This window comes from Dasypus novemcinctus, chromosome Y, assembly GCF_030445035.2.
Source record: "Dasypus novemcinctus isolate mDasNov1 chromosome Y, mDasNov1.1.hap2, whole genome shotgun sequence".
NCBI classification, from domain to species: domain Eukaryota; kingdom Metazoa; phylum Chordata; class Mammalia; order Cingulata; family Dasypodidae; genus Dasypus; species Dasypus novemcinctus.
In genome coordinates this window covers 19342011-19414099 of record NC_092216.1, presented here as the reverse complement: position 1 = coordinate 19414099, position 72089 = coordinate 19342011, and positions in this window count along the sequence as shown.

The window sequence follows — 72089 nt, the reverse complement described above, 5'->3', positions numbered from 1 at the left end:
TCCTGCTATAATTGCCCCTGCCTCACAGGGTATTAAACTCCCTCTGGCTATTCTATTGAGGCTGAGAGGAGGTGTAACTGGGATGGTGACTGGGACTGGCTGGAATCCTCACCTGATCATTAATTTGCTTTGTAGAGCATCCAACCAGGAAGAAATAAACCTGACGAGGACTTTAGAAATATGAGTGCCTTAGAGGCTAATAAAGAGAAAGTTTGAGAGGGGACCTAAAAGAAGTATGACCCAGTACAGAGGTTTGATATAGTTTATGAATTCCAAATACAGATATTGGATCATGTTTGTAAACTGGTCTATACCTGGGCATGGTTAAATTTTGATTAAGACTTTGACTAGGCCACATCAGTGGGACAGAGGGGCCAGGATTCACAAGATAAAACTACTCCATGGAGCAGAGGAGTTAGTTGGAGTTTTGATGCTGGACCTTTGAACTAGCACCTGGGAAGTGAACACACAGGAGAAGAACACAGAGAAATAGTGATGGCTCCTTAGACACAGTAGAAGCCCTGGGAGAGAGACAAAGCTGTTCACCTGATAGTCTACAGCTAAACTTTTGGAGAGGGACAAAGCTTCATAGTCTATAGCTGATATTGCAGAGAAAACAGAGAAGTTGATCCCAGAGAGACATGAACCATGGGAAGAGGAAGACTGAACCCTTGCAGATGTCAGCAGCCATCTTGTAACAACACATAGTGAAAGACTTTTGGTGAGGGAAGTAACATAAGCTTATTGGCCTGGTAACTGTAGCCTTCTACCCCAAATAAACACCCTATATAAAAAACAACCAATTTCTGGTATTTTGAATCAGCACCCCTTTGGTTGACCAAACAGCAAGGAAAGGTTAGGAACACAGGGAATAGAGGTTCTGTGTTGGTGAGACTATAAGATACGGGAAGAGCGATAAATGCTAGTGAGCATAAGCCTGTTCATAGTGGAGATAAGAAGAGGTGAGCCTTGTTTCTGCTAAGAAAGAAAATTCCATCCTGGTAGTGTAAGTAGCAGCAAATGTGAGAATGGGTAAGGGTTTCACCCTTTGAAGTTACTGCCTGCTGATCAGGGTGAGGAAAATCTTCATATCATTTTGTACGATACCCTAGATGTAAACTCACAAAGACAAAAAAGACAACAACAAGACAAGCATATGGAAAGCAAAATACAGACAGTATTTAAGAGAGCCATTTTTTGATCTTGTTGGCAGTTCATTAATTACTCAGAAAACGAATCAAGTTTGCTAAGACTTTTAATGTGTTTGATATCCCTCTGTATGTGTTCTAGAATAGAAGAGATATTAACATATTCATCAAGGAAAAAAGCTTAGCACTTAATATTTACCAGTGCACTAATCAATGTGCAAATTCCTATTTTAGTTGCAGTTAATAGATCAAAGCTCCAGGTTTGCAAAATCATAGATATTGTCTCTGCATTGGAGCTGGCCATAATGCCAGTTGCGTTTGCTTAGATTCTGCTCACATTACTCTAGTAATTATTGCTCCACTTGGTATATACTTCACAAAGCCAATTTGCTGCTGCACCATTGGTCCTAGACAGAGGCACCAGTGTGTCACCAGCCTGGTGTATAGCACCTTTGGGCACTATGAATCAGACATTTTGCAGGAAATGTCTTTCATAGATCTAGCACTATCTAGCCATTGCCAGCGGACAAAATTGCAGAAGTCTGAAGCAGTGTTTCCATCCTTTTGAAGAGCATGAGCAGGAGATGTGGTAGATGCATTCTTTTTTTTTTTTTTTTTTTTAATTTTTAGGGGTTGTAGTGACTAATTGAGCCAATAATTCAAATTGGCAGGAACCAGTGTCCTGGTTCTATCCCTTTTAATTTGCACACTTTTCAAATACATCTAAAGCAATTTATAACACATCAAGTAAAAACTGTTTTTATTACTTGTTTTAACTTTTACACCTTTTCCATGATTATGTTAATTAACAGGCATTTTACTCCAGGAGTACAGGAAAAAAAATCCTTTCTCAGTCATTTTATGAAAACCTAAATTTCCCAATAGAATTAAGATGATTTCTTCCCCACCACCACCACCTTAATATGCAGATTTAGGTGTTCTTTAACATGTTTTCCTTTTAGGAAGATGCTTCTTGTTATCAATATCAATTCAGGTTTCTATTTAATAATGGTTTCCTGGAATTAGCCATTTAAACACTTCAGTTTAGAAAATGTTTCTCCAAACATCCAATTACCATTTGTAACCACATAGACTAGTTACTTCGCTTTTAAGTACGTTTATTAAAGTATAGTTAACAACCAATAAAATATACTTTGTCTTCCATTCCTCATTCTGTTCACATTACACTTTAGGACAGGTCTACATTTTCTTTTTTAACTTAATTTCATTTAAAGACAAATTTACAATTTTCATCATTGAAAAGTTCTAATAACTATAATGCTAATTTATTTTAATAGGGGATTATACCCAAACCAAATAAATGGGAAACAATTATAGTTTATGCAAGAAATCACCTTTTTTCCATTAGGCTAAAACGTCTTTTTTAAATGTAATATTGTAAAAGTGAATAACATTAAAGGAATACTGATTTCCTGGTTCCAGAATATATTATGTGTTTAATATTCTTTAATCATAATTTACAGAAATCTTACCATAGGTTTCAAGGACTTCATCTTTACTTACTTTAATCTGGCAATGGGATTAAAAATTCTTTTCATTCCTAGGCTGTTAAAAGTTTTAAATTGGGGAATTATAGGATAAACTGTGCAAGCCAAGGTTTATTCTGTCCTTGATATTCTTAATTTCCCAAACTGCTAGATACAGTTTTAAGCTAAACTTACATTTCCCAATGTTATCACACCTTGCCCTGCCCACATAGTTCTCTCAAAGAGAAGACAGGGGGAGCGGGTTGGGCTCATGCAGCTGAGTGCCCACCGCCCACATGGGAGGTCCTGGGTTTGGTTCCCAGTGTCTCCTAAAGAGAAAACAGAAATCAGCATATAGTAAACAAAAAACAACAATGAGCTACAAGGAGCAAGAAGAAAAAAATTAAACAAGAAGTAAACAATGAGCAAAAACAATGAGCAAACAGATGATGGAGTCACTTGGGTGGGGGATGGGAAAGAAGACAAGATAGATCAAGGAACTTAAGAAAAACTTTTTTTCTCTCAATCAATAGTTCCTATATTTAGATTTCTATGTTACCTTTCCTTCCTGGAAAGAAACCTGGCTTCTCTGAGTTGGACTCCAGGAATATTCTTTTATAAATTTAAATGCTTATTTAATTTTTAATTATTTGAATAGAGCTCTTCAAAAAGTTTTGATTTGTTAATTTGATATTGCCATCTGGTAGTATAAACTATACATATGAACTGAATAAATAAAAATAGAGTTAGATGCACAAACAAAACACAGAACTCACTAATTTTACTTATAATTTTCATTCTCTTACATACTAAATTTAACTGTAAAATAACATTATATTCAAATGATCACTTTCATGACTATTTTTTATTATTTTAATCTGTACTGTGACCATACAGATTTGTGCAGAAATTTTCTTTTTTTTTCCCCACAAAGTCATTTATTTAAATTGATTTTGTAAAAATATTACATTAAAAAAAAATATGAGGTCCCATTCAACCCCACCCCACTCCCACCCCACCACTCCCCCCCCCCCCCCCCCCCAGCAACATTCACTCCCATCATCATGAGATATCCATTGCATTTGGTAAGTACATCTCTGGGAATCTCTGCACCTCATGGTCAATGGTCCATATCATGGCCCATATTCTCCCCCATTCCATCCAGTGGGCCCTGGGAGGATTTACAATGTCTGGTGATTGCCCCTGAAGCACCATCCAGGGCAACTCCAAGTCCCAAAGGTGCCTCCACATCTCATCTCTTCCTGCCATTCCCCATAGCCATCAGCCACCATGTCCACTTTTCCCACTCCAATGCCACCTTTTCTCTGTGGACCTTGGATTGGTTGTGTCCGTTGCACCTCTATGTCAAGAGGAGGCTCAGATTCCACATGGATAGTGGATGCAATCCTCCTGCTTTCAGTTGTAGGCACTCTAGGCTCCATGGTGTGGTGGTTGTCCTTCTTCAACTCCATCTTAGCTGAGTGAGGTGAGTCCAATAAATCAGATTGTAGGAGCTGGAGTCTGTTGAGGCTCAGGGCCTGGCTATCATACTGTCAATCCAGAGATTCAAATCCCCTAAATATATCTTAAACCCCAACACCATCTACAATTCCAGTAAAGTAGCATGAAAGTCTTATGAAAAGAGATCCCATCTGAGTCCAGTTTCATCACGCAGAAACACCAGCTCCAATGAAGGGCCATCTGACATGGCAGTGAACCCCATCTGCCATGACCATAGAACCCTTGGGTCTCTTTAGCCCTCCAAGGAACCAATACCTGGGGATTGTATCTACTTTATCTGTTTCTTAGACTCTGCTCAGTTGTGCATAAGGGCAATCCTTCTGACAGCCTCCAGACTCTTTTTAGAGACTCATAGCCATATAAACTCATTTCTCCTTTCCTTTTCCCCCTTACATTAGGTCAAACAGCATTTTAAAGTCATGTTATTATATGTAGACAGGGATATTCTGCTGATCCGCATCGAACCTTCAATTCAAGATCATTTTCCAGTTGCATCATCAGTTGGTAGTTGATAGTGATCCCTTGGTGCCAGGGAGGCTCATCCCCGGGTGTCATGTCCCATGTTGGGGGGAAGGCATTGCATTTACATGCTGAGTTTGGCTTCGAGACTGGCCACATTTGAGTAACATGAAGGCTGTCAGGAGGAAATTCCCAGGCACAGTGCTGCTCTAGGCCTTGTCCTTATTTCAATGTATAGGCTCACAAGCATAGCCATTAGTATCAGGGGCTCACTGTTGGACCCTCATTCCTTCCCGGTCCTTGCCACTGCACCTGGAGGACTGCCGCTGTTCCCCTAGGGACCACGACAGAGCACCCCCGGCCAGGAACCCAGTACCACCCCAGCTGTAGTTTTTAATTGTTGCCACTATGAGTATATCCAAACATTACCATGCACCCTGGACATATGCCCTGTATAGCTCCCTGTCAGCCATATATCACCTGTCAATAGTATTCTATACCAGTATTCCCCCGCTGCCATTGTTGAACCACTCTGTGATCCAGAACTTCCTGAAAATTGAAGTCCAATATAATGTCAGGATCCCTTACTAGCAAAATGGCATATAGCGATGGGTTTAAAGGTTAGATATAGAATATGTGTTGACTTGGAAAAATTCTACATCCTATCTTTTTCTTTTTTTTTTTCCCCTAATTATTGATCTTCTCTTCACAAGAGCCCTAGACCACAGCAATTCATATATACAATATACAGCACTCCCACACATCCACCACAAAACCTTTTCCCTTCCACAGCGATACTCTTACAACCTATTCACATCATATTTACTTACTGCAGAAACTTTCTTTGCAGTCATTGACTTATAACCAAATTTTTCCCAATGCTTTAAATTACAATCTACAATATTTTCCTTTACTTCAGGTCTCTGATTATTTCCCACTTGACTTTGAGAGATATTGCATGAGCAATACTAATTCCAATATATACTCACTGAGGTCATTGAACTCTCAGAGAAAACTAATTTTTCATATGGCCTGCCGTTTTCAAGGATCCTTGATGCTTGGTATGGCAAGCATACACAAAGGGTGAGACTTATGTTGAAATAACCATAAACAAAGGTAAGTTTGCATCACAATAGAAAGAACACACAAGGGTGAGGCTAGTCTCCAAAGGAACATAAACAATTGTTAAGTTTGGTCTAGGATTACCCTCACAATGGTTAGCGTAGAAGAGGTTGAAGCTACTCTAGAAATAACCCAAAGCAAATGTAAGTTCAACTTAGAGCTGCCATCACAGTAGTAAGTTTAGATCAAATCCAGCAAGTTTCAACAGTTTCAGGTATTATTCTTTTCATTCTTTCATAATATAAACGCATCTGGGAAGCAGACTTGACCCAGGGGATAGAGTGTCTACCTACCACATGGGAGGTCCATGGTTCAAACCCCCGGCCTCCTTGACCCATGTGGAGCTGGCCCATGTGCAAGGAGTGCCCTGCCACACAGGGGTGTCCCCCTCGTAGGGGAGCCCCACACACAAGGAGTGCGCCCTGTAAGGAGAGCCGCCCAGCACGAAAGAAAGTGCAGCCTGCCCAGGAATGGTGCCACACACATGGAGAGCTGACATAGCAAGAAGACGCAACAAAAAGAAACACAGATCCCCAGTGCCGCTGATAAGGATAGAAGCGGTCCCAGAAGAAAACACAGCGAATGGACACAGAGAGCAGGCAACAGGGTGGGGAGGTGGGGGAATAAATAAAAAATAAGTCTTTAAATAAAATAAAATAAAGGCATCTATGTAATGATTTTTGTCTTAACTCTCAGTTTTTAGTAAATTTTCAAGCAAATTGGGCACTTTTGTTTATCAACTAAGCAATAGTTGTATTAGTTTTCTATTGTATTAAACTATTGTATTAGTTTTTGTTGCTAGCTAGCTAGCTTCCTAGATACTATAGAATGAATCATCTTCACAGAAATTGCTCAGGGTCCACCTTCAGCAGAAACCTCCTCCAGACTTGTGCTTCCAGGAAAGTCCCTGGGCAGCTGCTAGGCATAAAGCTGAGGGATTCAGGGAAGCTTTTTCATTGCTGAGACAAATTTGGACTGCTCTGGGATCTGTATCCCCATTAGTTACTTCTCATGAGGGGTAAACTCCTGTGGGCTTTTTTGCTGGAAGGACTGGAGTGTTGCAAGGGGAATGGCAGGGAACCAGAAGGCCACTCTCCAGAAATATTTAATTGTGGGCCAGAGGCCATTAAGAGCTTCCCCCCTTGAGGGGATAATGCTTCCTATGTACATAGTGTTGATGGGTGTTATGAGCAATGGAAAGGGGGGACGTCTGGAATGCTTGACCTGGAATTCCTGGGTCCCATACTGAGGGATTTATTTAAATGGCCAATTCTTGGGATTACACTTGGGTGGGTCCCCAGTTCTGATGCCAGCACTAGAGTCAGACAAATGGTTTCAATCCAGGCTCACAAGCTCTCATTGCTGAGATACCAGACACCTGGGGGACAGGCTGGGTCTGTAAATCAGATGGTGGCTCGCAGGGAATGAAGGTCTGCTCCCAGTAATGGAACCATGCATTCTGGAATAACTAGGAATTGATGGTTTATGAGGAGGTTTCCTATTTTCCGGGGGAGAAGTTTAGGAATGGCCTAGATCTTGATTATTCCCCATCCACTCCCCTTATTAGGCATGACCAAGACAAGAGAGGTCTGGGGTGGGAGTTCAGGACCAAGGAATTGGCTTGCATGCCAATTAAGAAATTACTCTTAGCTGCCATGTCAAGGGTCACCCAAGTCTCTTGCTGGTTGATGGTTCATGGTGTGTGTGTGGGAGATTGTTCTCCAGGAAGCCACACTTAGCCTAAAGTGCCTAGATTCCTCCTCAGTTGCAGAGAAAGGGATTGCAGGAGAACACAGCTCCCTCCTGGGGAGTGGTGCATTTCCCATCCCAGTGCCCATCAATTGCACACCTGTGGCCAGGCTCTGGGAGGTCCCAGTGGGGAGGCAGCCTCCGGAAGCCAGGTTTCCCATGCCTCATTTCCCATACCTTTCCACATTTGAAGCAGGTTCATGCTGAGCTGAAGCCTGGATTCAGGTAGTCCCAACATTACAGGGTTACTTTAGGGAAGCAGAAACATGAGCCTGTTTGAAGACCTTTGCATACCCTTTCTTACCTTTTCTTCCTCAGTGGCACAGTCTTGATTGTTGAAAACTGTGAAGACTGTTTCTAAAAGAGCGTTCACAGAAGTGTAGGGACCCATGGAAAGCTTTTGCTGTTTCCTAAGGATATCTAGAACCCAGAGCTCCTACTTACACTGACTTGCTACAAGATTTATCTAAATTCTGAGGAGAAGGCCAAGGCCCAAAACTAAAAGCCATAAGTCATCAAGATATTCGGCCTCAGGTAAAAGTACAAGTTTTTGGAAAAATGGGTCCCAAACTTTAGTTTGAGCTTTAATTGATAGAGCTTTAATTGGTACAGGGGCAGAGGCCATTTAATTTATGGAAACCATAAGGCCACTAAGGGATGATTAGTTACTCTTACTGGACTGGGTGGAAAAGAGGTTAAATTGGCTCAGATCCAGTTCAAATGAAAATTGGCCAATTACCAGCATGAATGTATACAGTATTGTTAGTCCCAATTCCTGAATATATACTTGGCATTGATATATTAAAAGGAATGATCCTAAATTTGGAATATAGACGATATCAGTTTCGAGTAAGAATGCTATAGGTAGTTAACCCTAATGTAGTTGGAAAACTATACATTCCTGCAGTAACCACGCCTGCAGCAACAAGGTTGTTAGAGAGAAACAATACAGAATTCTGGGAGGGCATGAGGATATTTTCAGTACCATTCACGATTATGTGACTGCAGGACTATTAATATCAACTACTTCTGAATGGAATAGCCCAAACCGGTAAGTAAAAAAGTCTGATAGCACCTGGTGGATGACGGTAGACTAATAGGGAACTAAATAAGGTTACTCCCCCATTGACTGCTGCAGTTTCTGATACCATTACATTAAAAGAAAAAAATTCAACGCCACCCTAGAGAATGGTATGCTCTAATTGATTTATAGCTTATTCATTTTTCACTATTCCTACTCCCTCTGAATTATGAAAACAGTTTGCCTTCACATGGCAAAGGCTGGCAATTTCAATTTTCTCCGTTGCCACAGGGATACATTCATAGTCCCAACATTTGTCACTGGTTAGTTGCCAAACACCTTGAGCAATGCTCCCTGACCCATGCACAAATTGTGCATTATATTGATGACATTTTACTACAAGGGGTGGGGGAAAATAATATTCAGCAATCCCTAAACTAAGCTGATAGAATATTTAAAAGATAAAGGTAGGGAAATTAATCCATCTGAAATTCATGGGCCTGCTAAAATAGTGAAATTTTTAGGGATAGTGTGGAATAGGGGACAATAAGAACTCCTTCTAAAAGGTAGAAAAAAGTTCTTAGAATTTGCACTTAAACAAGACAAGAAAAGAGCTAAAACGTTTATTAGATTATTTGGATATTGGTGAAACCATATTGCCCCTTTAGGGCAAATATTGAGCCCCCTGTATAATGTAATACACAGAAAGTATGAGTTTTGCTGGAGAGAAGAACAAGAGGGGGCTTTCGATCAAGCAAATGGTATGATTCCAACAGCCGTGTATTTATGGCCTCTTCAATCAGGTCCTGTAGAACTATAAGTAACAGTGAATTCACATTATGCCAGTTGGAACTTATGGCAAAAACAAGATGAAAAAAGAGTTCCCCTTGGAATTTGGGGATGGAAATTTCCTGGCTGCAGTTATATACTCCTGTTGAAAGGCAATTATTAGCATGTTATTGGGCTCTAGTAGGTACTGAGCCACTCACTATAGAACACTTTTATTTAATGTGACCTGAACTTTCTCTTATGAATTGGGTAAATAGTTCTCCTAAAACTCACTGAATTGGGAATGTACGAGAAGCCAGTATTATGAAATGAAAGTGGTATATTTAGGACAGGGCTGAAGTAGTGAAAAGGGAGTGAGTATGTCACATGAATAAGTAATGTGTATGACTAATGAGGACTCAATGTCATAGAATTAAAACCTAAAATACAAGAATCCCCTGTCAACTGAGAAGTCCCATTTGATGATTTCAATGATGAACAAAAATGCATGCTTGGTCCATGGGTGGTCCTGCCAAATATATAGGTTCCATCAGACATTGGAAGGCAGTTGCTTATAATCCTAATAGAAATATCACGTTAGCTACATCAAGGGAAGAGCAGTAAATATGCTGAGTTTGCATGCCATATTTAGAGCAATTCAACATGAAAATTTAGGACAATGTCGTATTTATACTGATTCATGGTCTGCAGCTAATGAATTAACCACTTGGGCAGTGAGGTGGGCACAAGATCAGTTCTTATAGCTGGAAAGGAAGTTTGGGGTAAACCTTGATGGCAAGATATTTGGGAAACTGTTCATAAAACTGTTGTTACTGTATTTTATGTTGATGTTGACTGTTCTCCTATATCTACAAATAAAAAATTTAATCAAATCATGGATCAGTTGGTGTAAATAAATACAATAGAATCAAATGGTAAATCCAACTCTGAAGATATGATGGGACTGGCAACATGGGCAAATCAGAAAGTGGGTCATTTAGGAGGTCAAGATACCAGGTGGCCTTGAGATAGAGGAATCAACAGCTCTTTGAATTTAATAAAAAATGTAATTTTCAAATGCCCTGTATGGCAACAGTTACAACAAAGCGCTATACCCCAAACTTGGACTGGTCAGTTGGCCTGTCGAAAATTACCCAGGCAGATTTGGCAAATAGATTATATTGGCCCTTTACCTCAATCTAGAGGTTGTGTCTATGCACTGCCGTCAATACCTATTCAGGATATCTGCTGCCCTTCCTATATGGGCATGCTACCCAACAAAATACATTTAACACTTTAGAAATTCTAAGCCTATATTATGGTATTCCACTTCAGATGCAAAGTGATAAAGGAACACATTTTAAAGGTAAGTTAATTAAAGAATATGCCTGAATAAATAACATAGAATGGATATACCATATTCCATATTAACCCCAGGCAGCAGGATTAATAGTGAGAATGAATGGATTACTAAAACAACACTTACAGAAATTAGGGGAACAGTCATATGTTCAATGGAAAGTTAATTTATTTTCAGCTCTTAAAATTTTAAATAATCATCCCATTGAAGATTCAGTCACACCTTTAATGCAAATGATTACCCCCAATTTGCAAATTATGACTGCTCAATTAGGAAAATATGATTCAGTTTTAGTTTATTGGAAAATGCACCCCGAAGTCCTGGGACTATCTATAGCTACTCCTTAGTCTGCATGGTAAGATTTACATTCAATAATTGAGTGTCCGTGCCAGTAGAAAGACTTGTTATACCAACAGGAATTGACATCCAATACCAATAACCACCTGAATATTTTGCATTAATTATTGCACCATCCAGTTTGCTTAGGAAAGGGGTACAAATTTTAGGATTATCAAGGGGAAAATTAAGGTAATATTTAAAAATGGAGGAATAACAGGTACACTTATTCGGAGGATGGATTGAATTGCTCAAATACTGGCTTTACCTAACTTAAACTTACAGGTGTCAAATGGAGAACCTCCACAATTAACAATTTTACAGGGAGGGCTAGGAATTGGTCTTCTGATTGTTTAGTCCCTGGAGCCAAAATTTGGGTGAAATGACCCCCAAATCATTTGTAAGTCTCTGCTGAAGTCATTTCACAAGGGCAAAATAATGTAATTTAGATTATGTGTACAAAAGATGAGAACACATTTTATACCTGCTAATGAATGCTATTTATGTGAATGTAGATCGCCTTATGCTTCATTTTATCAAGTGGAATATTCAGAAGTTCAACACAGATGAATATGTTTCCACTAAGGGCATCTGCAGTAACTCATGCACACAACAAGACATGCTGATGGGTATGTGCTGACCTGCCATCCACAGGAGCAATCTTGCATGGGCAATTGCTTCAGCAAATTAGACCTCATGGCACGATCTCTTGAAAGGGCAGGAGCGGGACATTTCAAAGTGAGGTAATGATTGGACAACATTATTTCTTTCTACTGCTTCAAAAGACATTAAATTTCCAAATTATCATGTATCTTCATTTTGGTATGAGAACAGATAAATGGTAAACCAGCACATCAAGGATCCAAGAGTGCCTATAAATGCAAGCAGGATAATTACATCCATCATCCATGTGAAATCTAAGTCCCCTTTTGATATAGAGGAGGAGTGGACATAACCATCCCAGGGTCCACAGAATGGAGGAATAGAGTATGGATTACAGTGGACTTACTCATATTCTACTATGGAACGATCGTGATTAATAATGGAAGAAATTGTAGCATTGATGTGGAAAAGGTGACCATGGCAGCTGCTGAGGGGAGAGAGAGAGAAGAAGAGATATGATGTGGGGGTATTTTCAGGACATAGAGTTGTCCTGTGTGGTACTGCAGGGATAGATGCTGGACATTGTATGTCCTGCCATGGCCCACTGGGTGGACTGGGGGAAAGTGTGAACTACAACGTAAACCATTATCCATGTGGTGCAGCAGTACTCCAAAATGTATTCACCAAATGCAATAAATATGCCATGATGGTGAAAAAGTTTGTTGATGTGGGAGAAGTGGGATCAGAGAGGTGGGGGTATATGGGGATCTTTTATATTTTTTGAATGTAACATATTAAAAAAAAAGAGAGGCGAACAAACAAACCATTAATAGGTGTAGCAATCTTTGATGGGATAGTTGATTAGTGACTAAAAAATGTAATTTTAGATCATGTCACTCCATTATGTACAGAATGAAAAAACAGAAAAAGGGATGTAGGATGGACTCCTTTAGAACTCTGTAATTATATTTTCATCTTAAGAAGTAATAGTATGTTTTGCTGGCAAACTCTACTCTTAGGAAAAGTGGGGCATACACTTCCCCTAAGGGATGGTTATGGGTATATGGTCAAAATTATTGTTCATATCTGCCTTTCACGTAGATGGGGTATTAGACTGGGGACATACCTTATATCCCTGCTACCTTATATGATTCTCTTCCCCATGCTCTAGCAAATTAGGATATGGTAAAACCTCAATATAGAGTAAAACACACATTTGGTGGCAATATCCCCTGGCTGTTTTTCTTCCAGGAGCAACTGCCATAGAGACTGAAAAACATGTGACTGCTCTAGCGAATGAGACTGCTCAGGCTTTAAAGGAATCCAGACTAGCAAATTCTATGCTTAATGAGGAAACCACTCAAACCCAGAAAGTAGTACTACAAAATAGAATGGCTTTAGATAATCTCACTGCTGCACAAAGAGGACCTTGTGCCCTTATTAATACACAATGTTGTGTATATAGTCCTGATTATGCTCATAATGTTACAGAGCCTTTAGCACACATGCAGCAACATATAAATTCAGTGCAAGATTTAGCTGCTGCTCCCTTATCAGATTGGTTTGCTAAGTAGTCCTGGCCCTGGAAAAGTGTGTTTATTGGATGTTTATTGCTTGGAAACTTTATTATCTTAAGTTTCTGTGTAATTTGTTGAGGGGATAGGTTATGTGCCTACTGTATAAATACTGCTTGTAAGAGTAGTGATACAGCTCATTATGTGGTAAAGTGATTTGATGACTTGTAGCTCACACATAAATGTATATTGTTGAATGTATATGTAAGTCTCTTGTTTTAGGTTTGAGCAATCCTGGGATCGAATGTATTGGGAAAATACTTAATGAGTATTGTTAAAACCTAAAAGTGAAAAATCATGCAGAAGTCTTTGTTAATCAGCACACCAGTGCCTTACGGATCAGCACTTCACATATTTCAGAAGGAGAGATGAGAACTAGAACAGTGGGCACATTGACATGTTTTGTGACAAATAAGAGCAGATAGGGAGGGTTCTAGGGAGTACTGTGGTCCTCCCTGGGAAGGCCATTTTCCCAAGGAATTAACACATAAACCTTGGGAAGTACTACCCAGAGAGTGTTGTATTCTTTCCTGGGAAAGCTGGCCACTTCCTTGGGAACTGACGCAGTCCTCTCAAGTTGGCATCTATCGTTATCAATTTCATCGATTATGAACCCAATAAAAGGGACAGGCCCCGGTCAGGCCAGTGAAGCTTGGCAGAGGGTGCTCTGCACAGGTGTTGCTTTCACTAAAGACTCTGGTTTTGGCTGCTGACTTGGGGCTTCCCAGCCTGAGATAGATGTTGGGGAGATTTTGTGTAAGACTCTTCTATTTCTCTGTTGTTTTGTGACTGATCAATATCGATTTAATCTTTTCATTGATTATGGCATTCTTGTCTCTCAGTCTAATTGTCAGGATAAACTTATTAAACTAGATGTGCATTATGTATTTATTTTGCATACAGTCGGAACTCTGGCTGGAGGCGGGTCAGGTATGTCGGTGTGTTTCCCGGTTTGCTGAGCTTATATCTATAGTATACATATCCTATAGATACAAGTATATATGATATATACATCATAAAGGATTATGATACAGCAGTTGGACCCCTGTTTGTAGACAATCCTTTGCATATTTTATATTCTCCCAGATATTAACAAAAGTTTAATAAAATAAAAAATGTCTGTATTGCTTTCTTTTGCTTGAGTTAATTGAGTTATGATATCAAATCTCTCTCTCAAGAAATATACAGCAAAATATTAGGAAACCATTTTATCTAGCAGAACATTCCCCAATGCTGTAGGTGAAGGGTTCTGCCACAGGTAATTCCTTGCCTGGTGGTCTCTTTCTACTAACCACCTCCTTTTGATCATTGCCAGATTTTCAGGTGGTCTAACAGAGGAGAACAGGCAATTCTGGCCATTCTGTCTGTCTTTCCCCATGAATGGGAAAATGTCGAGAGATGTAAAAATCTGTGGGGCTGCATTGACTTGATGGCTAAAACATGTCTTCAAGTCCTCTCCCACCCCTGACCTTGACTATGTTCCACATTCACAAATCAAGCCCTTAGACTGGGCACAAAGAAAGGGCAGTTTGTGAGGTTCACTGGACACAAAGAAGTCCCTGGAAGCCAAGTAAGCGTATGGAACTGTCAGGACTCTGCTGTTGACGGGCAGGGGGCAGCTGTCAATTCCCCACCCCACCCTGCTGCAAGCACCTACACTTTGATCTGTCCCTGAGTGGGTGGGACTGGAAATGTGAGGGATCAGCCCCAGCTTTGTGGCCTTGCCTTTGTCATGTCCTCGCTAGCTCTCCACAAAGGACTGACTCCATCCCTGGACGACTTGGGATATTTTGAGATCTCGAAAGGGTCAATGGCAAAGAGGACAATATTCTTTCTCCATCATCCGCCACCCAGAACTCTCTCCTCACAAAGCGGTCACATTCACGCCACCTTCCACCGCCATTCCCAGAGCCTCTAGTGCCATTTGGGGTGTGACTTAGCACGAGCCTTCCCTGTCTTCCTGACACAAGCACCCCCTGCCCGCACCCTCCCTCTTCCCATGCCACCTTTGTCCTTCGTTGCAAGTTAGTTTTCAAGGAGTTGGACAGTGTTTTTGCTGCAGTTTGACAATGTGCTGGCTGGTGGGGAGAGCTGGAGAGAAGTGGGTGGAGAGGGTAGGCACGAAATGTTGTCTTACCCTGCGTGGAAGCCTAAGGCTGTTGTTAGGCCAGCCCCATTGCCTAAGGACAGGTCCTTCCCACAATTTTGTGGCAGTTAAATCAATGAGAGTTCATGCATTCAGCACAAAAACACATGCACATACACTCCAGACATCTCCCACCCTGCCCACATATCCCGCCAACTTTCAGATCAGCGGCGAAACCAGTTGCCCAAATTCAGCCCTGAGGAAGGAAGTCAACTGCAGGAAGCCAGGAGCAGAAAGAGGCCAGGCTATCTATGAGCCTGCATAAACACCAAGTTGCTTTGGCAGAGGCAGAGCTTTATGGATCCAAGCAAGAATCTAGCAAATGCAGGCAGCCAGGCCAAGTAGGAAGAGAGAACCTGGGACACTCTCTTGCAGACTAGAAGGAGCAGAAGCTGTCCTGAAGAGAAACCATGCACAGCCACAGAACAGGACCATGGGCTCCTGCTGCCAGGGCTGGTGTTAGTTGGGTCTGGAACCCACTAGGAGGATCTACTTGGGTCTTCCAGTAGAAAGTGTGGCCACCTGCATGGACTTCCACAATGAAATATACTTTTTATATTTTCAAAAGATACTTAGATTCACAAAATTTTACACGAGAAAATATAAGGGATTCCCAGGTGCCCCACTCCCCACTCCCCATGCCTCCACTTTTCCCCAATAAAAACATCCTTCATTAGTGTGCTACATTCATTGCAATTGATGAATACATTTTGGCACATTGTCACTAAGCATGGATTATAGTGTCCACTGTTCTTTACGCTCTTTACCAGTCCATTTGATTTGTCAAGTTTGATTAGTTACCTTGGTCCTCGGCCTTTGAGCAACCCTTTATCTGACTTGACAGTGCAATCAAATTTCCATTCCTGATGGTAAAACCCACACAGTAACAGTCCAGGAAAGTGCAATGAATAATTTACTTAGAGGTGCCGAGGACTCCAGCTTAGAATCTGCTTTGCTCCGGAGAGGAAGGAAACAGGTAGGCTGCTGTTCCTGGGGAAACACAAAACATCTTTTTGAGCCCCGGGAAGAGCAGCTGATTAGCTACTGGGTTTTGGAAAAAGAACAAGGAGCAGAAAAAAAGAAAGGGTGGGAGGAAACTGGGAAACACGAGAGAGAATCCAAGGAACAGAGGAGGTGCAAAGACGAGGAGGGTGACACCAAGAGCACCAAGAATCCTGGAACCCATCTCCACTGGAAACTCCTTACCACAGCACAAGTTCTGTGCCTGACCTGCAGGGAACTTCCGAGCAAACCAGGCTAGGCAGAGACCACAGGGGGTCAGGGGTCAGGAGACGGGATTCAGGAGTCAGGGTGCCTCAAGTAAATTCTGCCTCTCTGCTTGGTGGTGGGCAGGCAGGGTCATTCTGTAGTCTGTTGTCTCCATATGTAGTTTTTGTTATTTCATTGCCTTCCTCAACGTACTTTAGTATTCCAGAAACCTTGCCCAGAAGAAAAGCTTAATAAACTTCATTCCAGAAACTCACTGAAAGACCATTCCTTTGAAACCATCGAACCACAGCATACACAGCAGGAATCTCACTCACTTGTGTCAAAAGCCTCATCTATGTCCTTCCATCCTACATTATTGAATCATTTCTATCCAGCATTCTAACAGGCCCCACAATGAAAGACCACTGACAATCCTAACTTCAAATCTCAGAAACATCCAAACTTTATCCTTTCCTGCCCCCTTCTCCCCTTCCGTGACTAGGACTTTGTTGAGGAACTTTTCTTCCTTATCATGGCAATGATGACTTAAGCATAGTCTTATCTTCAGGTTGTTTAAATGGTATTTTCCAGGAGCCAGTGATTTCAACCAGAGGGAGAAAATGGTGGGGTTGGAGAAGCATTAAACATAAACCCAGAGACCTTGCCAGTGTGGAGTTTGAGGAACATGAGGTATGTTCTTGTTTTGTTTCTTGGTGGTGTTTTTTTTTTTTTTTTTGGATGACCACTAATCCCATCTGCGATACCCAGGGTGCAGGGTCAATTCTACCACAGTCCGAATGTGAAGGCAAAGCAAAAGCCAACTTGGAGCTCACTTGCTCACCAGCTGCCTATCCTCCCCAGACCACTGCTCTCACTTGGCACTTTCTGGCCCAAAGAGGGGGCTGCTCTGCCTTGCTTCCCACCTAGTGCTCTTCTCTGTTCCCAAAGCTCAAACTGAGAATAAGGATTTTTCTTCCTTTCCCCCAGGATTGCTGGATTCCAATTTCCTCTCAACTCTCTCCTTCCCTTTGCAAACTCCAGGAGAGAAGTGGAGAGTTTCCCTATCTTACAGAGGGAAAAATAATTATAAAGAAGTAAAGAGGTCTGGGGATGTGGAGCCATAGTGTAAGGCAATGCAGAGGCTGAACTGGCTTCATGGCAGGTGGTGTGCAGGGGTTGTTTAGGTTGCCAATGTCTTTTAACTGTTGTGAGTCAGGGTGCTATGAATATTGTAAAAATATCTGATCTAGTCCTTGCTTTCATTTATTTGGGGCAGATACCAAGAGATGGGATTGCCTTGTCCTAAAATAATTCCAGGTTCAACTTACTGAGGAACTGCCAAACTGATTTCCTCGAAGGTAGCACCATGTTTCGTCCCACCAACAGTGCCTAAGTATTCCAGTCTCTCTCCTCCTTTGCCAACACATTCCTCTTTCTAAAAAAAATAGCCATTCTAGTGGTGTGAAGTCTCATGCTTTTCATTTGCATTTCCCTGATGATCAGTGATATTAGCATTTTTTTCATGTACTTATTGCTTATTTATATATCTTTTTTTGATGTCTATTCATCTATGCACTTTTTCCTGCCCATTTTAAAATTGAGTTGTGTGTCTTTTTGTTGGTGAGCTGCATCAGTACTTCATATATATTCTTGCTGTTAATCAGATTTATGGCTAGCCATTATTTTCTGCCATTCTGTAGCTTGCCTTTTAACTGTCTTAATAATATCTTTTGACTATTAATACAAAATTTCTTATTTTATCAAGGAAAAATTTTGCACCAGATAATGCTAAGCAGGCAAGGCCGACAATAAACCAAGCTTTAGGCAAGAAATAAAGGAGATATCAGAGGCTAGTGTGTGTGTGGGTGGGGGGGGGTATGAGAGAGAGAGACAGAGACAGACAGATAGAGAGACAGAGAGAGAGACAGAGACCAGAGCTGGGGAGAGAGAAGACTCAACTCACAGGGGAGAGAGAGGACTCAACTCCCTTAAAGAAGAAGCTGGAGAGTTTTTAAGGACTGCAAGAACACTTGATAGGGGAGGTCAAGCAGTGTGGGGAGGGCCCATGATTAGGTGCTATATCCTTAGGTGGAATGTATTCTATCTGGACTCTCCAAGGGGCAAGTTGAGGGAGGTCAGGGACTTGTAGTGAGGAACAAGCCTCAACAAAGTTTAGTCAAGAGAAGGAAAAGTAAAGGCTATCCTGGCCAGTAAGACAATGGATGTGGGACTTCTTAACCTATACTGTTTTCGAGGATCCCATTGTCAACTGATGGACTTTATTTTCTGTCCCTCCCCTTAATTCCTTTTGCGTGGGTATCCTGTCTAAGAAATAATTGCAAAATCCAAGAATATGAATGTTTACCCCCGTTGTCTTCTAAGAGATTTATGCTTTTAGTTGGTGTGAGCTAGGGATCCATTCTCATTATTTTGCATATGGATAACCAATTTTGACAGAACCATTTGCTGTAAAGACTCTTCTTTCCTCAATTAATATTCTTGGCACCCTTGTTAAAAATTAGTTGATCACAGGTATAAGGGTTTGTTTCCGAACTCCTCACTTTCTATTCTATTGGTCTCTATTTTTGTCCCTATGCCATCATGACACTAGTTTGATTATTGTACATTTGTTGTAAGTCTTGAATTCAGGAAGCTTGAGACCTCCAACTTTGTTCTTTTCAAAAATTAATTGGCTATTTGATGACCTGTGAAATTCTTTATGAATTTGAGAGTCAATTTTTCCCTTTCTGAAAAAAGAAAAAAAATTCTGCTGGGACTTTGGGTCTTTGATAGTATTGCATTGAACCTGTACATTATTTTGTGTAGTATGACCTCTGTCCAATTTCCTGGCTGCTAGTACAATGAGTTGGCAAAAACAACAGGAGTTTTTTGGCTCAGGGATTTGAGATGAGAAGTTCTAAACTGAGGAAGGGCAATACTTTGTCCTCAAAGTGTGTCTTCTGGGGGATGGCTGCTGGCAGTGCCTGGGGTTCCTTGGGTTTTCCTTCACTTGTGGATATCCTCTACTTAGTACTAATCATAGGTTCAAATAGAAGAGGCAGAAGAGCCCTGTATAGGGAAACCACAACAGAGTCCAACTGTGTCACTCAGAGGAGCATAAATTCCAAAGTAGAGCCCACTGATAAGGCACCAAACTCCTGGGCTATCTACCCTGACAATAGTGTCTGGATGTCTCTAGAGCCCTCAGGAGCCCTGCTCTTTGGTGTAGTATCTACTTTGGCAGTCTGTGAGATCCTGCTGAGACACACATAAACAGAACCTCCACAGTGACCTCCCGACTCACTTTGAAGTCTCTTAGCAATATAAATTTATTTGTCTTTACCTTTTCTTCCATTTGGTCAAGGTCTTTGCGTTGCTAGCTGGTGCTTGGTAGTGATCCCTCAGTGCCAAGGAGGTTCATGCCTGGTAGTCATGTCCCACACTGAGGGAAAGGTAATGTATTTAATGTAATGTATTTATATGTTGTGATCAGTTTAAATGAGGCCACATTTGAGCAACAAGGAGGTTCCCAGGAGGTAACTCTTAGCACCCTCTAATCCTAGGCTAAGCTTCAATTTCAAGAGTAAAGATTCATAAGCACAGTCATCACAATTAAGGGCTCATCAGTGGAAAATCTTCCATCACTAGTCATTGACCCTGTACATGGGGGATTCTTGCTGTTTTGTTAGAGAATGTGGCAGAGCTCCCCAGGATGGGACTTGGATAGTCCATCAGTTGTGTGAATTTCCACCCACCGTGACAATGTTGCATGAACATTTGAACATATTTATATACCATATATGTATGTCCAGGTGAGTTTCCTCCCATGTATCCCCCATCACTGACACCCTCAACAATGATCCTCCCCTGCGATAATTGTAACCCACTAGGTCCTGAGTTTCAGTGGTGTTGCAACACCTACTCTCTAGTTCATTGATCTTACCAGAACAACTAACAAGGAGGTGGTGATGGACAATTACCATAACAAGGAAAGGAGAGAGTCTACAAGCAAGACCTTCCCAGAATCCTCAGGACTGGACAATGAACTATGGGCTAAAGGCTAAAGTAGACTTACTGGTATTCTACTGCAGACTTATTGTGATTCTAGAAATGGAAGAACTTATATCATTGATGTGGAGACAGTGGCCACTGGAGGTTCTGAGGGCATGGAGAGCAAAAACGGGGTGTAATGTGGGGGCATTATGGAGACTTAAGAGTTGTCTTGAATGACATGGCAACAACAGACACAGGCCCTTGAAGATGTTGCCGTAGCCTACAGAATTGGATGGGAGCGAGTGTAGACTACTATGTGGACTTTGGTCCATGCTTAGCAGCAATACTCTGGGATGTGTTAATCAGTTGCAATGAATGTACTACCCTAATGAAAGATATTGTTAATGTGGGAAAAATGTGGAAGATGTAAGGAGTGGGAAATATGGGAATCCCCTTTATTTTTATGTAACATTTATTTAATCTAAGTATCTTTTTAAAAAATGTAATACAAATGTAATGTTACTATAATGCTATTATAAACTCTAATTATGTATGCATAGACCAAAATTGAATTTTCCTAATTCAAAAAAAAAAAAAAAAAGGAGAGTTGAGCCATTCATCTGTTAGTTCACAGTTGACTTTGTGAAGAGAATAGAATAGCTGAGACCAGAAAGAAATGAGCCCTGAGAAAAGAGACAAACCCTAGGCTAGATGACAGCTGAGCTTGGAAGAAGCTGGACTCATAGAGCCTTAAGAGGAAAGAGGAAGACTGTACCCCTGCAGATTTTACCTGCCATCTTGCATCAACACATGGCAACAGACTTTGGGTACAGAAGTACCTATTATTGTACCTTGAGTTGGACTTTTAAGAACCTTGTAACTGTAAGCTTCTACCACAATTAAACACTTTGCATCAGCACTCCTTTAGCTGACTAATACAACCACCCTATTTTTAACAACTTGTATTAGTGACATACTTTTTTTTCTAGTTCATGAAAGGACATTCTTATATCAGACTTATCATTCGCAACCATATTTCTGTTTTATATAGTCCTATGCTTTATCTTCTAGTTGTCCTTCTAGAGACATACAAGGCCCCAACTGCATAATTAGCACTGTTATGTTTATTCACAACTATGTGCTACCAACACCTCCATCCATTTCCAAAAACCTAGAATTAGCCTAATGAAAAATTCTGCACAATTTAAGCATGAACTCTTTATTATCTATACTTTTTCCATCTACTGGCAACCTAAAGTTCAGATGTACATTCTATGAGTTTGTGTGTTATATGTATTTTCATTTTAGTGAGATCATACAGTAATTTAAGTTTTCTGCTTTTGTTGTATGCCTCTAATGTATTTTTAATTTCTACTACTGTGTTTTTCTGTCGTTGTTTGAGTCTTTTATGGACCCCTGAAAAGATCATGTCTCTAGATCTATTCCATTCCTGTTGGCTTAAATCTGTATATCTGGGCTCTTCCTTTGAATGGATTACTTCAGTAGGGTGCGACACAGGGTATGTCTTAATCTTCTTATTAGAGTCCTTTATAAAAGGAATGAATAGGGAAAGAAGGAATGGCAGAGACACAGGAGCTCAGAGAGAAACCCAATAGCTGAGATTGAAGTCATAGATGATATAGCCAGATGTGAAAAGCAACAGAGACTAGAGGAGAAGGCATAGATGGACAGACACTGCCATGTGCCTCCCCATGTGACAGAAAAGTGCAGGATTGCCCACAGCCAGTTTTCAGGGAATGAGCATTGCCTAATAATGTTTTGATTTGGATATTTTCTTAACCTTGGAACTGCAAGATTGCAAATCAATAAACCCCATTTTAAAGGGGAACTACTCTTCGGTATTGCTTTTGACGAAAACCCTATCATTACCATAATTTTTGCTGTTTTTATTTATATTTTCAAATTATTTTTTAGGCTCACACCTTGTCTTCTTTTTATCCTTTTTCTCTTTATACATATGCACATCAAAAGTGTACATTCAGTGACTTTTGCTAAAATAACAGCATTATGCCCTCATCATTTTCAAAAAGGAAAAAATCCCTACCCCTTAGCAGCTACCTCTCAATCTCTGTATTATTCCTGTTTCTTCCATAACCACTACTGTAATTCTATCTCTATAATTTATTTATATATATATGTTTTTTATACGTGGAGTCAAACAACATGTAGTATTTTGTGACTTATTTTTTCACTTTGTATAATTCCTTTTTTAAAAATTGGTAGAAAAATATTAACATTTGTTATACCATACTTTGCTTTAGGTACTTTTTGCCAAATATCACCCCATTATTAAAATTTTCTAAAAATAACATGCATTGTTTTGATTAGCAGAGAAACATTCTTATGTTTTGGAGCACTGCATGGACTATTGTTTACATTTGTAATTTATACTCTCTCCCAGTCCACCCAGTGGGCCATGGCAGGACATACAATGTCCAGCATCTGTCCCTGTGGTACTACCCAGAACAACGCCAAGTCCTGAAAATGCCCTGCAGCATATCTCTTTTTGCCTCCCCTACCCTCAGCAGCTACTGTGACTTCTTTCTCTACCTCAATGCTACAATTTCTTTCATTACTAATCACAGTAGCTCCATAATAGAATATCAGTAAGTCCAGTCTAATCCATACTCTATTCCTCTAGTCCGTGGATGCTGGGATTGTTATGCCCACTCCCCCTCCATATCAAGAGAGGGCTTAGATTCCACATGGATGATGGATGAAATGCTCCTACTTGCAGGTGTATGCATTCTTGGTTCCCTGGTGTGTTGGTTGACTTTCTTCAGCTCCCTGTTAGCTGGCCAGGGTAAGTCCCATAAACCAGATGGTGGGAGTTGCAAGTCTGCTGAGGCTTATGGCCTGGCTGTCACGGGGACAGTCCAGAGAGTCAGGTCTCCTGACCATTCCCCAAACACAGCACCAAATACTGGTCCTGTAAAAGTAATAGAAGAGGCATGTGTAGAAAGGTCATATCTGAGTCCAACTTCATCATTCAGTAACACAAACTCCAAAGTAGGGCCAAGTGACATGGCACTGAACTCCAGAGTCATCTTCCATGATTGTAGAAACTGTGGGTCTCTGTAGCCCTCAGAAGAACCAGCTCCTGGGGTTGTGTCTACTATGGCTGCCTCTGGGACCATACTAAGGCATGCATAAGCATTACTGCTTTGATGACCTCCTGACTATTTTTTGGAGACCCATAGCAATATAAACTTATTTGTTTATATTGAGTTTATATTCCCCCTTTTATACAAAATCATAGAGCAGATTTTAACTCATGATATTACATGTAGGCTGAGATATTCTGCTGGTCTGAGTTGGCCCTTTTATTCAAGGTCTTTTTCTAGTTACATCATCAGCTGGTACATAGTAGTAATCTTTCAGCACCAGGGAAGCTCATCCCCAGGAGTCATGTCCCACTCTAGGGGGAACGTAATGCATTTACATGCTGAGTATGGCTTGGAGACTGGCCCATTTGAGCAACATAGAGGTTCTCAGGAGGTAACTCTTAGGCACCCTGCAGCTCTAGGCCTAGTTCATATTTCAGGCTCACAGGCTCATAATCATAGCCATCAGTATCAAGGGTTCATTGTTGGATCATCCACTTTATTGGTCTTTGCCATTGCACTTGGGGGATTGTTGCTATTCCATTGGTGAATGTGGTAGAGCTCCCCTGGCTAGGAACTCTCTCAGTTGTCATTTTTAACTGAAACCACTATGAAAATATCCAAATGTTTTTATGCATACATGACCTGGAGAAGCCCTCCCAATGATGTGCTCCCTACCAATAACACCCCACACCTGTGTTCCTGCCCTGCCATAGTTGAACCTTTCTGTGGTCCAAAACTTCTTTAAAAATGAAGCCTAATATATTACCATGTTCCATAATAGTAAAATGGAATATAGTGATGGGTTTAAATGTTAGATATAGAATACATACATATTTAGAAAAATTAGATAAAGTGAAAATAAATTGCGGTATCAAAAAATGAAATAATGAGAAAGCTTTGTATTTGATGTTTTCCCTTTCATTGCTGCTATAGGTGTTGCCCTGTATGTACAGTGGCAAGGCAATTTCTTCCATTTATTTCTCAGTGTCTACAACCTTTCTTCCTTTATTTTTTTTCTACTTATTAATTTTGTCTTCATAAGTTTTAGAATACAGTAATTCACATATACTCTATACAGTACTCCCACATATCAAACAGCAAACCATTTGTCCCTTCCCCAGCAATGATCATTTTACATGCTCATATTATATTTGATGCAGCTGATGTACAGATATTGAAACAATAGCTTTCAAACATCGTTCCATTTCAGTTTTCATTGTGGTTTATATTTTAGACTACACAATTTTCTAAATTTTTAGTTATGTTATGTTTTACATTATGGTTTACATTTTAGCCAATAGATTTTATACATTTTTGGTGTAATTTAACATGTCCTATATTCATCATTGCATGACCACTTTCATTGTCCCACAGTTACTTTGATTCCATCTATTCAATACTTCTGCCCCCCTCCCCTCTGGGCCCACAGTGATTATCAATCTTCATTACTTGAAAGACCATACTCAGAGATACTTGGAAAAATGCTGAGGGCTTGACATACTAGACTGCCCTAACCCATTGGGAGCCACCAATTCTCTCAAGAGTTACAATTCCCTTTGTTTGAGAACATCAGTTGTCCCCAGGATGTGGTTATACCTTCACTCTCATTGTATCGGTCTCCACCCCATGATACAACCCACTATGACAAAATGAGAGCTCACACACTCCCTAGAAGCTTGCCCTGTGTCACATGCCCCCCATTTAAGCATCTTAAACAGGTAACCTTCCTGATTATATTTTCAAAAGAGTTTTTTCTACAATATTATTTCAACCACATATCTAATAATCTCCTATTTCCAAATTTTCTCCCCACCCTTCCCCCAATTTCTTGGGCCATCTGACCCTTCTTCCCATCCCTAGCCCCCTCAAGCCCACAAAACCCCACCCAAAGTTATCCCTATGCCCCCATTTTATCCATTCCCTATACAAATACTTACCTCCAACTGATCATAGATTTCACCCTTGTAGGTGTCAGCTTGCAACCTTCCTCTACCCCCAACTTCTTTTAAGCCTATCATCCAGTCTCTAGCTCTCAGGGAAAGCTTGGTTTACTTATTTCATATCAGAGAGGTCATGTAGTATTTGTCCTTCAAATTTCAGATACTCTATCTACTAATTCACTTTTACTTTCCTTAACCATTTCAACTCTGCTACTGTATGCCCCAAATGTATTAATTTGATCCTTTCTGCCTTTCGTTCCCATAAGATCTGTTACTTCTCTTTGTAAAGTTCCAAATTCTTTGGGTTTACCCCCTGCCTTCTCAATATCCTTAATCTCTTTAACTATCTGTAGCACTTTGAGCTTATTTTATGATGCCCAAAAAAGAAAAAGAATATGCTTTTGAACTAATCCAATTCTGTGCATGTGAGACCATTTTGGTTGTACTACTTCAGTGAGGAATGACTCAGATTGAGTCTCTGCCCTCTCGCTGGGTCTTATATAATGAAGACACACAGAGATTCACAGGAAAAGGGAGTTCTGCTATTTTTAACCTTACATGTAAGAGAGGACTCAAGGAAATCTAGTGTCCAATGCTTACACATAAAACCCCTAACGACTGGGCCCAGGAAGCACCTCAAAGTTCAAGAGACAAGTTCTATGTCTAGATACTCACACTTGAGCTCTGGGAGGTGGTAGATTCTGAAGGGGGAGACAAGGACCTTGGCAGAGATTAGAACCCAACTTGCCTCTCAACATAGAAGGACATCAGATTCACCAGTAGCTGTCTTGGTGAGAAAGCATCTCTGATGAAACCTTGATTTGGACATTTTTGGCCTCAGAATTTAAGTTTTATTTTTAAAAATAATCCTAATTATAAAAGTCAACCCATTTCTGGAACTTTCCTTCTTCTGCCCTGTGGCAAACTAAGACATCATCTAATTGCAGTTATTAAGGAAATTTGAATATCTGTGATTTATTGTCTCAAATCTTGTTTCATCTGGTGATTTAATATGTTCCTTTGACTGGGCCATGTTTATTACTATGGTTTGTGATATTTTCGCTTGTGTCTTGTCATATGATTTTTTTTTTAATGTTTGTTTTGTGTTCAATTACTCTTTTAGCCAGTGTCTTTCTTATTGTTTGGCTTTTTCCTAAGGCTGCTCTTTGACATTTGATTAAATTTATTTTGAACTTTTATAATACCTCATGCTTAACAAATATTTTTCAGTCCTTACTTATCTGATTTTCACTTTGAATATATGGTTAAGTTTATTCCTAAATATTTGTTTCTTTTAGGAGCTATCATAATTGAAATTATTTTCCCTGACTTTTTCCTCAGATTGTGCATTACTAGTGTCTTTTAAAGTCTCTCTCATCTGACATAAGTATAGCTATGCTGACTTTTTGTTGTTGTTATTATTGCATGCATTGAATATCATTTTCACTGTCAGTCTATTGTTATCCTTGGGTCTATTTTGAGTCTCTTTCAGACAGCATATAGATAGTTGATATTTTCTCACCCATTCTGCCACTCTGTCTTTTGATTGGGGAGTTTAATCTATTAACTTTTAAAGTTACTACTATAAAGGCAGTTCTTAATTCACTCATTTTTGACCTTTGGGTTTTATCTGTCATATTTTACTTTTCATCCCTCTTTTTTATGCTTTCAGTTAATTTTACTGGTATGATCTTCATTTCTAGACTCTCTTCCAAGTCTTCTCTCCTGTCTTTTCTTTTCAGACTGTAGCAAACCCTTTAGTTATTTCCTGCAAAGCCAGTCTCTTCGTTGCAAATTCTCAGTTTCTGTTTGTCTGTGAATACAGTGTATTCTAAATTCACCCTTATTTTTGAAAGACATTTTTATTGGCTATAAGATGCTTGCCTGGAAGTTTTCCTCTTGCAGTATCTTAAATATATCATACCACTGTCTTCTTGCCTCAATGGTTTCTCATGAGAAATTGTCAGGTAAACTCACTGGATATTCCTTGTATGTTATAAGCTGATTTTCTCTTGCTGCTTTCAAAATTCTGTCTTTGGCACTTGAGATTTTGATTAGTATGTGACCTTTTTTTAAATTTTATTTTATTTCTAATTATCTTTTTAAAAAGTTAATAGATCACACAAAATATTACATTAATAAACATTTCATGTTCCCATATATCCCACTCCCACTCCCCCACCACCATCATTTTTAAATTGTATTTTATGAAGATATATAGATAACAAAAAATGTTACGTTAAAAAATATAAGAGGTTCTCATATACCCCACACTCTTCCCACATCAACAACCTCTTTCATCATTGTGGCACATTCATTGATTCTGGTGAATACATTTTGGAACACTGCTGCACCACATGGGTAATAGTGTACATTGTAGTTTACACTCTCCTCCAGTCCATTCAGTGAGTTATGGCAGAAAATATAAGTCCAGCATCTGTCCCTGCAATATCATTTAGGACAACACCCAGTCCTATAGTATATGTCTTGAAGTTGTTCTATTCAGATTTATTTGGGTGGGAATATGTTGTGCTTTCTGGACATGGATATTTTTGTCCTTCAATCAGGTTATTTTCTACCATTATTTCTTCAAATATTCCGTTGGCCCCCTTTCCCTTTTCTCCTTTCTGGGCCACCCATGACATGTACATTTGTATGTCTCTTGTGGTAATGTATTTTTCCAAAGACCTTGTTCAATTTTTTCCATTCTTTTCATCAGTCCTTTTGTATGTTTGCTCTTAGAGGCCATTTCTACAAGCTCACCAATCCTTTCTTCTGTCACCTCAAATATGCTATTATCTGATTCCAGTGTGTTTTTTATTTCATTTACTGTGACTTTTATGCCCATAAAATCTGCTGGTTTTCTATGCATGCTATCATATTCTCTTTTGTGTTCATCCACTGTCTCCTTAATATCCCTAATCTCTAGCCATCTAATTTAATTTATTAAGATTTGTTTGAATATCTCTGATTCATTGTCTCAACTCCTTTCTGTCATCTGGAGATTTATTTTGTTTCTTTAAGTGGGCCATCTCTTCCTGTCTCTTGGTATTTATTGTCATTTTTTTGTTGGTGTCTTGGCATCTGGATTACTAGATATATTTCTTCTGTGTGCAGTTTATCTCTTTAGTTGAGGGCTTTCTTGCCCTCCTCTACACAACCATGGCTGGTTGTGTAAAGGAGACAAGGATGTAGTAGATGCTGTAAGTTGTGGAGGCTCAAGCTGCCAGTATTGCCCCAGGGACCAGTGAAATTTCTCCCACTTTTCTCCTTTGCCAGACCTAGGGTCAGAGTTACAGCTGTGTGTAATAATTCAAGTTGTGCAGGTCAAGACTGTAGTTGTACAGAGCTTCAGTCTCTTTCCTTCCCTGCCTGGGGCAGGGATGGAGCTGCAGGTATGGGCAGTAATCTATGCCATGCTGGTCCAAAATGACCACAAATTGCTTGGTGGACTTCCAGCCATTCAGTCTGTGTCAGGTGAATACACATGCAGTTACCCAGAGAGGCTGGTGCAGATCCCGCCATCTTCCTTCCTACCAGAGCTGGAGCTGAATCCTAGCCTAAAACTGCCACCAGATCTTGGTGGAAAGAAGCCAGTGCCTACCATCACTGTGATTTCTCAGTCAGTCCAGCTTCCCCTCATGTAAGGGGCAGAGACAAAATGGTGGCTACTGGCCTCTTTCTGATTTGGACAGATTCAAACATTAGCTGTTCTTAGGATTATATGTTAGCCAGTTGAATTTACCAACTCTGCAGCCTGCCAATCTTCTCTTTGCCTTATTCCCAAATCTATGCTTTTCTAAAATACCCAGCAGATAGTGCTCTTCATCTAGCTGCTCCCCACAGCCCTAAGATAGTATTGTGCCTTTAATTCTCAGTTGACATGGACTTTGATAGGGGCATGTTTGAGAAGTGGTCTCACCAGATTCCAACTCTTCCATAGTTCCTAATACCTGGCATCTAAGTCACAACCTTTACTGGGCCCCCTAAGGTAGGTGAGATGAATCTGCCCAAGCTGCCCCAAATGAGAGTTCAGACTATATAGAGCTTCCTTTATTTCCTGCGTGCATTAGGCTTGGTTGTGCAGTAGCCCTTTAAGGTGGGTGGGGTGAATCTGCTTGGGCTTCCCTGAGAGCATACTCAGACACTTTAGCACTTCTTCTCCTACCAGGAGTGCAGTAGCTCTTAAAGGTGGGTGCAGTGAATCTGCCCATGCTGTCCCAAGAAAGAGTGTTTAGAGTGCACCGAATTTCCTCTCCTTCCAGGAACACTGTATTAGTCAGCCAAAGGGGTGCTGATGCAAAGCACCAGAAGTCTATTGACTTAAAATGAGTATTTATTTGGGGTGAAAGCTTACAGTGACAAGGCCCTAAAGAGTCCAACATAAAGTTGTTTTCTCACCCAAGGTATTAGTCATGTTTGAAGCAAGATGGCAGGCAAGCTCTGTATGATTTTTCTTCTTCCTCTTAAGTCTCCATGGGCCCAACTTTTTCCCATCTCTGCTGTAGCCTGGCATTGGGCTTCTCTGCTTCCTGGGACTTTAAGTGTTAGAGCCGTCTCGCTTCAATATATCTTCTTCTGTGTCTTAGTGAGTGAGTGCCTGGTTTATATCAGTCCACCAAGGGAACGGGGATTTAAATGAATTACATCCTACTGATGTGGTACAATCAAAGCCATATTCATAACATAATTTAATCAAAGATATCTCAGCTGAATTTCATACAATCTAAGGGTACCCAAAGGAACAGAGCAGTTTGCAAATAAAATTTATCTTTTTGGAATTCATGAATAATCTTAAACTGCCACATCTCACCCTCTGAATTCCAAAAAAGGCATTACAATTTTTAAAAAACCTTAAATCCTTTCACTTAACTATGCTATATAAAACATCACATCACATTTATAGAAATACAGTTTTTCTTGGAGCAAATTTCCCTCTAGCTGTAGAACAGTGAAACTTACAAGTGATTTGTCTGCTTCCAATATACACAGGGACAGAAACAGAATAAAGATTTACATTATTATATGAAGTATTTGGGAGGGAAAATTGAGTCACTTGTCCCTAACAGATCTGAAAAACTGTCGTGCATATCCCATTATATTTTAAAGTCTGAGAGGCATTCTCCAGATAATTTCTTCTACCTGGGGCCTCATAGGGGCCCACCCTTTCCACAGTCTTTCCCAATGGCATTTTCTTGGTTCTACCCTCAAGCATCTGGGTAGTGACTGAGTTTCAAGGACATTAGAGTGAAGGCCACTCTTTCCTAACTTCTAGGGTCCAGTGACAACCCCCTTAGTAGACTGAGGTGGTAGTAACATTCTGCCTAATCTCTGGCATACAGGCCCATCCCTCCTTGATTGTGAGTTGGTGACCTGGCATTCCCTATTTTATGGGGACAGGAGCACTCCTCTCAGAGCAATGAATGAGGTGTCAACCACACTTACCTCAAACCTTGAGGAAGATGCAACACCCTCTCTAAAGCCTGGGATGGAAAGACTCTCCTGAACAGCAGGATGGGACATCCACCCTCTTCAAATGCCAGAGCAAAATTACCCTATCTGTACACATGTGCAAGTTTCCTCTCTTGGTCCAAGGAAATGTCTTAATTACAGATCTCAGCTTCCATGGTTTTCCTCTTAAAGTTGCTTTTCCTTCCACCTTTTCCCTCCTTGTCCCTTTTAGACCAGGCTAAAATGTTTTCTTCATACAGATGTCACCAAAAAATGTGTTGGTTTAGCATGCAAGAAGCAGGGGTCCAAGCCATCAACCAATAACACTTTACACAAGTCTCTCCTGAATAATTGCATTTTCAATCCTGGCTTACCAGTTTCAAGTTTAGTTAATTCCTCAAATAGGGCAATTTCATCTGTGAGTTTGATTTCCAGAGACTTGGAATTTCCAGAATCAGTTTCTGTTTTTTTCTAACCAATAATTAAGTTCTCAGCTTATCTTTATCCTTTAATGTTTTGCTAAAAGCTGCAAAGAGAAGCCAAGCTACTTTCTCCAAATTTACTTTGGAAATCTCCTTGGCTAAGTGTCCAAGTTTGTACTTTTCCATATAACACCAGGAGTCAATCTTGCTATGTTCTCTGCAACTTTAAAACATGGGCCACCTTTCTTCCAGGTTCAAATAATTATTTCATCATTTACTTCTAAGGTCTCATCAAAGGACTCTTTAGCATCCATATCCTTATTAACAGTTCCTTCAAAGCAATCTAGGCTGTTTCCATCAGGCACCTCAATTCCTAAAAAAAAATACACCTTCCCCATTTATAAAACCATTCCAGCATTTTTGGTACTTGCAAAAGAACCATCCTGCTCCCAGTACCAAATTCTATACGTTAGCCAAATGCAAGGTACCAGAAATTGGTTGGCTTTTCTAGAGAATATTTATTTGGGGTAAAATCTTACAGTTACAGGCCTTCAATAGTCCAACTCAAGGCTGTCTTCTCACCCAAGTCTCATGTTATATGTTGAAGCAAGATGGCAGGCAATCTGAATGATCTCTCTTTCCTGCTTCCTTTTATATCTCTATGGGCCCAGGTTCTTCACATCTCAGCTGTAGGTTGGTATAGGGCTTGTCTCTCTTCCTGGGCTTTATCTATTTTAGTCTTCTCCTTTCTGAATATCTTCTTCTGTTCCATCATGAATGACTGCCTGATTTATTTTAGCCCACCCAGGGAACAGAAATTTCACCTGAGTTATACTCTGCTGACATAGTCCAATCAAATCCCTAATCTTAAAATAATTTATTCAAAAACATTTCAGCTGAATCTAATACAATCAAAGGGTATCACAGCTAGAGGAACAAATCATTTTAAAAACATAATCTCTCTTGTTGGAATTCATAAATAATCTCAAACTGCCATTGGCACATTGGGGCCAGGGATGCCACAGCCCTTTAAGATGGATGGGGTGAAACACTGTCTACATTTCTTGGAGTTCACTGGCCCCTTATATAGGTGGGGTAAATCTATCAGCTCTGACCTTAGGAAGTGATCAAACCATACCCAACTCCCTCTGTCTGGGGATGTGGGCCCAAGCACTGTCCTCCGGTAGCTTTCCAACGTGGGCATGCTAAACACAATTCCTACCATCCAGAGAATCTAGTGCATTTTTCAGTCACCACAGTTTCCATGCCAGCCAGGACTAAGGCTTCCAGCTTCTTTGAGACTTGGGCATGTTTAAACTTCAGCTGTGCTCAGAATTGGACACCAACCAGCAAAATTTGATAATCACTAGCTGTCATTAGTTGCAGGCCATTTCCTCTTCCCTGATTTTATGGAAGGAACTTCTGTTTCCAACCAGGGAGTGGGCCCTAAGGCAATCCACCTTACCAGTGGGAGATCTGCTCATGAGTCTTCACCAATGACTGTCAGTCTCCTCCTTCTGCTCTCCCCTGGATGGTGTATGGTATTCTTATGGTCTCTGGAGTTCCTCAATTGGTCAAGACAGATCCTGATTGATTTTAGCTGCCCTGTGAGGACAATGCCCATTTGCAGTGAAGATTCATGAGTAGAGTACTGATGCTGGCGAGGTTGGTGCTCATCCTCCACTGGCAGCGTAAGCCACCTTGGGTGCTATTCCATGGCTGGAGTTGGAAGTTCCATTTCCCCAAAATAGGGGAGGAAGAGACAGTTGACTATCAAATTCAGTTATTGATTAGTAAATTTGGGTGGCTAAAGTATAATCTGAGAACAACTAAAGTTTGAACCTGTTTAAGTCACAAACAGACAGAAACTCTGCTTCTGGCATTAGAGGAAGCAGAGCTGATTGAAACTCACAACGACAGTATGGACTAGTTTCTTTCCAGAAACAGCCATATTTATGAGATTATTTATGAATTCCAACAAGAGAGATTGTTTGTAAACTGATTTGTTCCTCTAGATGTCATAACCTTTGATTGTGTTAGATTCAGCTTTATCAGATTACAGCCCTAACCTAGATGCTAGCCCCACCTCTGGCAGGTGGAGTGCATTAACCAGCCTCAATGGGTAACTGCAGGAGCTTTCAGCCAGGATAGGCTCAATAGACACATGGAACCCCACTACTCATACTCTCTGTACTCAGGAAAAGAGATGTTTCCTCTGCCTCTCTGAACAACTTCAGGTGCTTTTGACCAACATGATCTGGTTTTGAGAGCCTTTGATTCATCTCCATCCCCCCACCCCCACAGTACAGAAGGGGACTAGGGTTTGTTCAGCCTCTCTGGGCAACTGCAGGTGCCTTCAGCTCATATAGACTGGGTACTTGGACACCTGTAGCTTCACCTCCACTCCCCAGTAGGATACAGGAGTAGATTTTTTCCTCAGCCTTTTCAGCAACTGCAGGTGCTTTTAGTCTGAACAAACTGAACTGTTTGGTGCCTGTAGTTCCACCTCTACCCCAATAGGACAAGAAGGGAAAGTGTTTCCCCAGGTTCTCTAGATAACTGTAGCTGCTTTGGGCCAACACAGACTGAATAGTTGGACATCTGTAGCTCCATCCCTGCACCAAAGTAGGATAGGAGGGGGAATTGTATTTCCTCAGAATTTCTGGGCAGTGGAAGATACATTTGGCTTGCATGCACTGGACTGTTGCATGTACCTGTGGATCCACCCCATACCCCAATAGTACAGAAGGGGACTGGTGTTTCTTCAGTTTCTACAGGCAAGAGCAGGCACTTTCAGTCTACAAAGACTGAACTATTGGGTGCCTGTGTTTCCATCCCCACTACCTAAAGTGCAGAAGTGTCACTACTCCCTCAGCCACTCAGGGCAACTGCATGAACATTTGGTCCACCCAGATTATATTATTGGGCACTCCAGAGGGTCCATCTACATTCCTAGAAGGGGATGAGGGAACTGGTGCTATATTAGTCTACCTGGGCATCTGTGATCATTTTAGACCCACATGGCATAGAGTGCTGCCCATACCTGCAGCTACATCTCCACCACAGACAGCATACAAAGAGGTGTGAAGTTCCATCAGTCTCTCCAGGCAACTTCAGATGGTCATGAGCTGCAGTATTTGAATTATTACATATAGCTTCAGCTCTGACCCTATCACTTGCAACGGAGAAAATTGGGAGAAGCTTCAGTGGTACCTGAGGCAAGGCAGAAATCTTCAATCTCTACAGCTTACAGCACCTACCATAACCTCACCTCCTTCTACATAAACAACCAGGGAGAAAGGGCAAGAAAGTCCTAAACTAAAGAGAGAAACTTCACACAGAGTAAATATATCTAGTAAACCAGATGCCAAGACACCAACAAAAAATTACAATACCTACCAAGAAGTGGGTAGTTATGGCGCTGTTAAAGACACAAGATAAGTCTCCAGATGACAGAAAGGAGTTGAGACAATGAATCAGAGATGCCCAAACAAATCTTCTTAATAAATTCAATGAAATGGCTAAAGAGATTAATAATATTAAGACGAGATGGGATGAGCACAAAGAAGAACATGATAGCATACATAGAAAAATAGATCTTATGGTAATGAAAGGCACAATAAATTTTTAAAAATACACTGGAATCATATAACAGCAGATTTAAGGATGCAAAAGAGAGGATTGGTTAGTGTAGTGTAAATAAAAGGAATACCCTCTCCTTGAATTGCAAACAGAAGAGTTGGGAGGCGAGGGCCATTTTGGCTGATGACCTATTGCCCCACAGAAGGAGAGAGATTGGCACCAAAATAGCAATCAGTCTACCACAAAAGTATGTTAATTGCTCCAACTCTTTATTTACTGTTCTGGGAACTCCTCCCCATATGTAGGCAAGCATTCAGTGTTAATTATTTGATAGGCTCCATGCACTCAAAGCTGCTCTATATATTAGCTAGTCCCACTTTGTAATGTCCAGCCCTTTATAATCTTTGTTTTACCACTGTTGGGCAAGGTTGCTGCCAATGGCCATCACCAGTACCTGTACATAAAATGAGATAACAGCTGCTGGCTTTCCATGAGGGTTTTATTGGGATATCAGTGTATTTGGCTGACCTCCCACAGCTCAATCTCCTGTGTTACAGTGAGCCTGGGAAAAGGCTTCCAAAAGTGAACATATAAAAGAAACAGAGAATGAAAGAATGGAAAAAATTGAACAAGGTCTTAGAGAACTAAACAACAGCAGGAGATATGCACACATACATGTCATCGGTGTCACAGAAATAGAGGAAAAAGGAAAAGAGGCAGAAGGAATAATTGAAGAAATAATGGTAGAAACTTTCCCAGTCCTATTGAAGGGCATATAACAGCAGATTGGAGGAGGCAGAAGAAAGGATCAGTAAGCTTGAAGACATGGGCTCTGAAAGTGAACATACAAAAGAACAGGTGTATGAATAGAAAATAATGGAAAAATTTTAATGATGACTCAGGGAACTAAATGATGGCAAGAAATATGCAAACATAGTTGTCATAGATGCCCCAGAAAAAGAAGAGAAGGGAAAGGGGTAGAAGGAATATTTGAAGAAAAAATGATAGAAAATTTCCTAACCCAATTGAAGGATATAGGGATCCAAGCCAAGAAGCCCAATGTACTCCCATCCAAATAAATCCAAATAGACCAAATTCTAGACACATACTGATCAAAATCTCAAAAGACAAAAAAAAAAAAGAGAGAGAGAGAGAATTCTGAGAACAAGAGAAAAGCAATGCATTACATATAAATGCATATAAATGATACACAATGCATTACATATAAATTACATATAAATGATACACAATAAAATTAAGTCCCAATTTCTCACCAGAAACCACTGAGACAAGAAGACAGTGGTATGATATATTTAAAATACTGCAAGAGAAAAACTTCCAACCAAGAATCTTATATCTGGCAAGACTGTCTTTCAAAAATGATGTCAAGTTTATAACACTCACAGATAAACAGAAACTAAGAGTTTGCAACCAAGTGACTGGATTTACAGGAAGTAAGGGAATGCTACAGCCTGAAAAGTTAAGAAATAACATTTATGGTCTTATATGACTTATGAAACTGCATAAAAATTATTCTCCATGTTCCCTTTATCCTCCAAAGGAAACATCTCATTTGTGTGCTCTCTGTCCTGTACTTTTAAAATTTCCTGTGCTTTCCTATCTGTTGTGCATGGTTCTTCTCTTGGGTATGTTCCTATCTGTACTCAAACATTCTGTATATGAAATGTATGCAATTGAATTGGATATTTAAAAGTGTCTATGATATGACACTTTAGATTATATACAAGTTACCAGAATAAAAATTTTAAAAACACATAGAATTGTACAACACAAAAAGTGGAATTTAATGAAAAATTGATTGTAGTTAATAGTATACAATTATGATACTATGGTTCATCAGTTGTAAAAATGTACTACATTAATGCAAAATGTTAATATAGGGAAAACTGAAACATAATAAAACTGTAGTTTAGTATGAATTTAATGGAAAATTGTAACTGTTCTTATAAAATAATAATGATAATGATAATAAAATGAAACACTCTGGTCTGTAAAAAAGAGAAAAGACACGAAAGAGAGGGTTGGAAGGGAATCTAAAATGATTATACTAGTAATATAACTAAAAGTGTGAAAACATTGTGAAAATAAAATATAACAGATAAAACACAAAGGTTAAATTGGAAGAAATAAGAATGGTCTTTACAGTATTAACATTGGATGATATAGAATTAAATTTCCCAATCAAAAGACATAGACTAGTGGAATGGATAAGAAAATATGATCTATCTATATACTGTCTGCTAGAAACTCATTTTAGAGCCAAGGATGCAATAAATTGAAAGCGAAAGGCTGGAAAAAGAATATTCTATGCACGCAGTAAATAAAACAAGAAAAGTAGGTGGAAAAGATACTTATATTAGATGAAAAAGACTTTAAGAACAAAACTGTTATTAGAGTCAAAGAAGGATATTATATATTAATTAAAGGGACAATATATCAGGAAGAAATAACAGCCATAAATGTACGTGCACCTAACCAGGATGCCCCAAAATACATAATACAAACACTGGCAAAACTGAAGGGAGAAATTGATATCATTACAATAATAGTTGGAGACTTCAATATATCTGGGTAGAGGATCAACAAAGAAACAGAGAGCTGGAATAACATAATAAATGGACTGACCCTACAGACATATACTGAGCATTGTTCACCCAAACAGCAGGACATACATTCTTCTTAAATGCTCCTGGATCTTTTTCCAGTATAGAACATACTTTGGGTCACAAAGCAGAACTCAATAAATTCAACAAGACTGAAATTATGCAAACCTCTTTTTTCTAATCATAAGGAAATAAAGTTGGAAATCAACAAGAGATGGGAAAAGAAATTCATGAATATATGGAGATTAAATAACACATTCTTAAAATATCAGTGGGTCAAAAAAGAAATAGTGGAGAAACCAATAAATACCTTGAGATGAATTAAAACAAGAACACAGCATATCAGAACCTATGGGATGCAATGAAGGCAGTGCTGAGAGGGAAGTTATAGCCCTCAAAACTCTTATAAAAAAAATTAAAAGAACTAAAATCAATGGCCTAACTACACAGCTGGAGGAACTATAAAGAGATCAGCAAATTACTGCCTACGGAAGTATAAGGAATGAAATAACAGTGATCAAAGCAGAAATAAATGAGATTGAGGGGGAAAAAACGATAGAGAGATTTTTTTTTAAAAGTTAGTTCTTTGAGAAGATTTATAAAATTGACAAACCCTTAGCTAGACTGACAAAGGAAAAAGGAAGAACATGTAAATAAAATAAAATAAAAACTCCCACAGAAATAAAAGGAGTCATAAGAGGATATTATGAAAAACTGTATGTCAAAAAAAACTAGAAAATGTAGATGAAATGGACAAATTCCTAGAAACATACAAACCACCTACATTGACCTTAGAAGAAACAGAAGACCTCAACCAATTGAAGAGATCGAAATTGTCATCAAATAACTTCCCAAAATGAAAACCCCTGGACTAGATAATTTCACAGCTATATTATACCAAACAAAGAAGATTTGCAACTAGACTTATTCAAACTCTTCCAAACAATTGAAAAGAAAGAATGCTACCAAGCTCATTCTATGAAGCCAATATCACACTGATTCCAATGCCAGATAAAGATATTAAGAAAAAAGAAATTTCAGACCAATTTCCCTTGAACACAGATGCAGATATCTTTAACAAAATCCTTGCTAATTGAATCCAACAATACAATAAAATAAATATTCATCATGATCAAATAGATGTTATACCAGGTATGCAAGGGTGGTTCAACGCAAGAAAATCAATCAGCATACTATTACACTAACAATAAAGGAAAAAATCAATTGGTCCTATTAATTGACACAGAAGAGGCATTTGACAAAATACAGCCTCATTTCTTGACAAAAATCCTACAGAAAGACAGGAATTGAAGGAAACTTTCTCAACATGATAAAGGCCACAAGAGAAAGCCAAGAGCTAATATTGCACTCAACGTTGAAAGACTGAAAACTTTCCCAATGAAATCAGCAACTGGACAAGGATGCACATTGTTACCTCTGTTGCTCCATATGGTGCTGGAGCTTCTGGCTGGAGCAGTCAGAAAAAGGAAGAAGTAAAGGGCATCCAGGTCAGAGCAGAAGTACAGTTGTCACTATTCACAGATGATATGACTGTCTAGAGGATCCCAAAGGGTCTACAATGGAATTGCTAGAACTAGGAAACAGTTTCAGTGGAGTGTCAGGATGCAGGATTGATCTGCAAAAATCAGATTGTTTTCTAAACACTGGTAGTGCACAGACAGGGAAGGAAGTGGTGAAAGGAATTCTAAATGGAACTAGGAGAATTAAATATTTGTGACTGAACTTGACCAGAGATGTAGAGCACTTGTGTTCAGAGGGCTGCAGGGTATTGCTGGGAGAAATAAAAAAAGACCTAAATGATTGATGGGTCATTCTGTGCTCATGGTTTGGAGGAATGAGTGTCATTGGGGAGTCAATTCTTCCAGAATTAAAGTTCAGATTCCATGCAGTCCTGACAGAGATTCTAACACCATTTTTAAAATAAATGGAAAACACAACTGTCAACCTTGGAGGGTGGGGATCCACAAATATCTAGAAACCTCTTGAAAAGGAGAGGTAAGTTTGGAGTACTTTCACTTCTGTACTTTAAATCACGCTGCCTAGCTGAAGTAGTGGAGACATCATGGTGCTGGAGTGGAAGTAGATGCATGGATCAGTGGAACCAAATTGATGGTTCAGGAGTAGACTGTCATATCTATGGTCAAGTGATTTTTGGCAGTTTTTTCAAGCCTGCCCAGCTGGTGCAGAAAAGTTTGATCAGAGAATGGTTTTGGGAGAGCTGAATGTCCATATCTGGGGCAGGAAGAGAGGACCCTGACTCAAACCTATTATAGGAATTGGCTCAGAATGAATCAAGGACCTGGATATAGAGGCTAGGATCATGGAGTTCCTAGGAATACATCTTCAAGACCTGGTGGTGGGTGGTGCATTCTTGAACCTTGTACTTGAGTCATGAACAATGAAGGCTAACAGGATGGGTGGCATCTCCTCAAATTTAACACTTTTTTCACTCAGGGGACCTTGTGAAAGGGGTGAGGAGGAGACCCATCTAATGGAAGAGGGTGCTTAAGGTCGAATATCTGGTGGGCGGTTGATTTAATTTCAATTTAAAGTGATCCTATAATTCAACAATAGGAGAACAAGTGATCCAGGTGGAAAATGGGCAAAGACTTAAATGGACATTTCTCCAAAAAAGAAGTGTAGATGATAAAAATGCACAGGAGAAATTCAATATTAGTAGACTACTGGGAAAATGCAGAATGAGATGACAATGAGATTCATGTCATATAGCACAGATTGGCCATTGTTAAAAAGGTAGATGACGATAACTGACAGAGAGGATGTGGATAGTTTGGAACACTTTTTCTGTGTTGTGGAGTGGAGCAGTATCTGTGGAAGGGCAATTTGGCAGTTCTTCAAAAAGCTAGATATGAAGCTGCCTGTAATCTGGCAATTATTCTACTGGGTATATATTGAGAAGAACTGAAAACTGTGACATGGGTGGACATTTGCACTCAGAAGTTCAGAGCAGCATTGTTCACAGTTGCCAGAGGATGGAGGCAGGCTGGGTATGTTATGTATATATGGGGGAATACTATGCTACAGTAAAAAGGAATGAAACTGGGAAATGAAATTGTGAGAGCATGATTGAATCTTGAGGACACTGTGCTGGGTGGAATAGGCTGCACACAGGGAGTTTAATATTGTGTGATCTCACTAATGTGAATTAGGTGTTAGGAATGAACATAGTTTTCAGGCCTGTTATGTAGGTTATTAAGAGGTAAGGAGCATGGAGATTGTTGATGTTTAATTGCATAGAAATTTTAATTAACTTGACTGTGGAGGTATGAAAGTGAATGGAGTTGATGGTGGCACATTATAGTGAGTAGGAGTAGGTTATGGGTGGGGTTGTGGCTGGAGGGTTAGTCTAGGGATGTGGATATTGGTTGGAGCAGTAATAGAGAACGTCCTAGGGACTGAATATAGCAGTGAATCCAGGGGTGGATGAGGATTGTGGCTGATGGTACAAGGGCAGGAATTTCCTTCTGAACCAGAGCAGATATACATCACCAATGCAGGGTGGTGGGAATGTGGAGAGTAATGGGATGAATATGATTGGTGTGGCCTATGGACTATTGTTGGCAGCAATACTGTAATATCCCTGCATAAATGCCAAAGATGTACTGTGTTAATCATGGGAGTGTGTAGAAAAAGATGTGCCTAATACACATTGTGGACTGTGATTAGTGGTGATGGTCTAATGATATCTCATAGTCTCTGGCAAATATTCCGCTGTGATGCAGTGTGTTGGTGTGAGTGTGTGTGTACTGAATGGGAATTCTACACATGTCCATGATTGTTTTATAAGTTTGCAAATTCTGTAATAAGAATATGTGTTCTAAAAAACCACAGTTCTAGGCTAAATAAAAAAACAAACAACAAAAAAAAACACAGAAAAATACAATTATTTATTTGTCCATGAATTTACTATTTAAGTAGGGCTTAATGGGTATGACTTACAGAATTAGAAAATCTGTTTCAAGATGGCTTCCTTGGATAACTAGTGAATTGTTGATGGCTGTCATATGGAAGGTTAGCTGGAATTTTTAGCTGTGGGTCTTTCCAAAGTCTGTCTGGGCATTGTCACAGAAAGTTTCTCTCTATATTTTAAACATTCCTTTTGCTTTTTCTGGTTGCTGTCATTGGAGAGCTAATTAGGCTAATATCATTCTCCTGGAGCCAAACTTCCCATATCTGTTTTCCTTGCCAAAACAGTCTGGGACTCACAAAAAAAGTTTTAATCATTTCCAATATACCCGAGGGGTGGGGGGGGCAGAGGGGAGCAGGGCAGGAAGAGCCAAAAGACCATAAAAGTTCTCTTGCAATAGACCCAGCAGAATACACTCTTCAGCCAACTGTTCCTCACTATCCTAAGGTGGTGCTCTGACTTTAATTCTCAGCCACCTTAAACACTTTCTGGAGGATATCTGAGACTGCTTCTGTTAGCCCCACCTGGATGAAATGGCATACAGCCCATCCCTTGTGGTCTGATTCTCTAATCAACCATTGCAAACTTCAGTGTGTCTTGGCCCCCCATTCTTGGGAAGAGCTGCTGGGGCAGGGTCAGAGCAGTGGCTGGAAATGTCCTTCTGTGCTGGCAGGATTTTATATAGTCTATGTTTCCCCAAGTAACTACCAAATGGCAGCCCTCTCCCTTCCCTGCCAGGGGCAGGGTGAGGACATATATCACTATATTTCTCACTGGACTCCACTTCCTCTCCTTCTAAAGGTATAGTTTAAATAGATATTTCCAGCTTCTTTCTGACTTTGGGAGGGTGAAAGTTAACTGGAATCTAGCTAGCCAAATTTGCTAATCTGTAGCCATAGTTTGTATCCTCCCTTACTTTTGGGAGTTAGAGCTTCCAATTCTAGCCAGAGCCCACCACAATTCCTGCAGTAGCCCAGCACATCAGTGGGGGATGTGCAACATAGAGGGATCCACTCATGAATCTTCATGGCAGATTTTCAGTCTCTTCCTTCTGCTCTTCCCCGGATAGTATAGAGTGTTCTTCTGGTATCTCAAGCTCCCAAACAGATGAATTGGAAAGCTCCAGGCTGATTACTAACTACCCTGGAGGACAAGCTGAATATTAAATCACTCTACACTTCCACCATCTTGAATATTTCCTCAGTTAGGAAGTATTTGATGAGAGATTCAGTCTCATTACTTGTAATAGAATTGTTGAGATTTTCTATTTCTTCCCAAGTCAGTGTATGTTTTTATGTTTTTAGGAATTTGTGCATTTCATCTTGGTTTTCTAATTCATTGACATAGAATTGTTCATAGCATCCACCTATGATCCTCTTTATTTCTGTGAAATGAGTAGTGGTATCCCCCTCTCTCAATTCTGATTTTACTGATTTGTTTACTTGTTCTTGTTTTCTTTGTAATCTACTTATGGGTTTGCCAATTTTATTATTCTTCTCAGAGAACCACCTTTGGTTTTGTTGATTCTATGTCTGCTTTTTAAATTCTCAATTTCATTTATTCTTCTCTAATCATTTTGTATCTTTCCTTCTGCTTGCTTTGTGATTAGTTTGCTGTTCTTTTCTATTTCCTCCATGTATGGAGTTCGCTCTCTAATCTTAGTTCTTCATTTTAAAAGGAAATTTTTTAAAACTTTAAATTTCCTTTTCAGCACTACCACCCCTGATTCTACCCCCAACCCTCCTGTCAATAGTCCAACACAATTCCCCCACCATACCACCCTCACAGACTAGCATGTCCAAACCCAACAGTATCAGTGTACCATTGTCATGTCCATTCACTCAACAATCACATCTTTACACCTTATCATAGATTTTTCCCATATGGGCATTGGCTCAAATGTCTACTCCCTTTCTCTCTTCTGTAAACCTATCTTCCAGACTTTAGCTTTGTGAGTGTGCTCAATTTTCTTAATTCATATCAGTGAGGTCATGTAATATTTTCCTTCAGTGCCTGGTTTGCTTCAACCAACATAAAGTTTTCAAAATTCATCCATATTATCCCAAGTGTTAATACTACATTCCTTCTTACAGCTGAATAATACACCATTGTTTGTATATACCAGAATCTGCTTATCTTTTCCTCTGTTGATGGACATTTGGATTTTTCCAACTTTTGGCAAAAGTGAATAATCCTGCTATGAACATCAGTGTGCATATACCTGATTGTACTCCTGCTTTCAATTCTTATGGATATAAACCCAACAGTGGAATTTCTGGATCATATGGCAGCTCTTTAGTTAGCTTCCTGAGGAACCATCAAGCTATCCTCCACAATGGTACCACCATTCTACATTTTCACTAACACTGAATAAGAGTTCCCTTTCCTCCACGTCCTTTCTAACACTTGTAGTTCTCTGTTGTTTTTTTAATAGCCACCAGTCTACTGGATGAAAGATGATATCTCATTGTGGTTTTGAATTCCATTCCTTAACAGCTAGTGATGTTGAGCATCTTTTCATGTGCTTTTTAGCCATTTGAATTTCTTCTCCAGAGAAATATCTTTTCAAATCACTTGCCCATTTTTTCAAATGGGTTGCTTGTTTTTCTATTTATGAGGTATAGGATTTCTTTCTATATGCTGGATATTAGGCCCCTATCAGATAGATGTTAACCAAATATTTTCTCCCATTGGGTAGACTTCTTTTCACTTTCTTGGCAAACTCCTTTGAAATGCAAGCTTTTAATTGAAAGAGGTCCCATTTATCTATTTTTTGTTGTTGTTGTTCCTCATAGTTTGGGTGTAAACTTTATGAAACCATTTCCTAATACAAGACCTTGTAGATGCTTCCCTACATTACCTTCCAGGAGATTAATGGCATTCTAATATTAATAGGTAAAATATATCTCTTTGTAATTTTCTTTTGCATTCCCATAATCACTAGTACCATTGAACATTTTTTTTTCATGTGTTTTTTCACCATTTGTATTTTTTCACTGGTAAAGTATTTATTCAAGTTTTTAACCATTTTTCTTTGAATCATTTGTCATTTTATTGCTTAAATATCATATATTTTTGTATATTATAAGTACTAGACCTTTAGCAAACATGTGATTTCCAAATATTTTCTCCCATTGAACACCTGCCTTTTCGCTTTATTAACAAAATCCATTGAGGTGCAAAAGAGTTTTAACTTTGAGGAGGTCCCATTTATGTGTTTTTTTTCTTTTATTCCTTTTACTTTGGGGGTCCCATTTATGTGTTTTTTCTTTTTCTCCTTGCTTAGGGTGTAAGTTTTAAGAAACTACCACCTACTACAAACTCTTGAAATGTTTTCATTGATTTTTTTCTAGGAGATTTATAGTTGTCACTTTTATGTTAGGTCCTTGATCCATGTTATCTTAATTTTTAAATAAGCTGGGAGATAGGACTAAAATTCTTTCTTTTGAACATGAATATCTAGTTTTCCCAGGACTATTTGTTGAATAGGCTGCCTTGTCAAAAGTCATTTGACCATGCATTTCAGGGTCTATTTCTGAGTTCGTGATTTGGATTAATTGGTCAATCAGTCTTTCTTTATGCCAGCACCCTCCTGTTTTTACCACTGCATGTCAGGAAAGGAGGGTTCTCCAACTTTGTTCTTTTTAAAAATATTTTTTGACTATTCTGTGCCACTTTCCATTCCAAAGTAGAAAATTTGATAACTGACTTTTTATTTCTGGAAAAAGGGCTATTGTGATTTTGATAGGGGTTTTGATGTATTTGTAAATAAGTTTGGATAAAATTCACATCTAACCAATATTTAGTCTTTCAGTTCATGAATATGGATTATGCATCTATTTGTTTAAATCTCTTGGTTTCTTTAAACAGTGTTTTGTAGATTTCTACATACAGGTCCTTTATGTCCTTGGTGAAGTTAATTCCTAAATACTTGATTTTTACAGTCAATATTATAAACTGATTTTTTTTTCTGATTTTCCTCTCTAATTGCTTTTCCATAGTGTATAGAAACACCATTGATTTGTGCATCCTTATTTTGTGTGCTGGAACTTTTCAAACGTATTAGTCTAGTTGCTTTCTCGTGGATTTTTCAGGATTTTCCACATATAAGATAACATCATCAATGAATAGTGAAAGTTTTAGTCCTTTCTATCCTATTTGGGTGCCTTTTATTTCTTTTTTTTTAATTTATTTATTTTTTTTACTGACTTTGTAATAATATTACATTAAAAATATATATGTGAGGTCCCATTCAACCCCACCCCCCACCCCACCTCTCCCCCCCCCCCCAGCAACACTCATTCCCATCATCATGACACATCCATTAGATTTGGTAAGTACATCTTTGGGCACCTCTGCACCTCATAGTCAATGGTCCACATCATGGCCCATACTCTCCTCCATTCCATCCAGTGGGCCCTGTGAGGATTTACAATGTCTGGTGATTGCCTCTGAAGCACCATCCAGGGCAGCTCCATGTCCCAAAGACGCCTCCACCTCTCATCTCTTCCTGCCTTTCCCCATACCCATCAGCCACCAGGTCCACTTTTCCCAATCCAATGCCACCTCTTCTATGTGGACATTGGATTGGTTGTGTCCATTGCACCTCTATGTCAAGAGGAGGCTCAGATTCCACATGGATGCTGGATGCAATCCTCCCACTTTCAGTTGTAATCACTCTAGGCTCCATGGTGTGGTGGTTGTCCTTCTTCAACTCCATCTTAGCTGAGTGTGGTAAGTCCAATAAATCAGATTGTAGGTGCTGGAGTCTGTTGAGGCTCAGGACCTGGCTATCACATTGTCAGTCCAGAGATTCAAATCCCCTAAATATATCTTAAACCCCAACATTAACTGCACCTCCAGCACATTGGCATGAAAGTCTTATGAAGGGAGATCCCATCTGAGTCCAGATTCATCACACATAAACACCATTTCCAAAGAGGGGCCATCTGACCTGGTAGTTAACCCCATCGGCCATGACCATAACTCCCATGGGTCTCTTTATCCCTCAAAGGAACCAATATCTGGGGGTTGTATCTGCTTTATCTGTCTCTCTGACTCTGCTCAGTTGTGCATGAGGGCAATCCTTCTGCCAGCCTCCAGACTCTTTTTTAGAAACTCGTAGCCATATAAACTCATTTCTCCTTTCCATTTCCCCCTTACTTTAGGTCAAACAGCATTTTAAAGTCATGGTATTTTATGTAGACAGGGATATTCTGCTGATCCGCATTGAACCTTTCATATAAGGTCATTTTCCAGTTGCATCATCAGTTGGTAGTTGATAGTGGTCCCTCGGTGCCAGGGAGGCTCATCCCCGGGTGTCATGTCCCACGCTGGGGGGAAGGCATTGCATTTACATGCTGAGTTTGGCTTCGAGACTGGCCACATTTGAGTAACATGAAGGCTGACAGGAGGAAATTCCCAGGCACAATGTTGCTGTAGGCCTTGTTCTTATTTTAGGCTTATCAGCCTTTTATTTCTTTATCTAGCCCAATTGCTCTAGCTAGATCTTCTAGCACAATACTGAATAACAGTGGTGACATTGGGCATCCTTGTCTTTTTCTGATCTCAGTGGAAACACTTCGCCATATTGAAAAATCTTACTTCTAGTAGTATCTTTAGGCTTTTATTTTTCAACAAAGGATGCTGAATTTTGTAAATGCCTTTTCTGTATCAATTGAGAGGATCAGTTGGTTTTCTTCTTCAATTTATTAGTGTGTTTTATTGCACTAATTGTTTTTCTTGTTTAGAATCACCCTTGCATACCTAGGGCTAAAATCCATTTGATTGTGATGTATAATTCTTTTAATATGTTTTTGGAATCTGTTTCAACTATTTTCTTCAGGATATTTGCATCAATATTTATTAGAGACATTATTCTGTAATTTTCTTTCTTCATGATACACTTAAATCTGGTTTTGATTTTAGGGGGATATTGGCTTATAGTATGATTTTGTTAGCCTTATTTCCTGTTGAATTTTTTGGAATAAATTTTGTAAGATTTGTATAAATCTTTGAATGATTGGTAGAATTCACCTGTGAAGCCATCTGTCTGGGTCTGCAATTTTCATCTTTGGGGGGTTTTTGATGACTGTTTCAAACTATTTGATAAGTGTTTGTTTAAGGTCTTATATCTTTACTAGGGTCAGTTTTTCATGAGTTTTTCATGAGTTTCTAGGAATTTGTCCTTGTCTACATTGTCTAGTTTTTTTACATACACTTTTGTATAGTATCCTGTTACGATCTCTCTTCTTCTTGCAGGATCAACAGTAATGCTCCCATTTTCATTTCTGATTTTATTTTTCCATCTTATCTCTATTTCTTTGTCCTATTGCTAAGTGTTTGTTGATTTTATTGACCTTCTCAAAGTGCCAAGTTTTGATATTGTTGATTCTCTATATTGTTTTTGGTTGTTGTTCTCAAGTTCATTTATTTCTGCTCTGATCTCCACTATTTCTTTCCTTTGGCTTGGTTTGGGATTAGTTTGCTCTTATTTTTCTATTTTCTGCAGATCTAGATCTGCAGATCTAACAGGTCGGCAGTTAGATCATCAAATTTAGCTCTTTCTTCTTTTTCACTATGTTTTTCCCTCTCAGTACTGTATTTGTGGTGTCTCATAGGTTTTGATATGTTGTGTTTTATTTTCCTGGTCAAGATATTTACTAAATTCTTTTGCAATTTCTTCTTTATCCACTGGTTATTTAAGTATGTGTGGTTTAATCTCCATATAGTTATGAATTTCCCCCTTTTCCATCCATTACTGATTTCCAGCTTCATACTATTATGATCAAAGAAACTATTTTGAATAATTTTAATCTTTTTTAATTTGAGACCTGTACTATGAACTTAGATACTGTCTATCCTGGAGAAGGATCTGTGAGTACTTGAAAAGAATGTATATCCAGTTGTTTTGGGGTACAATGTTCTGTAGATGTTTGTTAGGCCTAGTTCATTTTTTAATATTATTGAAGTTCTCTGTTTTTTTATTTATCCTCTGATCAGATGTTCTCTCCAGTACTGAAAATGGTGTATTGAAGTCTTTAACTATTTTAGAGACCTCTAATTCTCCCTTCAGTTATGCCAGTATGTACCTCATATATCTTGGGGCACTCTGGTTGGTGCATAAATATTCATTATAGTTATTTCTTCTTGCTGAATTGTCCCTTTTTTAAACCAATAGTGATCTTCTTCATCTTTTATAACAGTTTCGCATTGATAATCTATTCTGTTGGATATTAGTATCACTACAACAGCTCTTTTTTGGTTATTAGTTATATGAAATATATTTTTCCAACCTTTCACTTATGTCTGAGATGAAGTTTAATAGAAGGCTCATGTTTTGTTTTTTTTTTTTACCTCATCAGTTTTGATTGTGTTAGGTCTGTATTTGACATCCTTCTATATAAAAAACTGCAGAGCATAACAATATAAATATCTTAAGCTTATTTACAAAATTTCTCTAAAGCATCTTTGTGAAACTTAAATCTGCTCAATTCTAAACACTGAACAAAATGCTTGAGTATTTCATGAAACAGCTAGATAATTATTTTTTTTAATTTTCTATAAATAACTTTACATTTACTAATGTCTTTTGATACGTTATACCCCCACCCACCCAAATTGCTAAAGGAACATCTTATTTTAGACTTAATCTGAAAATAATCCATCCTATCAGTCTGGGTTTTTGACTGGGGAGCTTAAACCATTAAACCTATTGTAAAGGCTTTACTTACTTCATCCATTTTATCTTTTGGCAATCATTAAATTGTTTGTCTTATTTTCCCTTTAATTTGCCCTTCCTAATAATCTTCATTTCCATTCTTCTCTAAGTCTCTCATCTTTGTTTTTCCTTTCAGATGGCAGCACCCCCTTTAGTATCTCTTGTAATTTCCTTGTTTGGTAACATACTTTCTCTTTTTTTTCTGTGAAGATTTTAAACACCCTCATTTTTGAAGGATAGTTTTGCTGGATATCAAATTCTGGGCTGGCAGCTCTTATTTTTCAGTATCTTTTTTTTTTTTTTTTTTTTTTTTAATTTTTTTATTTTTTATTGAATTTGTAATAATATTACATTAAAAATATATATGTGAGGTCCCATTCAACCCCACCCCCCCACCCCCCCTCTCCCCCCCCCCCCAACAACACTCGTTCCCATCATCATGACACATCCATTGGATTTGGTAAGTACATCTTTGGGCACCTCTGCACCTCATATACATTGGTTCACATCATGGCCCATACTCTCCTCTATTCCATCATGTAGGCCCTGTGAGGATTTACAATGTCCGGTGATTACCTCTGAAGCACCATCCAGGGCAGCTCCATGTCCCTAAGACGCCTCCACCTCTCATCTCTTCCTGCCTTTCCCCATACCCTTTGTCCATTATGTCCACTTTTCCCAATCCAATGCCACCTCTTCTATGTGGACACTGGATTGGTTGTGTCCATTGCACCTTTATGTCAAGAGGAGGCTCAGATTCCACCTGGATGCTGGATGCAATCCTCCCATTTTCAGTTGTAATCACTCTAGGCTCCATGGTGTGGTGGTTGTCCTTCTTCACCTCCATCTTAGCTGAGTGTGGTAAGTCCAATAAATCAGATTGTAGGTGCTGGAGTCTGTTGAGGCTCAGGATCTGGCTATCACATTGTCAGTCCAGAGATAAATGCAGTATAACACTGTCTCTCATCTCCATAGTTTCTGATGAGATGTTGGCCCTTAATCTTATCAAGGTTCCCTTGTATGTGATGCTTTTCTTTTCTTTTGCTGTTTTCATAATCCCGTCTTTATCTCTCATATTTGTCATTCTAAACAATAGGTGTCTTGAAGTAGGTCTAATTGAAATTATTGTGTTTGTGATGTTTTGTCTTTCTTGGATATTCATGTTTTTCATAAAGGTTGAGAAGTTTTTGGTCAATATTTCCTCAAATATTCTTTCTTCTCCTTTTCCATATCTCCTCCTTTGAGACACTGATAATGTGGTGTTTGTATGGTTTGCATTCTCTTCCAATTTCCTAAGACCCTTTTCAGTTTTCTCTTATTTTCTCTTTCTGTTCCCCATCTTTTTCAGTTCAGATTTTCTGTCCTAAAACTCACTAACTCTGTCTTTAAGCAATATAATCTGCTGTTATGTGCCTCTAATATATTTTTAAACTCATCCATTGTGTCTTTCATTCCCATAAGCTCTATTATTTTTCTTTACAAGCTTTCAAATTATTGTTTATACTTACCCAGTGTCTTATTATTATCCTTTATCTCTTTAGTCACATTTTTATTCAATTCTTTTAATTGCTCAGCATGTAAATGCAATGCCTTCCCCCCAGCGTGGGACATGACACCCGGGGATGAGCCTCCCTGGCAACGAGGGACCACTATCAACTACCAACTGATGATGCAACTGGAAAATGACCTTATATGGAAGGTTCAATGCGGATCAGCAGAATATCCATGTCTACATAAAATACCATGACTTTAAAATGCTGTTTGACCTAAAGTAAGGGGGAAATGGAAAGGAGAAATGAGTTTATATGGCTACGAGTTTCTAAAAAAGAGCCTGGAGGCTGGCAGAAGGTTTGCCCTCATGCACAACTGAGCAGAGTCAGAGAGACAGATAAAGCAGATACAACCCCCAGATATTGGTTCCTTTGAGGGCTAAAGAGACCCATGGGAGTTATGGTCATGGCCAATGGGGTTAACTACCAGGTCAGATGGCCCCTCTTTGGAAATGGTGTTTATGTGTGATAAATCTGGACTCAGATGGGATCTCCCTTCATAAGACTTTCATGCTAATGTGCTGGAGGTGCAGTTAATGTTGGGGTTTAAGATATATTTAGGGGATTTGAATCTCTGGACTGACAATGTGATAGCCAGATCCTGAACCTCAACAGACTCCAGCACCTACAATCTGATTTATTGGACTTACCACACTCAGCTAAGATGGAGGTGAAGAAGGACAACCACCACACCATGGAGCCTAGAGTGATTACAACTGAAAATGGGAGGATTGCATCCAGCATCCAGGTGGAATCTGAGCCTCCTCTTGACATAAAGGTGCAATGGACACAACCAATCCAGTGTCCACATAGAAGAGGTGGCATTGGATTGGGAAAAGTGGACATAACGGACAAAGGGTATGGGGAAAGGCAGGAAGAGATGAGAGGTGGAGGCGTCTTCGGGACATGGAGCTGCCCTGGATGGTGCTTCAGAGGTAATCACCGGACATTGTAAATCCTCACAGGGCCTACATGATGGAATAGAGGAGAGTATGGGCCATGATGTGAACCAATGTATATGAGGTGCAGAGGTGCCCAAAGATGTACTTACCAAATCCAATGGATGTGTCATGATGATGGGAACGAGTGTTGTTGGGGGGGGGGGGAGAGGGGGGGTGGGGGGGTGGGGTTGAATGGGACCTCACATATATATTTTTAATGTAATATTATTACAAAGTCAATAAAAAATTAAAAAATTTAAAAAAAAATTCTTTTAATTGATTTCAGAGATTCTGAAATGTATCATTGATAAGTTGTCTTAAATCCTGTACCTCTTCAGGATGCTTGATTTGTTCCTTTGGCTGATCCATCTATTCCTGTTTCCTGTTATGGATTGTGATATTTTGCTGATGTTTAGGCATCTGAATATGTTGCTGAATTTACTCTAATGGCCAACTTCTCTCTCTCATCCAGTGTTCCCCCCACCACACACACACACAGTTCTTTGATTTTAGGTACAACTTATTTTGAGTTCTTAAAATTGCACAGCTTAAGTTGTCAAAATCTGGCCAGGAATCACTAATAAGGTAATGATTTTTTCTCAGGAGAACTAAAAGCAGATTTCCTCTTTTCAATTTTGTGACCAGCCAGCAGATAATGCTCATTGGCAAATCATTCAATGGAGGTGTTAATTTCAACCTCTCTTTCTAGTGTTTCTGGTCTGGCCAGGCCAGAGACCAGATTCAAAGCACAATCTACTTGCTGAATTCACTGAAGAGAAACCATTCTCCATCCTCCAATATACCCTCCATCTTCCCTTGTAAGAGCTGACTGAGAGAAAGAGGTCTGTCCTGCTCTCAGTAAGGAAGTGAGCCACAGGTTTTATCTAGGCTTAATGGCTAGAGGGTGAGGGATGGAGCCCACCCAACTGTCATGGGGTTTAGTAACTCATGCTTTTGGGTTTTTTGTTTTTGGTCCTTCATCTCTCTGTCCCTCACCCTCCTGGGTTTGTGCACCACTGTCCTTATGTGCTGATTCCCAAAGCATAAATCTCACACACCTTTCAGCCCTTCCTTCATTGTTTTTATGAAAGAGTTGAGCCCTGCCTGAGGATTCCAACACCATCTTCCTGGAAATTATGCATCCCAAAGTTCTTACCAGCTTCATTCCCGTAAGGACAAAAAATGTGTTTTCTATCAATTCAAATTTTTTAATTTATTGACATTTGTTTTGTGACCCAGCATATGTCTCTTTTATTCCTATTTTATTTTATTTATTTAATTTAATGAACTTTTTAAAAAGATACATAGATCACAAAAAAAAAATGGTACATTAAAAAATAAAAAAGGTTCTCATTTACCCCACACCACACCACGCCACCACTCCTCCCATATCGACAACCTCTTTCATCATTGTGGCACATGCATTGCATTTGGTATATACATTTTGGAGCACTGCTGCACTACATGGATTATAGCATACATTGTAGTTTACACTCTGCCCCAGTACCTTCAACTACAATCAGGAGAATCACATTCACTAACCATGTGGGATCTATGCTGCCTCTTAATTTAGAGGTGGAGTGATCTCACCATCCCAGGGACCATAGAATGGAGGAATAAAATATGGATGAGAGTGGACTTACTGATATTCTACTATAGCAATGGAGGAAAATGTATCATTGATATAGAGACAGTGGCCATGGTAGTTGCTGAGGGCAAGGAGGTGGAAGAAGAGATGTGAGGCAGGGCATTTTCGGGATGTGAAGTTGTCCTAAATGATATTGCAGAGACAGCTGCTGGGCATTATATACCATGCCATAAGTTGTGATTTTTTTTTTAAATTTTTGATTACATAAATGTTTCAGAGAATATATAGGGTGATCCCTTATGCCCTGGTTCCCACACCTCTCATATTTTCCCACATTAGCAACATCTTTCATCAGTCTGGTATAGTCATTGTAATTAATAAACACATTTGGGAACATTACCATTAAGCATGGGCATAGTTTGCATTTTGGTTCACACTCTTTCTCATTCAACTCTGCAGGTTATGGCCAGATATAGCTTTCATTGTAATGTCATTCAGATGATTCCCAGGTCTTGAAAATGCCCCTCTATTACACCTATTTTTCATTCTCCCTACCCCAGAACATCTATGGCTCTCTACGTCCTCAACAATGGTATTTCATCCCATTGGTACAATCATAATAAGTCTATAGTAGAATACTAGTAAGTTTATTTAGTCCATAGTTCATTCCCTAATCCTGATGACTCTGAGATGGTGATGGCTACTCCACCATTAACTGAGACGGGCTTCAATCCTATACAAATAATAGATGGTACTCTTTTGCAGTTGTAGACACTCATGGTTCCTTGGCATGCTACTTATTCATCATCTTCTTCCCATTAGTTGTCCTGGGGGAGTCCACGGAATGGGAGAATAGGTGTTGCAACACCATTGAGATTCAGGTCTCAGCTGGCACATGGACAGTACAAAGATTAAATCTCTTTGATGTACACCTACCAACTCTAGTACTAATTAAATGTTTGAATAGAAGGACAGAAGAGTCTTGCATAGGGAAACCACTGCTGAATCTAACTCGGTCACAGTAGGGATCATAAATACCAGTTTAGAGCTCACTGTCAAAAGGCCAAATTCCTGAATTGTCTGCCCTGACTATAATGTCTGGAAGTCTCCATATCCCTGAGGAGTTTTGCTATTTGGGGTCATATCTACTTTAGCTGTCAATGAGATCCTTTTGAGATGCACTAAGCACTACCTCTGGGATGGCCTCCCTACTCACTTTGAATTCTCTTAGCTATACAAATTAATTTGTATTTATCCTTTCCCCTTTTGTTCAAGGTGCTTTTCATCTTTTGTTTTCCTCCAAATTCATTGCTTTTTGGTATGTGGTGGCAATCCCTCAGTGCCAGGGAGGTGCATCCATGGGAGTCATTTCCCATGCTCAGGGGAAGTTATTGCTTTTATATATTGAGTTTGGCTTATAGAGAGGAAATGTTTGAGAAACAAGAAAACTTCCATAGGTAACTCTTAGGCACCCTACATCATTAAGTTAAGTTTCAATTTCAAGAGTAAATGCTTATAAGCATAGTCATCAATATTAACCATCCTTCAATGGATCATCCTTTTTCAAAAGTCATTGTCCTGTACTTGGGGATTGTTTACGATCCACCAGAGAATGTGGCAGAGCTCCCCTGGATGGTAATTTGATTTTTTTTTTTTTGGTATTGTGTGAATCTCCATCCACCATGATAATGCCCCATGAACATAAGATCATTTTATTGCCATATATGTATACCCAGGTGAACTTCCTCCCATTCATCCCCCCTCACTGACATTCTGCACCAATGATCCTTTCCATCATCTATCATAGTTGTAACTTTCTGTGATGTAAAACTTCTTAAAAAATGAGGCCAATGAAATAGCCTCATACAATTAATAAGAAAATATAATAGAAATGATAGTTTTATACATAAGAAGTAAAATACAGAAAAATTAATGTAAAGTAAAAATAGAGTATTATTTTAATGTTTTGGAATATTAAAAAATAATGAAAACATGTTTGAAGAAAATTAACTTTTTTAACCTTTTGCCTTTCATCACTTTAAGACTGTTTTCCTGTATGTGCAGTGTCATTTCTACCATTTATTCCCCCAATGCCTTATTTTTTTCATTTTTTTCTCCAGAGAAATTTTGGATCATGATAGAGTCACATAAATAATATAAGGGATTCCCATATACACAATATCCTCCCCCTTTTCCCTTCCCTCCACCTATAACCTTTTATATGTGGATGGTACATTTGTTATAATTGATGCACAAATATGGAAACATAGCTACTAACCATAGTCAGTGACTCAAATCATGCTTTACATTTTGGGCCATATACTTCTATAAGATTTAATAAAAGTTAACTTGGCATGCAGAACACTTCCATTACCCCCAATTTCCCCTAGTATCATCTATTTTATTTTTCCCTCCCATCTCCCTTTGGCCCATGGCAAACATTAGCAGGACAAGATTCATAGTCCCTTGCATCTTCACTAGGAGCTGGACACACTGGTCTGTCCTCCCAAATTAGGTTCCACTAATGCTTTCAGGTAACACCCATCTCTGTTTGAGAACATAGTGGGCCTCCCTAGGATGGAAGCCCAACACCTTCCTGCTCATTATGTGGGTCTCTACTCACTGATGCAACACATTATGCCAAAATGATCAATCACTCACGTGCTCCCTAGGAGGCTAACCCGGTTGCACACTGGTCTGACTGTGCCACTCATCCAACACCATAAACCAGTAACCCTCCCCTGTCATATTGCCAAAAGAGTATTCCTAACATTGTAATTTCAACCATATACCTTCCAATCCCCAGTGTTCAACTACTCCCTTCCCCAACACTCCCCAGTTCCATAGCTCATCCAACACCCCTTCCACCCTTCCCACACTGCCTTCCTGTCAAACCTGCACCACCCAACCCATTATCATCACTGTACCTCTGTCATGTCCCTGTACTCAACAACTACACACTTCCACCTTGTCATAGATTTTACCCATATGGGCCTTGGCTCACAGACTTCTTCTTTTTTTCTATTTCCTGTTAACCTATCTTCCAGCCTCTAGCTCTGTGAGTCTGCTCAGTTTGCTTAATTTATATCAGTGAGGTCATGAAATATTTATCCTTCAATGCCTGGCTTACTTCATTCAATGTAAGATCCTCAAGATTCATCCATATTATCCCATGTGTTCATACTATATTTCTTCTTACAGCTGGGTGATATTACATTTTGTTTATCCATTCGCCAGGTAATGGGCATTTGGGTTGATTCCAACTTTTGGCAACAATGAATAATGTTACTATATCAGTGGTGTGCATATATCTATTCATGTCCTTGCTTTCAATACCTCTGGGCATATACCCAGTTGTGGAATTTCTGGGTGAAATGATAGATCTTTAGGCATTTTTATAAGAAGCTGCCAAACTGTCCTCCACAATGACTGGACCATTCTATGTTCCCACCAGCAGTGAATGAGGGTCCCCCTTCCCCTGCATCCAACAATTGTAGTCATCGGATTTTTAATAGCCACCAGTCTACTTGGTAAGATGATATCTCATTGTAGTTTTGATTAGCATTTCCCTAATATATACTGATGTTGATCATCTTTTCATGTGCTTTTTAGTTATTTGTATTTCTCTTTTGGAGAAGTGTCTATTCAAATCATTTGCCCAGCTTTTAAAATGGTTGTTTTTCTTTATTTTCAAGGTGGATTTCTTTATATATGATAGATAATAGACTCCTATCAGATATGTGGTTACAAAATATTTTCTCCCTTTGGGTAGACTGCACTTTTACATTCTTGGCAAACTCCTTCCAGGTATCAACACTTAATTTAGAGGAGGCCCTATTTGCATATTTTTTCTTTCACTACTCCTGCAGTGGGTATGAAATTCATGAACTCATGTCATATTACAATGTTTTGTAAATGTTTCCCTAAATTATCTTCCAAGGTCTTTATGGTCTTGGCACTTATGTTTAGATCTTTGATCCATTTTGAGTTAATTTTTGTCTAAGATTCAAGATAGTTTTCCTCTCTCATTCTTTTAAATATGGATATCCAGTTCTTCATGCATCATTTGTTGAAGAGGTCATTCTCTCCCAGTTGAGTGGCCTCGGTGGCTTTGTCAAATATCAGATGATTATATATATGAGGATCAATATCAGAACTCTCAATGTGCTTCCATTTGTCAGTTTATCTATGCCAATACCATGCAGTTTTGACCACTGCACCTTTTATATGTTTTAACGCCTTGTACTCTGATTCCATTTTTCTCTTTCAATATGTCTTTGGTTTCTAAGGACCCCTTACCCTTCCAAATAAATTTAATAGTTAGGTTTTCCAATTCAGTAAAAAATAATGTAGGAGTGGGGTGAGGGAGGTGGGGAATATTTGGGGACTTCATATTTTTTTTAATGTAACATTTAAAAAATATAAAGAAGGAAAAAATACTGTTTTGAATTTTTTTGTGTTTTGTGTTAAATCTGTATATCAGTTTGGGTAGAATAGACATTGTTATGGTATTGAGTCTTCCTACACATGAACAGGAATGTTCTTTCATTTGTTTAAATTTTCTTTGATTTCCTTTAACAGTTATGTAATTTTCTGCATATGAGTCATTTACATCTTTATGTAAATTTATTTCTAGGTATTTGATTCTTTTAGTTGCTATTGTAAATTGTATTTTTTCCCTGATTTCCTCCTCAGATTGCTCATTATTGGAGTACAGAAATGAACTGATTTTTGCACATTGATCTTATAGCCTGTGACTATGCTGAACTGATTTATAAGATCTAGAAGTTTTGTTGTATATTTCACAAGACTTTCTATGTATAAGATCATGTCATCTGTAATTAGTGAAGTACTTAGTACTTCCTTTCTAATTTGGATGACTTTTATACCTTTTTCTTGCCTAAGTGCTTGAGCATGTACTTTAACACAACACTAAAAGGACAGCAGTGCTATTGGCCATCCCTGTCTCATTCCCCACCTTGGAGGTAAATCTTTAGGATTTCTCCATTGCATCTGATGTTTGCTAAGGGTTTTTCTTATATACCCTTTATCATGTTGAGGAGGTTTCCTTCTATCCATATCTTTTGTTGCATTTTTATCAGGAAATGACGTTGCATTTTGTCAAATGCATTTTCTGCATCTATAAAGATGATCATATGATTTTTTTTTCTTTTAATCTATTTATATGGTATATAACAATGATTTTCTTATGTTGAAACATCTTTGCATACTAGGCATAAACTCCACTTTGACATGCAGTATAATTCATTTAATTTGTTGTTGATTGTGATTAGAGAGTATTTTGCTGAGGATTTTAGCCTCTAGGTTCTGTAGTTTTCCTTTCTTGTGGTGTCTTTATTTGCCTTCGGTATCAGTGTAATGTTGGCATCATAGAATGAGTTAGGCAATGTTCCTTCCACTTCAATTTTTAGGAAAAGTTTAAGCAGGATTAGTATTTCTTCTTCCCAGAATGTTTGATAGAATCAACTGTGAAACACTGGGTTCTGGGCTCTTCTTAGTTGGGATGTTTTTGATGACATTTTATCTCACTATTTGTAATCACTGTCTGTTAAAGAAAAATGTCACTCACTGGAACATGGAGACTGATGATTGCTGGCAGAAAGTTTATTGGGAAGCTCTCCCACAGAGGGGGTCTGAAAAATAGGCCTCAATCCCCGCCCAGCATGGCAGAGGTCTGAAGAGAGATGTCAGTTCACCTCTGGCAGAAGTGGTTATGAATTTATACAATTTATCTATAGGGGGTAAAATGCTTAGTCAGGGGGAGGGGTTGGACTTGGGAAAGAATTGATGACCAATAGGGAAGGTTAGTGGGTGGTGTGCTAAGGAGAGTTTGGTGGTGCCATGTGGCTCCTTTATCTATTCTTGTGAAGGAATAAACTGTATCTGAATATGTAGACTCTGGATGGGGCTGTTCTATGTCATGGGAATGCAGGTCACTCTTAACCATTGTAAACCCTGTGGTCAGTTAATCATTATAAACCTTATCTATAATGTAAAAGAGAAACCTCTAACATTCCCAATTATATATATATTTGGTAAGGTACTTAAGAAGAGGTGTAAGATGCTGGGCTGGAAGGAAGCATGAGGGGTTTGGGGACATTGACTCAATCTAGCTACTTTCTGCTCTTTAGTGGGGGTAAGTGTTTCCCTTCCATTCTACCCTGTAGGTCCTGATTTCTGGTTCTGAAGAGGCTGACACTGGTGTTCACACAGCAGAAAGACACCATTCACATATTCCTGAGTTGTACAATTTGGTGTATGAATCAGATGAGGAGTTGTAAAAGACAAGGACTAAAGAGAAGCAGCAGCAATAATATCAGTAGTGGTGTTATAAGGGCTAAAATGATTGATTTTAGGGTGAGGAGAAATTAGAAAGAAATGAGGATAGTCATCACAGACTTCTGTAGCTGTTATCTCTGGCCTTCTGGGTGATTTTTTAAGTTTTATTTTTAATTTTAATTTATTGAAATATATCACTCATACATAAACATACATAAAAATTAAGTGTATAATAGTTGTGAACTTATAAAACAAACATATATAACATCAAACAAGCATATATAACATCTCACACTTCCACCAATAACTGCATTGTTTTTAAACATTTGAACTAAAGATTAAAGAACATTGTCAAAATATTACTATTAAACAAAGTAGTTTTTGCCTAACCAATGCAATTGTTATTATCTTTATATCATTTATATATGAACATACATAAACAATTAAGTGTATAGTAGAAGTTGTAAACTTACAAAGCAAACATGCATAATATCATACAGTGGTCCCATATGTCAACCCTCCACCAATACCTTGCATTGTCATGAGACGTTTATTACAAACTATTAAAGAACACTGTCAAAATCTTACTACTAACCATACTCCTTACCTTACATTTGGTGTGATTTTTCCCCCAAACAATCCTATTATTATTTTTAAATATATATTTTTTATGACAGAAGTTGTAAACTTATAAAACAATCATGCACATGTGCAGAATTCCCAAACAACACCTCTCCATCAGCACAAAATGTGGTGTGTCATTTGCTACAGACAAAATAATAGCATTTGATTTATTGCCGTGTCCATAATGTACATTTGGCTCACATTTTCCATACTGCCTCAATATCAACACAGTACATCTTTTTTTTCCCCAAATTCTATGCAATTGATTCATTTTTTAAAAAATATTACATTAAAAAAATATGAGGTCCCCATTCACCCCATTCACCCCATTCACCGCCCCCACCCCACCACTCCCCCCACAGTAACACTCTCCCCCATCATCATGACACATCCATTGCATCTGGTGAGTACATCTCTGGGCATCGCTGCACCCCATGGCCTGTGGTCCACACCATATCACACACTCTCCCACGTTCCATCCAGTGGGCCATGGGAGGACATACAATGTCTGGCAATTGTCCCTGGAGCACCACCCAGGACAACTCCAAGTCCGGAAAATGCCTCCACATCTCATCTCTTCCTCCCATTCCCCACACCCAGCAGCCACCATGGCCACTTTTTCCACACCAATGCCAAATTTTCTCAATTATTAACCACAATAGTTCATGAATAGGATATCATTAAGTCCACTCTAATCCTTACTGTATTCCTCCTTCCTGTGGACCTTGGCTTGGTCATGTCCATTCCACATCTATGTCAAGAGGGGGCTTAGATTCCACATGGATACTGGATGCAATCCTCCTGCTTTCAGTTGTAGGCACTCTAGACTCCATGGTGTGGTGGTTGACATTCTTCAACTCCATGTTAGCTGAGTGGGGTAAGTCCAGTAAATCAGAGTGTAGGAGCTGAAGTCTATTGAGGCTCAGGGCCTGGCTATCATATTGTCAGTCCAGAGATTCAAATCCCCTAGATCTATCTTAAGACCTAGCACCAACTACAATTCCAGTAAAGTAGAATGAAAGGCTTGTGAAGACATTGAGTCCAGCTCCATAATGCAGAAACACCAGCTCCAAAAAAGGGCCAAAGGACATGGCAGTGAACCTCACCTGCCATGACCGTGGAACCTGTGGGTGTCTTTAGCCCTCAAAAGGACCAATATCTGGGGTTGTATCTACTTTATCTGTCTCTGAGATTCTGCTCAGGTGTGCATAAAGGCAATCCTTCTGACAACCTCCAGACTCTTTTTTAGCGACTCATAGCCATATGAACTCATTTATCCTTTTCATTTCCCCTTTAGGTCAAACAGGATTTTTAATTCCTGTTTTTATATGTAAACAGGGATATTCTGCTGGTCCACATTGAACCTTTAATTCAAGATCATTTTCTAGTTACATCTTCAGCTGGTACTTGGTAGTGATCCCTCGGTGCCAGGGAGGCTCATCGCCGGGTGTCTTGTCCCATGCTGGGGGGAGGCAATGCATTTACATGCTGAATTTGGATTTGAGACTGGCCACATTAGAGTAACATGGAGGCTGTCAGGAGGGAACTCTTAGGCACAGTGCTGCTCTAGGCCGTGTTCTCATTTCAGGTGTATAGGCTCACAAGCATAGTCATTAGTATCAGGGGCTCACAGTTGGACCCTCACTCCTTCCTGGTCCTTATCATTGCACATGGCAGACTGCTGCTGCTTCCCTAGGGACCACGACAGAGACCCCCCCGGGCCAGAAACCCAGTACCCCCCCCAGCTGTTGTTTTTTTTTTTTTTTTTTTTTTTTTTTTTTTATCTTTTTTTTTTTTTATTTTTTATTGAATTTGTAATAATATTACATTAAAAATATATATGTGAGGTCCCATTCAACCCCACCCCCCCACCCCCCACCCCCCCCCAACAACACTCGTTCCCATCATCATGACACATCCATTGGATTTGGTAAGTACATCTTTGGGCACCTCTGCACCTCATATACATTGGTTCACATCATGGCCCATACTCTCCTCTATTCCATCATGTAGGCCCTGTGAGGATTTACAATGTCCGGTGATTACCTCTGAAGCACCATCCAGGGCAGCTCCATGTCCCTAAGACGCCTCCACCTCTCATCTCTTCCTGCCTTTCCCCATACCCTTTGTCCATTATGTCCACTTTTCCCAATCCAATGCCACCTCTTCTATGTGGACACTGGATTGGTTGTGTCCATTGCACCTTTATGTCAAGAGGAGGCTCAGATTCCACCTGGATGCTGGATGCAATCCTCCCATTTTCAGTTGTAATCACTCTAGGCTCCATGGTGTGGTGGTTGTCCTTCTTCACCTCCATCTTAGCTGAGTGTGGTAAGTCCAATAAATCAGATTGTAGGTGCTGGAGTCTGTTGAGGCTCAGGATCTGGCTATCACATTGTCAGTCCAGAGATTCAAATCCCCTAAATATATCTTAAACCCCAACATTAACTGCACCTCCAGCACATTAGCATGAAAGTCTTATGAAGGGAGATCCCATCTGAGTCCAGATTCATCACACATAAACACCATTTCCAAAGAGGGGCCATCTGCCCTGGTAGTTAACCCCATCGGCCATGACCATAACTCCCATGGGTCTCTTTAGCCCTCAAAGGAACCAATATCTGGGGGTTGTATCTGCTTTATCTGTCTCTCTGACTCTGCTCAGTTGTGCATGAGGGCAAACCTTCTGCCAGCCTCCAGACTCTTTTTTAGAAACTCGTAGCCATATAAACTCATTTCTCCTTTCCATTTCCCCCTTACTTTAGGTCAAACAGCATTTTAAAGTCATGGTATTTTATGTAGACATGGATATTCTGCTGATCCGCATTGAACCTTCCATATAAGGTCATTTTCCAGTTGCATCATCAGTTGGTAGTTGATAGTGGTCCCTCGTTGCCAGGGAGGCTCATCCCCGGGTGTCATGTCCCACGCTGGGGGGAAGGCATTGCATTTACATGCTGAGTTTGGCTTCGAGACTGGCCACATTTGAGTAACATGAAGGCTGACAGAAGGGAATTCCCAGGCACAAAGTTGCTCTAGGCCTTGTTATTATTTTGGGTTTATCAGCTCACAAGCATAGTCATTAGTATCAGGGGCTCACTGTTGAACCCTCACTCCCTCCCGGTCCCCACCACTGTACCTGGGAGACTGTCGCTGCTCCCCTAGGGACCACGACAGAGCACCACTGGCCGGGAACCCAGTACCCCCCCTACTGTGGTTTTTAATTGTTGCCACTATGAGTATATCCAAACATTACCATGCACCCTGGACATATGTTCTGTACAGCTCCCTGTCAGTCATATATCATCTGTCATTGGTATCCCATACCAGTATCCCTCCATTGCCATTGTTGAAACACTCTGTGATCCAGAACTCCCCGAAATTTGAAGCCCAATATAATGTCATGGTCCCTTACTAGGGAATGGCATATAGCGATGAGTTTAAAGGATAGATAAAGAACTTGGATAAAGTTAGATAAAGAACTTAGATAAAGAATGTTGACTTGAAAAAATTCCACATCCTATTTCCCCCCCCCCCCCCCTAATTATTCAGCTTTTCTTCACAGGAGTCCTAGACCACAGCAATGTATATATATAATATACAGCACTCCCACACATCCACCAGAAAACCTTTTCCCTTCCACAGTGATACTCTTACGCCCTATTCATATCATATTTACTTAAAGTGATGTACAGAGTCTGAGACATTAGCTTTCTAACAAGGTGACATCTGTATTTACATTATGGTGCATACTTTAGGATACACAGTTCTTTACATTTTTAGTTATCCTATGTTTTACATTATGGTTTACATTATCAGTCTGTCATCTCCTATATGTTATAGTGTAATATTACATGTTTTATATCCATCCTTGTGTACTCTCAAGAAACTCCTCTCTTACCCCCCATTTACTTTGGTTCCACACATTTAACGTCCATTTTCCCTTCCACCTTAGTGCCCTCAGTGATAGCCAACCTCCGTTTCCTGAGGAGCCACTTCCAGAGATAGATGGAATAGTGTTCAGGGCCTAACTTGCTCAACTGCCCCAATGCCCTGGGATCCACCCTTTCTCTCGAGGGATACAGTTCCCTCTATTGGATGGCATTAGTCCTCCCCAGGATGTGGGTCCACCCCCACTCTCACTACTTGGGTTTCTACCCCATGGTGTCACCCACTCTGGCAGAATGAGCATTTAGACATTCCCCAGGAGCCCGTCCTGCATCAGACCCTCCCCTCCGAGCATTCTAAACAGGTAACCCTCTTTATTATATTTTGATATGATTTTCTCGGCATTTTACTCTCCACCAACACCTGACCCTCTCCTGGTTCGTATGCTACCCCTCCCTCCCCCCACTTTTGGGCAACGTTACCCACCCGTCCCTCCCCAGCCACCCTCAAACCCGCAAAGCCCCAAGCAAAGGCAACCCCTTGCCCCCCTTTTATCTCTTCTTTGTGTTCATACTTACCACCATCTCGTCTTAAATTCCACCCCTGCAGACATCGGCTCATATCCTTCCTCCACCCTCCGATTTCCTGCAAGCCTATCGTTCAGTCTCTTGCTATCTAGGGCAGCTTGTTTATTTCATATCATTGAGGTCATGTAGTATTTGTCCTTCAATGTCTGGGTTGCTTCACTCAACATAAGGTTCTCAAGATTCATCCATGTTATCACATGTGTTTGTAGTGTGTTTGTTCTTACAGCCGAGTAGTATTCCATTGTGTGTATATACCACATTTTATTGATCCACTCGTCTGTTGATGGGCATTTGGGTTGATTCCAACTTTTGGCAATAGTGAACAATGCTGCTATGAACATTGGTGTACATATATTGGTTTGTGTTCTTGTTTTCAGTTCTGCTGGGTATATTCCCAGCAGTGGTATTGCTGGGTCATATGGCAAATCTATGGCTAGTTGTTTGAGAAACCGCCATACTGTTCTCCAGAATGGTTGGATCCTTCTGCATTCCCACCAGCAGTGGATGAGTGTTCCCCTTCCTTCACATCCTCTCCAGCACTTGTATTCTTCTGTTTTTTTCATAGCTGCCAATCTTATGGGTGTAAGATGGTATCTCATTGTGGTTTTGATTTGCATTTCCCTGATAGCTAGAGATTTGGAGCATTTTTTCATGTGCTTTCTTGCCATTTGTATTTCTTCTTCGGAGAAGTGTCTGTTTAAGTCTTTTTCCCATTTTTTAAATGGATTGTTTATCTTTTTATTTTCAAGATGTAGGAGTTCTTTATATATGCAAGTTATAAGTTTCTTATCAGATATATGATTGCCAAATATTTTCTCCCACTGTGTGGGCTCCCTTTTTACTTTCTTGACAAACTCCTTTGAGGTGCAGAAGGCTTTAATTTTGAGGAAGTCCCATTTATCTATTAGTTCTTTTGCTGCTCGTGCTTTTGGTGAGATATTCATAAATCCATTACCTATTACAAGGTCCTGTAGATGTTTCCCTACACTGCTTTCTAAGGTTTTTATGGTCTTGGCTCTTATATTTAGGTCTTTGATCCATCTTGAGTTGATCTTTGTATAAGGTGTGAGATGGTAATCCTCTTTCATTCTTCTACATATGGCTATCCAGTTCTCCAGACACCATTTGTTGAATAGGCCACTCTCTCCCAGTTGAGAGGGTTTGGTGGCTTTATCGAATATTATGTGGTTGTATATGTGAGGTTCTATATCAGAGCTTTCAATTCGATTCCATTGGTCTATATGTCTCTCCTTATGCCAATACCATGCTGTTTTCACCACCGTAGCTTTATAGTATGTTTTGAAGTCAGGTAGTGTGATTCCTCCAATTTCGTTTTTCTTTTTCAGTATGTCTTTGGCTATTCGGGGTCTCTTTCCTTTCCAAATAAATTTCATAGTTAGTTTTTCTAGTTCCTTAAAGAAGGCTGCATTGATTTTTATTGGGATTGCATTGAATGTGTAGATCAATTTTGGTAGGATAGACATCTTAATAATGTTCAGTCTTCCTATCCATGAACAAGGAATAGTCTTCCATTTATTTAGGTCTTCTTTGATTTCCTTGAACAATCTTGTATAGTTCTCAGTGTATAAGTTCTTTACCTCTTTAGTTAAATTTATTCCTAAGTATTTGATTTTTTTATTTACTATTGTGAATGGTATTTGTTTCTTGATTTCCTCCTGATCTTGCTCATTATTGGTGTACAGAAATGCTACTGATTTTTGCGCATTGATCTTATAACCTGCGACTTTACTAAACTCATTTATGAGTTCTAGAATCTTCGTTGTAGATCTCTCAGGGTTTTCTATGTATAGGATCATGTCATCTGCAAATAATGAAATTTTGACTTCTTCCTTTCCAATTTGAATGCCTTTTATTTCTGGTTCTTGCCTCAGTGCTCGAGCAAGTACTTCTAAGACAATGTTAAATAGGAGCGGCGACAGTGGGCATCCTTGTCTTGTTCCTGAGTTTAGAGGGAAGGAGTCTAGGATTTCTCCATTGTAAACAATATTGGCTTTAGGTTTTTCATATATACTCTTTATCATGTTCAAAAAATTTCCTTGTATTCCAATCATTCGGAGTGTTTTTATCAAGAAAGGGTGCTGTATTTTGTCAAATGCTTTTTCTGCATCAATAGATATAATCATGTGATTTTTTTCCTTCAATCTGTTTATATGGTGTATTACGTTGATTGATTTTCTTATGTTGAACCATCCTTGCATACCTGGGATGAATCCCACTTGGTCGTGGTGTATAATTCGTTTAATGTGTTGTTGAATACGATTAGCAAGTATTTTGTTAAGTATTTTTGCGTCTAGGTTCATTAGAGAAATTGGTCTGTAATTTTCCTTTCTTGTGATGTCTTTGTTTGGCTTTGGTACTAGGGTAATGTTGGCATCATAGAAGGAGTTGGGTAATGTTCTTTCTGTTTCGATGGTTTGGAATAGTTTCAGCAGGATTGGTGTCAGTTCTTTCCGGAATGTTTTATAGAATTCACCTGTGAAGCCATCTGGTCCTGGGCTCTTCTTAGTTGGGAGATTTTTAATAACTGATTCTATCTCTCTGCTTGTGATTGGTTTGTTAAGATCATCAATTTCTTCTTTTGTCAATATGGGCTGTTTATGTGTTTCTAGGAATTTGTCCATTTCCTCTAGATTGTCATTTTTGTTGGAATATAGTTTTTCAAAATATCCTCTTATGATAGTCTTTATTTCTGTGGGGTCAGTGGTGATATCGCCTTTCTCATTTCTTATTTTGTGAATTTGCATCTTCTCTCTTTTTTTCTTTGTTAGTGTTGCTAAAGGTTTGTCAATTTTGTTAATCTTCTCAAAAAACCAGCTCTTGGTCTTGTTTATCTGTTCAAGTGCTTTCTTATTTTCTATTTCATTTAGTTCTGCTCTTATCTTTGTTATTTCCTTCCTTCTTCTTCCTGTTGGGTTACTTTGTTGTTGTTTTTCTAATTCCTTCAAATGTGCAGTTAGTTCTTCAATTTTTGCTCTTTCTTCTTTTTTGATATATGAATTTATGGCTATAAACTTCCCTCTCAGTACTGCTTTTGCTGCATCCCATAAATTTTGGTATGTCGTGTTATCATTATCATTTGTTTCAAGGTAGTCATTGATTTCTTTTGAGATTTCCTCTTTGACCCACTGTTTTTCTAAGAGTGTGTTGTTTAATTTCCAAATCGTGGTGTGAAATCTGGGCTTCTTTCCCTTGCAAATCTCCAGCTTGACTCCACTGTGGTCAGAGATAATGTTTTGTATGATTTCAATCTTTCTGAATTCGTTCAGCCTTTCTTTGTGGCCTAGCATATGATCTATCTTGGAGAATGATCCATGTGCGCTTGAGAAAAATGTATATCCTGCTGTGTTTGGGTGTAGCGATCTATATATGTCTATTAGATCGAGCTCCTCTAATATACTATTCAGATGTTTTGTGTCTTTGGTGATTCTCTTTTGAGATGTTCTGTCCAGAATTGATAGTGGTGTATTAAAATCCCCCACTATAATTGTAGATGTATCTATTCTTTCACTTAGTTTTTCCAGCGTTTGCCTGACGTATTTAGAGGCACCCTTGTTAGGGGCATAGATATTTATGATTGTTCGATCTTCTTGACAGATTTTCCCTTTGACTAAAATGTAGTATCCTTCTTTGTCTCTCACAATTGTTTCACATTTAAAGTCTATTTTGTCTGATATTAATATAGCTACTCCTGCCTTTTTTTGGTTATTGTTAGCTTGTATGATTGTTTTCCAGCCTTTCACTTTCAATCTCCATGTGTCTCTGGGTCTAAGATGTGTCTCTTGTAGACAGCATATGGATGGGTCATATTTCCTTATCCAGTGTCCCAGTCTGTATCTTTTGATAGGTGAGTTTAATCCATTGACATTCAGTGTTATTACTATCAAGGAATTATTTGTGTTAGCCATATTTTGATTGGATTTGTGTTTGTCATATTTTGTTTGTATATTTTTTTTTGTCTTTTTTGTTGTTGTTGTTGGTCTTATACTCTCCTCCAACTTTGCCTTTCCTGTTTTTTCCTTTCTTCCTGCAGAACTCCCTTTAGAATTTCTTGAAGGGGAGGTTTCTTGTTGGTATACTCTTTCAGTTTCTGTTTGTCTGCGAATATTTTGAACTCTCCATCATGTTTGAATGCTAGTTTAGCTGGATAGAGTATTCTTGGTTGGAAATTTTTTTCCTTTAGTACCTTGACTATATCATACCACTGTCTTCTTGCCTCCATGGTTTCAGAAGAGAAATCAGCACTTAATCTAATTGAGCTTCCCTTGTATGTGATGGTTTTCTTTTCTCTTGCTGCTTTTAGGATCTTCTCTTTGTCTTGAGCATTGGATAATTTGACAAGTATATGTCTTGGGGTGGGCCTGTTGGGGTTTATGACTTGTGGAGTGCGCTGTGCTTCTTGGATATGTACATCTGTCTCTTTCAGTAGATTTGGGAAGTTTTCAGTCATTATTTCCTGCAACACTCTTTCTGACCCCTTTCCCTTCTCTTCACCTTCTGGAATGCCTATAATACGTATGTTTGAGCGTTTTGCATTGTCATTCAGGTCCCTAAATCCTAATTGGATTTTTTCTATCTTCTTATTGACCCCTTCTACTATCTGTTTGATTTCTGATGTACTGTCTTCCACATCACTAATTCTCTGCTCTGTCTCTTCTAGTCTGCTGATATTTGCTGCAAGTGTATTTTTGATTTCTTGAACTGTGGTGTTCATTCCCATCATATCTGTTATGTTTTTGCGTATGTCTGCAATTTCCCCTCCAAGTGATGTCTTCATGTTGTTAACCTCTTTCATTACTGCATCAATTTTGTCGGTGATAAATGTTCTGAGATCTTTCATTGCTTGTGCCAAGTTTTGCTCCCCTTCGTGATTATTGGTTTGTTGATTGGATTCAGCCATGTTTTCCTGATTATTGGTTTGGTTCGTAGATTTTTGTTGCTTTCTGGTCATCTCTTTATTTTGACGAATTTAATCAGTTCCTTAGCTTCTTTGTCTGCTCTTGGAGGTTAATTAGTTGTTATTTTTGCACAGGTGTTATATCTTCTCTTTGTCACTTTTATCTTCTTATTCTAGTTACTTGTTGTTGGTTAAGTTCACTTTAGAGGAAAGTATTAGTGTTGGGGAAAGGCAATTGTGTAAGCAAGGGAAAAGTGTAAAGTTGTATTGGTGATGTATGTTAATAAAGCAGGAATATGAGATCTGGAAGGATGGAGGTTAGATTCATGTAGATTGTATAGAGTTATAGCTGTAGGTAGAGTACCTTTTATGAAGTTGATGACTGAATTTGGGAGGAATATGGTATGAACTACACAGCTATTGTTTTCATGAGAGAGGGAAAAAGAAAAGAAAGGTAATAGTTTCAAGAGTGGATAATAGACAGAAAACAGAACAAAGGTATTAGAAATTAAGAGTTAGACACTTTGTGGATCAAAGAACGGGAGGTGGGGGATGGAATATAGGAGAGACAGTAGATGATAGTGGATATCAAGATGCAGGGGAAGGGGGATAGTGTAGGTAGCCTAAATCAGTTCACACAGAAATGAGGCAGTGGAGGATGGGAAAACCCAGCAAATGTGAGGTGTTCCCTGTAGCACCTATTGTATACTTGAATTAAAGTAAAAATAAGTGGAAGATGAGGGACAAGAGGGAAAGAGAAAACCGAAAAAAAAACAAAAAAACAAAAAAAAAAAGACAAACTAATTATAATAGAGAAAAAAGAAAGGCAAGAAGAAATGAAGAAAGAAAAAGAGGATGGGCAAACGGTGGGGAACGGATAGGGAGAAGAGAGATACAGGTACACACGTGTCACAATTGCAACACTATCTAAAACAACAACTTCCCCCCGCTTTGCCCTAAAACCCCCCCGTCTGTCTGCCCAAATGGGTCTGCAAGCACCTCCCTTCCCACAAACCCCCAATAGGCCGCCCAGGGCCCACGAACTCCCCAGTACTGCAGATGCTCAAAAAAAAAAAAAAAAAAAACAAAAAAAAAAAATTTAAGTAAAATTAAAAAAACAAACAAACAAACAAACAAACAAACAAAAAAAAAAAAAAACAAAAAAAAACAGAAACCCCTCCTCAGGCCCGGCTCCGCCCGCCGCGGAGGCTTGGACCGGCTCTGCCCGGCTCCTCACGCCGCCTTGGCCTGGCCTGGCTCCGCCCAGCTCCGCTCGCTACAGCGGCCCAGCCGGCTCCGGCATCCACCTCCCGCCACCGCGGCCTGGACCGGCCCTGCCCGGCTCCGTACCCGCCGCGGCCTGACCCAGGCCCGCCCGGCTCCAAACGCTACCGCGGCCCGCAGCCGGGGCCTGAACCGGCCCCGCCCGGCTCCAAGCGCTACCGCGGCCCGCCGCCGGGGCCTGCACCGGCCCCGCCCGGCTCCAAGCGCTACCGCGGCCCGCCGCCGGGGCCTGCACCGGCCCCGCCCGGCTCCAAGCGCTACCGCGGCCCGCCGCCGGGGCCTGCACCGGCCCCGCCCGGCTCCAAGCGCTACCGCGGCCCGCCGCCGGGGCCTGCACCGGCCCCGCCCGGCTCCAAGCGCTACCGCGGCCCGCCGCCGGGGCCTGCACCGGCCCCGCCCGGCTCCAAGCGCTACCGCGGCCCGCCGCCGGGGCCTGCACCGGCCCCGCCCGGCTCCAAGCGCTACCGCGGCCCGCCGCCGGGGCCTGCACCGGCCCCGCCCGGCTCCAAGCGCTACCGCGGCCCGCCGCCGGGGCCTGCACCGGCCCCGCCCGGCTCCAAGCGCTACCGCGGCCCGCCGCCGGGGCCTGCACCGGCCCCGCCCGGCTCCAAGCGCTACCGCGGCCCGCCGCCGGGGCCTGCACCGGCCCCGCCCGGCTCCAAGCGCTACCGCGGCCCGCCGCCGGGGCCTGCACCGGCCCCGCCCGGCTCCAAACGCTACCGCGGCCCGGCCCGGCCTGGCTCAGCCCCACCGAGCGGGGCTAGATGCCTCGTCTCCGCCTACCCAAGAAGGGAATCCTCTGCAGGTAGCTGGGATCTCCGTGTATATTTCACAGACGAATCCTCTCTGTTACCTTCCCTCCAAATCGATGTCCAGACACCTCCGGACCAGCAAAAATCCCGAAACAATCCGGTCCCAAAGAGTCTCCAACGCCACCCAGCCGATTCCCTGCAGAAGACTCTAACAGGGATGTTCACTCAGCCGCCATCTTGCCCCCTCCCACACCTTGCCCCCTCCCACACCTGTTGTTTTTAATTGTTTCCACTGTGAGTATATCCAAACATTTCCATGCACCCTGGACACATGCCCTGTATAACTCC